This window comes from Lepidochelys kempii, chromosome 1, assembly GCF_965140285.1.
Source record: "Lepidochelys kempii isolate rLepKem1 chromosome 1, rLepKem1.hap1, whole genome shotgun sequence".
Taxonomy (NCBI): domain Eukaryota; kingdom Metazoa; phylum Chordata; order Testudines; family Cheloniidae; genus Lepidochelys; species Lepidochelys kempii.
Window position 1 is genome coordinate 275,824,211 of NC_136380.1, and position 72,089 is coordinate 275,896,299.

The following is a 72,089-nucleotide window of genomic DNA, read 5'->3' on the forward strand; positions in this document are numbered from 1 at the left end:
TAAGAAATGATGTGCACTGCACATCTGTATGGTGAGACGTGCATGCAGAGGCACCAATTTTCTAATGTGCCAGGGGTGCACGCCCCTGGCTCCGGCCCAGGCCCTGGCCCCACTCCACCCCTTCCCCCAAGGCCCCGCCTCTTCCCACCCTCGCTCCTCCTCTTCTGCTACCAGCACCTCCTGCACGCCGTGGAACAGCTGATCATGGCAGGCAAGAGGCGCTGGGAGGGTGGGGGAGGCAATCATTGGTGGGGCAGCCGGTGGGCAGGAGGCACTGGCGGAAGCGGGAGGTGCTGATCATGGAGAGCTGCCGGTGGGTGCTCAGCACCACCATTTTTTCCCCAGCCCTGGCTCACCCACGGATTCAGTGTCTATCCATGAATGAATGTACAGCATTCAAGAAAATCCTTAGGGATTAAAAAGCAACCATTACAGTACAGACAATATGGTAATAAGAAGACATGTCACAACAGCAAATATGAGAAAACAATAATTTGCAACATAGATAACTTAAGTAGAAACCCAATGGACACAGAAATGAAAGCATATTGTTTTGCATAATAATAATAATAATCATATTTTGTATTTACATACAACCTTTCAATGAAAGATTTCAATGTTTTACAAACATCAATTAATCAAGGCCATGTCTACATGAGGAACACTTTACCAGCATAGGAATACCAGTATACTATACTGGCAAAGCACTCCTAGTGTGGACAGAGTTTATATCAGCAAATCTCTTACGTGGATAGTTTATTCCACCCCCATCCACTTGAGTGAAACAAGCTACACTGGTAAAAGAAATTGATTGACCATGGTGGGTGCAGGATCAGACTGCAAGTGAATTGTCAAAAGTAATGTGGCATGTCGGTGGTGAAGTATAGAAGAATAGAGTGAAGGAAGGCTCCTGACTCCCACATTCCCATGTTCTAATCACAATATAGGCCCAGTCCTGAAAACACTTGCACACATTCTTAATTCTAAACACAGGAGTAGTCCCGTGCATTTAATTAGGACTACTCAAATGCTTAAAATGAAGAGTAGATATATGTGTTTGCAGAACTGGAGCACACTTTAAAATAGGAAATGGCAATATTCAAATAAATAACATTTGTGAGTGTGATGATGTTGTCCAGATAAGCATTGGCTGAATTATTTATTATGAACACTCTATATGAAGAATTCTGGCCTTTCTTCTGTTTGTGAACCATTTGCAAATTGAGCTGGATTTCTCTGAGTGTGTTATTCATATATGCAGTGGTGTAGCCACATTGGTCCCAAGGTATTAGAGCAACAAGGTAGGTGAGGCAATAGCTTTTATTGGACCAACTTCTGTTGGTGAGAGAGAAGAAGAAGAGCTCTGTGTAAGCTTGAAAGCTTGTCTTTCTCATCAACAGAAACTGGTCCAATAAAAGATTACATCACTCACCTTGTCTTTTTGTTATTTATAAGTATTCACTAAATAGCTTCTATGAACAAGTGTTCACACACTATTAACTTTCAGTATTCATGGTAGGTGATTACTCATCTAATTTATATAGCATTTTCTACTCATGACTAGGATAAAAGTTTCTTTTTGTTGTTGTTGTATTTTAACACAAAAGAATAACCAATAACTATTAGTCAATAATGAATAGTGCACCTCTGGTAAAAATTTTCAGGCAATACATTATTCTTGCCAGATCTGTGAAGATGATGTGATTTGCAAACATTTTCCTAAATAAACTGGTGGCTGTCCACATGCTGTCTAATGATTTGATCAATAATCTGTGCTGCCACTATTTTTTTTTTAGCTGAAAGAGAAAATAACGTTTTCAAATCTTTGCAACCAGTTCTATTTGAATGAATAATACGACCCAATGAATAACAGCAAATTGGATTATATCCAGTCCTATATAGTCCTAATCATTGCAATATCTGAGCTCCTTCCAGTCTTGCACTAAGCGGCATGATTAACATTTGTCTTACTTACTTGTGAAATATTTACATGGTTTTGTCCTATTAGATCAGCTATAGATAAGATGAAAATTGCATAAGATTTTCAATGCATCTTGAGGAAATGGACAATTCTGTCCACAAACTAGAAAAGCTTTGTAAAGTGAACTGCTGAATGAAACAATTAGGGCTGAGTTGTGGCTGTTGATTGCACTAGGAAACTTCTGGAGTAAGATGAGGTCTGAACTGACAATGCATTAAAATTCAGTTTACTGAATGCACCTAAAAGTATGTCAGGCAGAGGCTCATATTTTCATTGTGTTATATTGTAACTGTTCAATTTAAATTGCATAGGGCTCAACTGATTTCAGAGTGGTGAGTTGCCTTCCACTTGATCAGTACCATCTCACAAACAGAATTTCCTTATAAACAGGAAATTAATGCATCATAAAATACATTAAATCCTAAGCCTCATTATAGGCACAAAGCAAGACAATGCTGCATTGAAACAGTTACTATATCTATCTCTCACTTCACTTTACATAAAATTAAAAGAGATTCCTCAACAGGAATCTCCATATGATATAATACCTGGACAGAAATAAATTCACGTGCAGAGTGTATTCCTGCATCCTTTTAATTGAAGCTAATGGGGGTGTTACCTGAGCAAGGAGTGAAGGATCAGGGCCTTAATATACAAGTGAATGACTGTAAATAAATTAGAAAATCTGACCTCCAGTGCAGTGAAACCGACAGTAGTGTTTTGACTCTACCGTTCTAAAAGTTTCAAGGTCAGTTGATAACAGCACAGCCAAGGGCATTTCTGTCTCTCATAATACCTGGCAAGTGGATTTCTCAGATGGAACATCTGGCCTTAGGAAGAGGATAAAGCAAATTATGTAGCACCACATACAACTCAGACACATAAATTAGAGATTGACAAGACTCAATAGGTCATATCTAGTCCATCTTCTTGACAGTGAAGGATTGATCCCTGCAGCATATTTGCTAGTGATTTGTCTAGTCTAGTTAGGCTCTGGTGACTTAGGGCTTGGCTATACTTGAGAGTTACAGCTAATTAAAAGAGCCCCGGGTGCACTAGCTCACTACCCATCCACACTGGCAAGGCACATAGAGCGCTCTGACTCTGCGGCTAGAGCGCTCCTGGTACTCCACCTCGGCGAGTGAAATAACGTTTTGTGCACCCTGGCTGGAGCGCCACGGCGCCAGTGTGCACCTGGTCTGTTAGTGCCCTCTGATCAGCCTCCAGAAGTGTCCCACAATGCCTGTTCTAGCCACTCTGGTCATCACTTTGAACTCTACTGCCCTGCCCTCAGGTGACCAACTGTCAGACCTGCCCTTTAAATTCTCTGGGAATTTTGAAAATCCTCTTCCTGTTTGCTCAGCCAGGCGTGGAGTGCTCTCAGCGAATCTGTCCAGGTGACCATGCCTCCACGCACCAGGCAAGCCCCAGTATGGCGCAGTGTTGAGGTGCTGGACCTCATCAATGTTTGTGGGGAGGAAGCTGTCCAGACCCAGCTGCGCTCCAGCCATAGGAATTACGATACCTTCAGGCAGATATCAAGGGACATGATGGAAAGGGGCCATGACCGGTATGATCTGCAGTGCAGGATTAAAGTGAAGGAGCTGCGGAATGCCTACCACGAAGTCCATGATGCAAACAGCCGCTCCGGTGCTGCCCCTGAGACCTGCTGTTTCTACAAAGAGCTGGATGCAATATTTGGGGGCGACCCCACCTCCACTCTGAGTACCACCATGGACACCTCAGAGCCCGATTCAACAAGACAGGAGGAGGAGTAGGAGCAGCAAAGTGGGAGCGAGGGTGCTGAGGCAGAGGAAGACAGCCTGGAATCCCCAGATGCATGCAGCCAGGAGCTGTTCTCAGACCAGGAGGAAGGTAGCCAGTCATGGCAGCCGGTGCTTGGGGAAGGACAAACACCAGAGGAGGTTCCCGGTAAGTGGCTTTTATTTTGGGAAGGAAGTTGGGGTGCAGGCTATTGGGGTGAGGAGGGTTAGGGCTGCATGCATGCCTAGATGCAGAATAGGGCATTGGGGTGCTCTCTCACATTGTGGTAATCGGCCTCAGTGATCACTTCAAAGGTCTCATCCAGAACTTGGCCAATGAGCTTGCGCAGGTTTCTCAGGAGAGCCACTGTGGTCCTTGTCCCAGTAAGGCTAACTTCTCCGCGCCACTGTGCCGTGAGGGTGGGGGGACCATTGCTGCACACAAGCAAGCTGCATATGGGCCAGGGTGGAAGCCACATTGTAGTAGAAGACCCTCCCTTGCTTCCCAGGTCACCCTCAGCAGCGAGATATCTTCCAGGACGAATTCCTGTGGAAAATGTGGGGACAGTGTTCAGTATAGGGGCCCCCTGCTGCTGTTGGCTCTCCCCAAGGCATAGAAATCCAGAGGACAGGACAGCCATGAAACAATCAGTCATGCCTGACCCTGTGCTTACTCATCATTTTTTTGCTCCCGTGGGTTATATGCACTCGCTTTGGGCTGGGCAAATTATGCTATTGTGTAGACTGTGCTTCCCCTTAAGTACGGGGGAATCATTGCTCTGTCTGGTGTGAACAATGCTGCCTCTGTTAAGTGTTGCATTTTGCCTTTACAGATGTAACCTTGAGATCTCAGCCATCCGTGTTATCACCGGCCGAAAGACTCCAAAGAATCAGAAAGAGGCCATGTAGAAGCAAGGAAGACATGTTGCATGAAGTAATGCAGTAATGAAAATCATAAAGTGCAGGAGTGGCGGGACAGTGAAAAGAGGATCTGCCAGCAGCATGAGGAGCACTAGGGCAGCTCTCCACCATCAGGGCCACTCTCAATTTCGTGTCCTTGCTCCACAGGGTGGGGGCGAGCGCCTCACACAGTCCCATGAAAGTGGCTTTTCTCATCCGAAAGTTCTGCAGCCACTGCTTGTCATCCCAGACTTGCAAGACGATGTGATCCCACCACTCAGTGCTTGTTTCCCAAGCCCAAAAGCAGCGTTCCACAGTGGTGAGCATGTCTGTGAATGCCACAAGCAAACTCGTGACATATGTGTTACTCGAGTCAATATCGTCATCGGAGCCCTCACTGTCACTTTGGATCATAAGGAATAACTCGACTGCCAAACGTGACGTACTGGAAAGACTCATCAGCATACTCCTCAGCAGTTCGGTCTCCATTCCTGCAGACTGAAAGGGAAGACGGAGCGCGCAGTACAAAAAACGTTGAAAGATGGTGCCAAATGTGGACGGAAGCAGAGGGATTGCTGGGATTCAAACCGATGCATCATGGGGCATTGGGACAGGACCCAAACTGCCCCGCGTTCCCCTCCCCCTTCCCACAAGCCACAGCACCAGAATGGGAAGAGGTGCTCTGTGGGATAGCTGCCCATTATGCACCGCTCCCAATGCCGCTGCAAGTGCCGCAAATGTGGCCACGCCAGTGCGCTTGCAGCTGTCATTGTGGACAGACTGCAGCGCTTTCCCTACTGAGCTTTCCAAAGGTGGGTTTAACTCAAAGCGCTCTACATCTGCAAATGTAGCCATGCCCTTAGACACTTTTGAAAATATACCCAAAAACTAAGGGCATGGCTACACTTAAAACACTGTAGTGATGCAGCTGTGCTGCTAGAGTGCTTCAATGAAGACACCACTAAACCAATAGGGGAGCTTCTTCCTTAGGTTTCAGAGTGGTAGCCGTGTTAGTCTGTATCAGCAAAAAGAACGAGGCGTACTTGTGGCACCTTAGAGACTAACAAATGTATTTGAGCTTCAGCTTTCGTGGACTAAAACCCACTTCATCAGATGCATGCAGTGGAAAATAGAGTAGGAAGATACATATATACACAGAGAAAATGAAAAAATGGGTGTTGCCATACCCACTATAATGAGAGCAATCAGTTAAGGTGAGCTATTATCAGCAGGAGGAAAAAAAAAACCCTTTTGTATTGATAATCAGGATGGCCCATTCAGCTGTGAGTAACAATAGGAGGGAAAATAAGCATGGGGAAATAGTTGTACTTCGTGTAATGACCCATCCACTCCCAGTCTTTATTCAAGCCTAATTTAATGGTGTCCAGTTTGAAAATTAATTCCAATTCAGCAGTTTCTCCTTGGAGTCTGTTTTTGAAGTTTTTATGTGGTAGTATTGTGACTTTTAGGTGTGTAATCGAGCGACCAGGGAGATTGAAGTGTTCTCCAACTGGTTTTTGCATGTTATAATTCTTGATGTCTGATTTGTATCCATTTATTCTTTTACGTAGCCAATGTACATGGCAGAGGGGCATTGCTGGCACATATCACATTGTTAGATGTGCAGGTGAACGAGCCTCTGATAGTGTGGCTGATGTGATTAGGTCCTATGATGGTGTCCCCTGAATGTGGACAGAGTTGGCAACGTGCTTTGTTGCAAGGATAAGTTCCTGGGTTAGTGTTTTTGTTGTGGGTGTGTGGTCGCTGGTGAGTATTTGCTTCAGGTTGGGGGGCTGTTCCTAAGCTAGGACGGGCCTGTCTCCCAAGTTCGGTGAGAGTGAGGGATCATCCTTCAGAATAGCTTGTAGATCCTTGATGCGCTGGAGAGGTTTTAGTTGAAGGTGATGGCTAGTGGTGTTCTGTTATTTTCTTTGTTGGGCCTGTCCTGTAGTGGGTAACTTCTGGGTACTCTTCTGGCTCTGTCAATCTGTTTCTTCACATCACCAGGTGGGTATTGTAGTTGTAAGAACGCTTGATAGAGATCTTGTAGGTGTTTGGTTCTCTGTGTATATATATATCTTCCTATTGTATTTTCCACTGCATGCATCCAATGAAGTGGGTTTTAGTCCACGAAAGCTTATGCTCAAATAAATGTGTTAGTCTCTAAGGTGCCACAAATACTCTTCTTCCTTAGGTGTAATTTAATCAACCTCTGCTAGAGTTGATACAAAGGGAGAAGCTCTTCCATCGGCATAGCACTGTCTACACTGCGGGTTAGGTTGGTATAACTCCGTTGCTCAGGGGTGTGGATTTTTCACACTCTGAGCAACATAGTTATACCGATATTGAAATGACAATAAGTGGCTGCACTAATGAAAACAGATGATGAGATGGTCTGTTCAAATTACTTATTGCTGCGTTATTCATAAAAAGCAGTTTATTCATCAGTAATTGGGCTTTAGAATGAGCTACTACTCTGAAAAGTAATTAACACTAGCATCAGTTTTGAGGGATAGCTCAGTGGTTTGAGGATTGGTCTGCTAAACCCAGGGTTGTGAGTTGAATCCTTGAGGGGGCCATTTAGGGATGGGGCAAAAATTGGGGATTGGTCCTGCTTTGAGCAGGAGGTTGGACTAGATGACCTCCTGAGGTCCCTTCCAACCCTGATATTCTATGATTCTATCTCATGCATTCGATGACAGAAAGGTTATGAAGTACAGGAGCAGCTGAAAAGTTTTTTATTGTAGTGTAGACCAGGCCTAAGTCCCATTAATGTTCCACGAGAGGCTCCTAAATGATTTGGGTGCTTTTGAATTTTTTACCTTTAATATCCTAAGCCAGTGGTGGGCAACCTGCGGCCCATGGGCCGCACGCTGCCTGTCAGGATAATCCGCTGGTGGGCCATGAGACAGTTTGTTTACATTGACCATCCATAAGCATGGCCGCCCGTGGCTCCCAGTTCGTGGCTCCCAGTACATCGTTCCCGGCCAATGGGAGCTGCGTGTCCCTGGACCACCCGAAGCAGGACTTCAGACTCCGGCCACAGGATCACCCCTCCCTACGCTGCCCCTGGCCCCTGCTGCCTCCTCCAATACCCAGCTGTACAGCCGGACCCCAGGCTCCAGCACCTCACTCCCACCTTCCCCCGTCACTCGACCACCACTGCCTCCTCCAGTCCCCCATCACCCCTGGCTCTCCTGCCTCCTAACCCACCTCCCCATCCAGCATTTTGTTTGTCCCCCAGCTTGCTGGGGATGAGTAAGTCTGCTGTGAAAAGTGATATTAACAAATATCACTTTTCATAGTAGCAGACTTACTAGCTAGCAAGTCTAAAAAAAAAAATTAACAAAAAAAGCAAAACATACAAAGCACCTTATTTGTGTTTCTAGTCTGTTTAGGTGCAGTAAAGAATAGAGACAACTGTCCATTATTTTTATTACTGAGTCTGCAAAAAACTCTACATAAATAAATTACAATGATTTGGACATGTATATGTGCATATTTATTTGTTTTTTCCTAAAGATAATTAAGTATTTTAAGAAAAACTGTCAGATAGGGCACCAGCAAGAGTTGGTGGCCTCAGAGTGTAGCCACAAAATTTTCTTGTGAGAATCCCCGATATGTATTATTTTTGTTGATATAAATTTCTATTAAAAAAAAAAATCTTGCTAAGCATTTTGTCTTCAGTGATATCTTGTGACAATGAGTTCCATGGGTTAATTGTACATTGTGTGAGAAAACTATTTCTTTTTATCAGTCTGAAATTTGTTTCCTTTCAGTTTCATTGTATGTTTCCTCTTCTTACATTTTAGAAATAGTCAGTTGAAACTCCCATCTCATCTGGTACTTTGTATACCTATCATGACCCCTCTTACTTGCCTCCTCTCTAAAGTAAACTAGACAAATATTTTCAATCTCATTTCAGAAAGTGTGCAAAGGGTAAGGTCTGTTATTTCAAACTTGGATGGAAATGTACAGTTGTTATTGCAGGAGTCTTTCCTCAAATTCATGCCATTAAAATGAAAATGGAAACTTTAGAGGTTTTCACAATGAAGTGTGGGTATATAAAATTTACCCTGAAGATTTATTTTAAAATCTGCTTTGTGATTTATTTGCATAACAGCATTAAGTTTCCCGAGGCCCATCCATTTGATTAAGTTTATCTGGCAATTGCAGGTAAAAAAGGAACAAGTAGGCCACTACATCACATCATACTTTAATAGTTACAATCAATTGATACTGTGAGGTGACTGCTGATTAATTTGGAAGTGTAAGAACAGCTGTAGATGTTTCCCAATTCCCATTTATCTTTGTAATGAGGAGAAAAGTAAGTGAGCAATATTAGAATGCTTCACATTGCAATATACAGCAGATAAAGTTGTTTAATGTTACCTTTGCCAACAAGGGAAAGAGGGAGGGAAAAACCCTTTATTTTAATACCTATTTTACTCTAAGAAATTCTCAGCAGTGGAATAGTAGTTCTGTGCCAAGACTGTCTTGCAGACATCTCAGGGGATTTGGAAAATATTTGTCACCATTTAAAGGTGAGAAAATCCCCACCTACAGCATATCAGTCTGGACCCAAAGTCAGTGTAAAGACTCCCATTGATTTCAGTGGGTTTTGGATCAGGCACCTAATACCCAGAGTAGATCCTGCTTCATGAAACTTCTCTTGGCAGCAGCCTCAGGAATCTGAGGGATTTTTTTCCTGTGTGTGTGTGTGTGTGTGTTAATTTAACCCACCCAAACAAGCTGTGACTCCAGTTCCTCTCTTTGTAGTCACAGCTCAGGGAGTTTACAGACCTGGGATTGAACTGAAAGTATGTGGGGCATTCCCAGGGCTGCCAGTAATAGGTAAACCATGGAATGGGCTCTAGCTTTATTTATTGCAGGCTGATGTGACTATCTCTTAGTAGGGAAAGGGAGTGTTTTATTCCAATGTCAAAAATGACAAAGCCCCTTCTAGATAAACCCATCACCCTACCTGATTACTCCTCTTGTTTAATACAAACACCAGCAGAAGTGGGACAGGGCTAAATTCAGGATGCCTGATTAACCACTACACCTACAGCTTGGTATAGTCCTTTGCAGTACTATAAAGTGAGTGTAAAATGCAATGAACTCAGAATGGAAACATTTTACACCTACTCAGTAATGGTGCAAATAACTGTACAAGCTACAGGGCAAAGGTTCATTCTCCCCTGCCTCCAGTACCCTCCACCATCAGTTCCCTATTTATACTGCTTTCTGCTTTAATAGGTTTGCCTTTCTACACTGTAATCCCCAGCGAAAGCCCATTGAAGTCAATGAGACACATGTTTCCCCTTTCACAGCTTTATTACTAATCCTCTTTACTCATTAGTGCCCAGGTTTTTGGAACAAACAACAACTTTAACACATGCTTATTTCCCCTTTAACAAAGTCAGCCAAAAAGACAGGTTTCAGAGTAACAGCCGTGTTAGTCTGTATCTGCAGAAAGAAAAGGAGTACTTGTGGCACCTTAGAGACTAATCAATTTATTTGAGCATAAGCTTTCGTGAGATGCATCGGATGAAGTGAGCTGTAGCTCAGGAAAGCTTATGCTCAAATAAATTGGTTAGTCTCTAAGGTGCCACAAGTCCTCCTTTTCTTTCAGCCAAAAAGCTACACTATGTTGGAGGTCAGTGCGGTATTGCATTGTCCCTTTCTATTCTTCTGGCCACTCTCCCTTCCTAACAGCCCCCTTTTATGGCCCGATTTTCAAAGGTGCTGAGCACCTACAGTTCTCACGGGTTTCAGCTAAAATTGGGGGTTCTCAGCACTTTTGAAATTCAGGCCCTCTTGGGAAGTGTTATGAAGCCACAGGTGGCTGTTGAGTGAGGTTTGCAGATCAAAGTCTCTAAAGGTTTATATGCACCTAGCAAAGTATCCAATGTTTACCTAAAAGCACAGAGGGGCCAGAGAGGTAGCTGTGACCTACTTTGTCACCCTGAAATGAGAAGCAGCTACAGGTTGATTTGTAAGGCAGGTTATTATTATGCACTAGAACTGGTGGAAGAACTACTATCTGCCCTACATTAAGGCTCCTCTTTAGCTGCTGGACTTGACCTTAAGTGGCTGGAACTTGGTGGAGAAAGTTTGAATCCTTCTGTTGGGCGTTCTTGCCTCGCTCCCTCCTGGAGTCAAATCGCCTTTTCCCTTTGCTGATTGGTGCCTTAGCGGCTGGCAAGGCTGAAAGTTTAGCAAGTTCTGCAAATAACTTCACATCACAATAGAAAGTGGGTTGCTGGGTTTTTTTTTCCCTTTTCCTGCTCATAAACGCCTCCTTGAAGATTGCAGCTGGGCAGGACTCCAAAGGTGCAGCAACAACAAGAAACCAGTAGTTCAGAGTTAGCAAATTGCACAACTTCCAGCCCATCGCTACGCTCGGTGACTACTAACAAGCTGGAGGAGGTGAGCGGGGGGGAAGAACACCCCAGCCTTGGTTTTGGACGCGTTGATGTCGTGCTTCGGCCGCTGGAGTGGCTATGGCTCCCTTTGGAAGGAATCTATTAAAGACCAGGCACAAAAGCAGGTAAAGAGTGAGTGTGTGGTCGCGCTGGGGCACTGGATGTGTCGTTTTGCAGTCAGGTAACTTCTCGGGGGAGTGCACGTTGCTGGGAAAAGTTGACACCCTCCCCCCGAAACTGTGACTTAGAAACTTTCCTAAGAGCTCGTGAGTCAGTTTAACGTGTTGGAGGGCTATTGATCCGCGTGTGCCAGAAGGGCTGCGTCTCCTTACTCCGATCTGTGCATATTTCACACCCGATGCCTAGTTTAAATCCCGGCCAACACTTTCAATAGGAAGGGCAAGCTCTAATTTAACAGATTCCCTAGCCTTGGGGGCCCTCAGTGCTCCCAGGCCAGCCAGGTGGTTTAAAATCTCGGGCACCTCGTTTGTAGCAGGCTGCAGATTAATAGGAGTGCAAAGGAATGATTGAAATCCGGATGTTAACGCTGCCATGCGTGGTGGTAGCTCATTGCAGCCAGGGTTAGAGCGCCTCTAATCAAGGCTGAAAAAAAAAAAAGTATCCGGCCCCTCTCCCGCACCAGGGCTTGTTTCTTGCTGCTGGAAGTTCAGAAGCAGTGGGAGTTGAGTGGGTTATTTGAAAGCGGTGTGTTGCTGCATCGACTTTCAGGCTCTGCTGTGGGGATATCGGTCTCCCTCCTCCCCCCCCCCCCCCCCCCCCCCACCAGCTTTTTCCGAAGTTTGCCTGGATGTAGGAACTGGGTCCTGAAAACTTCCAAGGATCCCTCCCGTTTCTTAACACGTCCCTTTAACTGTAAGTTTGGGGTGGGGACGGGGGGTAGCATGGTGACTCGAATCTGGTACGTGGAGAATTGAGCGGCTTTTAGTGTCCCTCTCCCGCGCCCTGAATTTGGGACCCTCTTTTTGCTAAGAAAACTGTTTCTGATCAGCTCAGGTTCGCTGCTGCGAGTGCTAAGCATACAGGTTGATTTTGGCGCGCCCCCCGAATCAGACTTGCTTCTACATGCCATCTGCATAGACTGGAAGGGGAACTAAGCTTGCACAGTATGGAATTATGTAATTATTTTAAGTGCTAATATGGCACTAAAGATTTAAATGCAAGTTTTCATGGAGAGCACATGCTATTTCAGTCTCGAGTTGCTAATGACTCTACAGGTCTAGCTAATGCCATGCATAACTCGGTCACTAAAACGCCGGCTGTGAAAGCCTCTGTGGTTCTCTTTACTTCATGTTCTCCTGCATTTGGAATTTCGTTCATCGTGATCCTGATCCCTTCCTAGTGGGCAGGATTGGGCCCAAAATGTGACTGTATTTGTGGTTTCCTAACTTTATCTGAAGTAAGTTTATGGATTTTTTTTTTCTTTTTTGTTCATTGTTTCCATGCAGGGTTATGCCAAAGATTTATACTGAGATTGTGCATACATTTTAGTGAATTATTAATTCAACAAATTAATGAAAGCAAATCACTCCATCAGCTAGGGCCTTCATTAACAATAGTATATTATTTTAGAATCACTAATAGCATGGGATACTGCCCACAAAAGTGTATGGGAACAGGACTATAATTAGTATTTTTCATAAGGGAATTTCGACCTTCTGGAAAGGTTGATATATTATTTTAGACCAAACTAAATGTACATAAAATTACTGTATTTTTCTTATACTTAAAAAAAAAAAAGAATTGTATTATATTGAAATCAATTAACTGAATAAATACATATACCCAGAAATACCCCTCCCTTTCATTCAGCTGTGAATCTCTTTCTGATTTAAAATACACCCCTTATGCTAATTATGTCCATTTTTTACAGAATGAAGGTCAATATAGAAAGCGTTTTAGTGTGAATTACAATGAAAAGCTGAGGGGAATCTCCAAAAACTTGAGACAAGCTTTTTTTTTTACTTCCAGTTTCTCTCTGAAAAGGGCATATCAATTCTGACTGGTACAGGTGTTTTAATGGAAGATGAGGGGGAGGAGGAGGGGATGTAGAAGTCCTGTCCATGTATAATAAGGGTTGGGGTAGGGGAGAGAAGTGGTTCTTTTAAAAACTTCCCTAACTGCATTTTCAAACAGTGGAACCTAAGTGTATATGTTTAAACTTCTCTCTTAGAACAGATTTGTACTTGAGAATTCAAGGTTAGCTCGTAGAGATGGTAAATGGGTTCTGCCATCTTTGCCAGCTTATTTCAAACCTTACACTGAACTGAAAGTGCCATTCAAGCTTGACATTGGGAGGCAGTGTTATCCGGTGGTTAGAGCAGGATATACAGTGCATCTGGGCAGAGCTAGCATAGGCTACAGTTTCCAAAAGCATCTACATAACTTAGGAATCTTAGCCCAATTGACTTTCAATGAGACTAAGGCTCCTAAGTGCCTATGGGCCATATTTTAAAAGATAGGTACCTAGGAGAATTTTCAATAGCATCTAGATGTTTAAATCACCTTGAATGAATTAGGCGCCTAAATGCCTTTAACATCTGGCCTTAAATGACTTTTGAAACTGAGTCTTAGGCTCGTAAGTCACATAGGTACTTTTGAAAATTGCTGGCTCTGTCACTACCATATCCATCACTCCAGAATTCCTTGCCCACTTCATACCAAGAAAGATTCAATCATATTTTCTCATTCATCGAGGCCGGTCCCCTTGATTTTTCAGAGCAAACTCAACTACCTCATAGATCTAGCATGCCATCTAATTTCACAAATTGTTTATTTTTAGACCAGGCATGGAGGTGAGGGTCCCTCGCCCTCATGCAGATCTCCTGCAAGTGCCAATCTATATTGCTAGGCGCAAACAGCCAGAGCAATATCTTTGGAGCTGTCTGCATAACTCAGCCATAATGGCCTTAAGTTTGCTACAACCATTTGTGTTTTATTTACATACACACACTGTTGCTTGCTGATTGGACATTACTATTACAAATCCGTTATTTATATTTATTGCTTTTGCTCTTGCTTCATGAACATTTCCATGTCTATTGCTCATTTCTGAGCCCTGCACCGGTAGCCACTGAGTTCATGCAGGCAAAGCCACTCTGCTGATCAGATTTAGCCTGTTCTCTGCCCTGAGCGATGATTGGCTGTTCAGCATTGGGCTCTGATGTGGGAATGGAGGCAAGACAAGCATGCAGTCCTTACTGAATGGCCCTTCCCAATTAATACCCAACTAGCCCCTGAGGACTCACTGCGGGGCAGGATAGCCAGTTAGGTCAAAGACTTGGTTTAAGCAATACCCATTTGGCACTGACTCTAGATCCCCACTGCCTCTCCTCTACTGGCTTCACACTGAACCTGTTCAGATCCTGATACCAACTGCTTATATTTTCCCCAGGTCTATAAGTCAGTGTGATGCAGTACATACTAAGCCTTGGTGAAGGGACACTCGAAATGCTCAGCATTTGGGTTTGGATTGGCTAAGAACTCAGTTCCAATGATGATCTGAATTATCGCAACCTCATATAAATCGGGCTGGAAGTCTCATGAGAACATATACACAATGTCTGACACTTCCCTTCTTGGATGGGGTTACCATGAGAGCAGACTATCTTGTGCCATTTTGGCACTTCTTGTTCCAATCCCACCTGGACTCTGGAGTGTGTGTTTGGGGGCTTATTCAGAACCTAAAATTGAATTCAGGTTCAGTTTTAGAAATGGGAAGATATTCAGGGTGGTGACATAGTATATTTTCCAAATTAGTGTTGTCCATGACTACATGCAAGTTCTTTGAGGCAGGGGCTGTCTTTTTGTTTTGTGTTTGTACAGTGTCTAGTATAATGAGGTTCTGATCCAGGACCAGGCTCCTAGGCATTATGGTAATACAAATTAATATTAATGATGTTGCTCTGCCGTCAGAGAAAGGAACGTCTTTTTGGCCCCAAGCTCACATATTATAATTTATTTTCTGGTCCAACTTGTCTGCTTTGTCGCAAGAACCAATCTGGTTGCAAATATTTTGTAGTGATCCCTGTACATGGCTGCCTGCTTCACTTTCAGGAAGAGCTATATGTCTGGCAAAACACTAGCTTTATTTCTAAAGAGTTAATTATCTACTGTTCTGGGAGAGTAGACTGAAATTGTAGTGGAGTAAATGGAATGACTAATAGACTTGTGTGTAATACTATACCTTCTGGAGGAAGAACAATACTTAAGCAAAGTTGAAACGAATCTGAAACACCAGTATAATGTTCCGTGGGGGTGAGAAAACACTGCAGATGAAGAAAAATGTTTTCAATGGAACAAAAGACCAATCTTGTTGATAAATTATTTTTATTGCACTGGTGAGAAATTAGAATTTCATGTGTATGAATGGAAAAAGGGGATCAACTGTGCTGCTGAACATGGAATGACTTCAGTATAGAGAAGTAGATTTTCAGTGGCAGGATGGATTTTAACTCTGTATCCTCCATAAAAGTCACATTAGTGACAGGGCTAAATCTCATAGAATGGTCTGAAAACGTATCCTCAGACCCTTTTGCCCGAGCTCCAACATTCTTAGTTTGTTTTCTTTGAATTTATATGTTGAATAATAATAAAATATGCAAAACAGATGGAAGTACTTTACAAACATTATTATTTTAAAATAACCTGCAAACATTAAATAATAAATGCTGTACAAACATTTATTAATTCTTACAACATCCTTGTATGGGAAGGAGGTGAGTACTAATTCATATTGATACTTCACTGATGAGGCAAAAGGTAAAGTGATTTGCCATAGACCACACAGCAAGTTAGTATCGGTACTGGAGTGTAGGACTTTCTGGTTCCCAGTCACATGTTCAAATGGCTGGACTGTTGTCACTATTGTTGTTGTTATTAAGGTAGTTCCTAGGAATCAATGAATGAATGATCAGGGCCCCATAGTGCTAGATCCTGAATAGGCACATAATAAAGAAGACCATCCTTGCCACAGAAATTTTACAATCTAGGGGCCTTTGTTGAAGTCTATCAGTATTAGACAGAATGCAACAGGTGGACAAAACAGACAAGTCTTGTATTGGAGTACGTATAGTTTTAAAAAAACAATAACATGTAAGTCTCAAGTAGGTAAGCAGCTGCAATACAGACAAATGCTGTACAGCATTCTCGTGAATCCCTGTCAGCCCACCTCCTTCCTGACCTTGTTGGTCCCTGCTATTCCAGTCCTATGTCTCTGATGAGAAAAGACTGTCACAGGTTGGGCAAAATACTTGTCACAAAAATGTTGCTGATGACATTTGCCTTTCATCTTCTGGAAAACTGCAGAATTCCTGCACTTGTAAAGCATTGGAGAATTTTCACCCAATACTTTCTACTTTTGTGTATGTGAGATATAGAAGTTAAGGCCAAGACATATTCAGAAATGACTAGTGATTTTGGCTGCTCAACTTTTTGGATGCCCAATCTGAGACTGTTTAAAGGGGACTGATTTTCAGAAAATGCCGCACAACTTCTGAAAACTAGGCCCCATAAGATTGTCTCCGGTTGGGTGCCCACAGTCACCAGTCACCTTTGAATATCTTGGCCTGACTTGCCTACAGGGCATTGCTACCTAGATAATGGGATGTGGAGTAAGGAGACTTGAGTTTTACTCCTGGTAATGTCACTGACTTGCTTTGTGACCTTCAGCAGTTGATAATCTCCCTGAGCTTCACAGTTCCTCCCTGTAAATTGAGGGTTGTGCCATGTGCCTGCCTCAGAGGGGCATAACTAAACCATGTGTCATCTATAGAATTGCAAAGAGTGAGAGCCACCCAGGAGGAGAGGGGGAATCTAGAATCTCAGCATTCGTTGTGCTGAGCCTTGTGCTCAGTCCCCTGCACCATGCTGCCTACAGGACATCCCATAACACACACGTGAGAATTCGCAGCTGGCTGTTTTGATTTTTCATCTTCTTCACTGAGAAGCTTTCAGTCTTCTGAAGTTCCACAAGACATTAAAAGTGGGGGTGGGGGAAGGGCTGTGAAATCACTCAAAAGGAAATAATTAAAATTGCCACATGGCTCGAATAGATTGGATGGCAGTTGTATGAGGTGAATGTACAGAGGAAAGATGAGCTCAGGGCCAGCTGTGTTCAAATAAACATGTAAGGCCTTAATTTTCAATCACAAATCTCTGCATTAATGACTTCCTGACATAATAAAACTAAACCCCTTATACTCTGGGGGCACAGAGAAAGCACCCCAGCTGTCGGACTGAAAGGTTCTTTTTCCACTGTGCTCTTTGATATACTTCTCAAATGCCCCTCATTTCCAGAGATGACTTTCATTTGTTACTTATGCACTACACAAATTCAGGGTCAACTCATTTTATTGTTGAAAGTCAGAAGTCAAGAATAATTTAACTGGGATTACAGACAGCATTACTTACAGTCAGGGGATGAACCCTACTGCATTTTAATGTGGCTGCATGAATAAATTTTTTTATGCCCCCTCGTGTGGAGTCTTTGGGTAAGTCTACGTGGCAGCTGTAAATGTAATTCCCAGCTCAAAGTGACATACGTGTGCTAGCTGTGACTGGGTTAGCATGCTAAAAATAGCAGTGCAGGTGGTGGTGTGGGCTAGCTACCAGAGCTCCTTACAGACGGTCTCAGACTCTACTGTACTCAGGGGCTAGACCAAGGTGCCTCCACGGCTACATTGCTGCTGTTAGCAGGCTAGTTCAATCAAAGCTATGTCTACCTGAGCTGGAAACTGCACCTCCAGCTGTAGTGTAGACCTACCCTTTGTCACACATGTGGGCTTTGGATTGATGAGAGGCATTATCTTTGGAGTTTACTTATCCTGGGTAGGAAGTTGAGACTACCAACTTGTAACCTTAGGTAGGATTGACATCCATACCATCATTGTCTGTGTCACACTTGAAGTAGTCAGCTACATTATTAAAAAATAGAATAATGTTAGAAACAAGATTATTTTTTTATAGAGATGGGACATTGCCATGAGTGGGTAGCTATGTAATATATTAATTTACTACAGATCTGTTTTGGGGTTCAGAGTCTGGAACCTGCTTTTTGCTTGAGGTCCCTATTCTCTACACCTATATACTCTCACTCACTCATGTTTAAAATAATTGCGTTATGGATGTCCCAATCAGAGAGAAAATGTCATTGCCTTCCTTGACAGGTACAATATATTTATTTTGCTTCTTTTTAAGAAAATAAAATTGATGTAAGGGTTGCATTAAATAAGGAAAAATGTAACATACCTCTTGGTCAGGCATAAAATCAAGGTTTGAAAAATGGAATAATCAGTTTGCTGTGAGATAATTATGTGAAAACTTGGTCTATCAATATGTCTACTTTCTTTTAATCTTCACCGGTTCAATGACCTCAGTGGAATTGTGCATATGAGTCAGGCTTACTCATGTGAGTAAAATTTTGCAGGATCTGCTCTTAGGCCCTGAATCTGTGTAGAAAGATCCCTTCATCCATGTGGAACAAGTTGTAGGACTGAGGCCTTATTTTGCTTTTTGCCAGCCTCATCCAAGTCCAACATACAAATATTTTGGTTTAGTGGCAGTTTCCACATATGTAAGCACTTTAAAGTTCAAAAGTATTCAAAACTATGTGTGTGACACTGATTTGACAGTTAATTTCATGCCTCATTTATGAAAGGAAGTGATCAGATTCTGTTTACTGATTAAAGTGTGGCTTAGTAATAATTTGTAAGTAAGGGGTCATGGCATATTGGTTTTTGGTTGTTCTTGTTTCTGTGGGCTTTATTATTTGTAGGCTGATGTGCTGAAATGTTGCTTTGTTGTTTTGAAGAAGTAGAATCCACTATTGGACAATATGTGTCAACAGGCTTTCTGCATGCTGACAACTAAGCTACTTGCAGCATAAGGCCATTTTCTGCAGCAGTCAGGGCAGTTTCACTATTAAAATCTTGTCATACCAAACACCTCACTACAATGGTCAACCCCAAATTCTTAACAGAAATTTGAGACCTGCTGACTTTGGTGTAGTCTCCCAGGCTTTGGTACTGGGAGACTTCAATTTCCTTATACGGCAGAAGTCATCTTCATTTACTTGTGAGTTCACAGATGTTAAAGTTACCACGCATGTTTCTTAAGTTATTACGAGGAGCAGGCAAAGAGTAGTTGTATGTTTGACCTTGCTTTGGGACTGAACTAGAATTCTGGACCTTTATTTTTTTTCCACAGTCAGACCATCATCTTACGCAGTTGAATATTGAAGCAGTAAAATGCTTTTCAAAGGGGAAACTTTGATGGTCCAGCATCAGTGCTTACCAGTCACAGAAGAAGATTGGCAAAGTTTTTGTACTCACTGTCACAGTCCAGGGCAACTGCCCATGTATTTCCCCTCTACAATCCAGCCAAAGGCTCACGCTTTCCGGTTCCCAGCCATCACCTCTCTTGGACAGAGACACGTGTCTCTCCCTCTGACTGGCATATTTCCAGGTTTGCATGGTATTTCCAGGTTCCCTGCCGCCTACACTGTGAATTTCCAAGGAAGGCAGATTCCTCAGTGGGCCTGCTTTGCCTTCCTTCCTCAGAGGCTGTAAACAGCACAATTGCCACAGTTAATTTACCACACAGCTCTTTCTAAGCAAACATACATTCTTAAAATGAAAGCATACAGAGAGAACATACTAAAAACAATAAAAGAACATGCATGCTAATAAGTTTACCTCCACAATTGCTCTTGTTGGTGTCAGTCCTCCTAACTCTTCCTTAAGGTTTGGGACCCTCCATGCTGGATCAGAATGAAGGCCCCTGGTCAGTTTAAACTCAGGCTATTTATCCAAATGTCCTTTCTATGTCTACTGGTCTCTAGAGAATCCAGATTGAACACAAGCGTCTCCATGAGGTGGTACCTCTCTGTAGGTGTTACCAGTGAATTTGCCAAATCATCTTCCACTCTTCTTAGTTCCTGAAGGGGCTGTGGATACCTTCCCCAGGGAATTGCATACATTCCTTGGCCCAAAATGACACTAACTTAATGCAATAAGTTCTCCCAAAGATATTGTAGGAAATTGTCATACTTGATATGTTGTCAGTCTTATGATTTTTATATCTCTATCTAGAGAGAGAGAGAGAGAGCCTTACTATATATATTTATTTTTGTTCCACTGCTATTGATGAGCTGGTATATCAGTGACATTCTTATAGAACTTATTGGTTAACTGGTATGCTTACATGAAGCATTTAGGCAGGAGACTGCCATTAGTGAAGGAAAATTAGCTTCTAGCCCCACTGTTCAGAATCTTTTTATACCCAGTGTCTTCTCTGGCCTCCTTTATTCTGAGGGGAAAGAACTAACCAAAGGAAATTGTCTGAAGCTGTCCACGATCCAGTTAATATTGATGAGAATGGTTGCACTCTAACAAATTTTAGCAATCTTAGTGTGAATTCTTCATAGATGAGCAGATGGTTGACAATACTGTTATAAAATGTCAAAGAATTAGGCAAACTCCCAGCTACTCTTAGATAAATTTCAGGTTGTTACTCTTTCCAAGTTCTAGGAGATCCTAGCTGAGCTCAGCTACATTTGGGTTTCACCCATTTAATTCCTGATTGGTGGAGGCCTGTGGGGAGGTCCCAAGTCAAGTCTTAATGGAGATAGCTAATGCCTTACTTTGGGAGGGCAGGACACTCCCAACTTTTATATATACAGAGCCTCTATAACGTCTCATGATGTGGACATACTGGCTAGTTCCTCACCAATCTCACTTTTAGAGGGAGCTCTTGAATGAGGATTGGATTTATTGTACAACTTTTAGTCAGGCATTAGGCATTCTTGTGGTACTGAAACAGGCCATTCCCTATGAAGCTGCTGAAGAGCCATAATGTGGGTTTTCCTCAATATACTGAAGATATTCAGTACTGCTTCCTTTCCCATCAATCCATCATGGACTATTTCTTGGCTATTTGAGTGTTTAGACAGCACTTCTCTTTGGATGACAGTTGGTTAATACTCTGCAAGATTGAAGTGATACTCATGTTGCTAGAGAAGTGTTTTGAGAAGCTTTTTGGCAGTTTGTGCATGCCCACTATGCAGGAAATATGGCTGCTACTTGAGACTATTGTGGAATTTGGTTGTCATCTCAGAATAGAGGCTTAATTCCAAATAATGCAAAAATTATGCCTAATTTTATCAGACGCTTATTTCACTACAGTAATTCATGTCTCAGGCTCATCTAGAGTAGACCACTGCCATGCCCTTGTAAATAGACTTTCTTTGAAATTGAACTACTTGGAGCATAGCTACTTGTATGTTTCTTAAGGGGTTGATTTTAAGGGCCTTATTCAAAGCCTCTAGAAGTCAATGTAAAATTCTGAGAGACTTCAATGGACTTTGAATCAGGACTTATTATAGGAGAGAAGGAATTTGTTATAACACCTGCACTACTTACTAGTACCCCAAAGTGTACAATTCAGAGTCACACCTGTACTATAACATTTAGTTCTGGAATGTGCTTTATTAAGCTGGCTGATCTTTACTTTCATTATTGCTCAATAGGTGCCTTGTTAATGTGTTCAATACGAAAAATTAAACACCTGAATTTGGTAAGCAAATAGAAGATGAAATGTTCAATGATCGGGTATTGAAATGTTTGATCTATGTTGTTATCTTTAATGCAATAGTTACGTGATCTTGTATCTAAATCTTTTATTATGGATTCTGCTGTTATACTTGGAGCTGATACTTCTATAAAGGGCTACCATCAATATTTGGAGGCCAAAAGTGTAACTTAATAATAATCACAGCCTAAATAATTTTTTAATCACCGAACTAATGGCAAGAAATCAGGGGCTCCCTCTAGTACAGTGGTCCCTAAACTGTTGGGTGCCCCCCTCTAGAAGTAATGTTCAGAGGGGCATGGTGGAATCTGGGCTAGCCTCCAATGGGGGCAGGGAGAGAGCACCACCCAGTCTTGCTCTGCCCCCAGCTCTGCTCCCAGCCCCAGCCAAGCTACCGATCCACTCCCAGCCCCAGCTTCAGCCTTGCCCCCAGCCTCGGCCCACGTCCCAGGCCCAGTTCCACTCCAGGCCCCAGCCGCAGTCCCGGCCTTGGCCCCTGGTTCCTGGCCTGGCTGCAGTCCCAGGCTGGCTTCCCAGCCCTGACCACGGCCCTGCTCCCAGCCATGGTTCCAGCCACAGCTCCAGTCTCAGCCCTGACTATGGCCTCACTCCCATCTCCTGACTGCAGATCTCGGGATGGGAGGAGCACAGACAGGGGCAAGGAGGGACACAAGGTAAAAAGTTTGGGGACCACTAATCTGGTGTGTCAATAGCAGCATCATAACATTACTAGAGCTGGACTGATATCTTCATAATAATAGTTGCATAAAGCATCATGATATGATGCTATCTAAATAAGTCATTATCAGTACATCAAAACAGCCATGTTAACTTCAACTCTTCTCAGAACCACTGGGAAAATGGAAAATATCAACATTGTTTGTTTGGTGCTGGAGGGAGTTTTTAAAAGGGTATTTCATATATTGGTGCGGGTGTGTAATACAAATTGCCAACACAGGTGCTTGTGTATGTATCTTGGGCCAGATCCCTGAGCTACCCACACGAGCCATGTCTTCAGCAATGAAGCTATGATTTACACTTGTGGAGGGTATCTCTAAATATGAGAACCGGACGTACATATGTGTGTTCGTGTATTCATTGTAGATGGGGCTGGTAACACTGTTTGTTAAAGTTGCTCAGTGCTTCCAGGTGCATTTCAGTTGTTTATAACTTTGCCAAGCCTGCTAATGTAACCATTTAAATTTTCCATGTTGAGTACCTGCCTCAGGATAAAACTTTTTTAAATGACAACCCAAAATAGTTCAGCCATTTCTGAGAACAAGGCTAGAAAAAAATACATTGTTTTGCCCACGTTAAAATTTTCTGATTACCTCTTCTCTGTATAGCTCTAGCTCCCCCATGCTTGGAGTAGGGACTTAAATTTGGCCCAGGATGGTGTTTGTGTCAGGGATGGGCCTTTTGCCATCCTCTTGACAGTCTACCCAAATCTGGCCAAGTTATAAGACTTCTGAAAAATTGTAGTTTACACATGCTCAGTAGAGATGTCATTGATTTTTAGCAACTAAAATCTCTGAAGTTTCTGTCCTCATTGAGCACGGTCCATGACCTTACAGCTCCTAGTGCTGACAAGATTGCACATGCTCCATCCCATCACAGCTCCTACATGTGACTGGACGACACGTGTCATCCTCACAGAGCAACTGAGCATGCTCCCTCCAGCCCATTATTACAGGAGCAAGGCCAGACTTTCCCAGTATGCTTCCAGCTTCTTTGGGCCAGTGTGAGGCCAGGCACTGGAACTGGGACCCTCTCTCCTGTCCTCCAGGCACGGTAGAGAAGGAAGCTGTTCAATTCTAATGTAGAAGGGATAAAAGCTGGGAAAGGAAGAGATTGGGCCGAGGAGTCACTGGGAATGGATTGAATCTGGGACTGGCTGGGCAAGAAGATTGAGACTGGGAGTAAGGAGGATGTGAGGGGGACTTGGATTGTTTTGTATGGAGAGTCTGGGACTGGAAGCTGGGGGAAGGGAAGGTTGGGACTAGTTGGGCAAATAAACTGAGTCAATGAGAGAAATGGTGTGGGACTGAAAGCCAGGAACACTCAAATCAGATGAGCAGCTCCAGTGGGCAGATTGGAGACTGAAATTGACTGGATATAGTGGGACTAGGAACCAGTGTGGGGGAGAACAGGTTTGCAGGGAGTGAGTGGGAGGTGCTGTTGAGAACTGGGACTGGGCAAAAAGACTTGGACAAGGAACCACAGAGGAGGGAAACGGGGGGAGGAGAAGGTGGAGAGGAAACTGAGATTTGATAAGGATCTCACGAAGGAAGACTAATATTGGGGTCCAGTGTGGGGAAGAGACAGATGAGTAGCTGGGAGGGAGAAATTGAGATTGGTTGGGTGGGCAAGCAGGCTAGGATGGTGTGGGGAGGGAGAGGCACTGGGAGTGTGGGGTTTGGGATTTGAACTGCAAGCCTGGACCAGGAAACTTAGGCTATGTCTACATTTGGAGCTCGAGGTGTGCCGTTTGTATAAGCTCTCGTCAAACCAGTGTGCTAAAAATAGTGGTGTAGCCACAGTGGCATGAGTTAGCTGCCCGGAGTACATACTCTTGGGATCCAGTTGGTTTGTACTTATGGAGGCTAGTCTATTCCATAGGTCACCACTACCCCTGCTACTGTGGCTATACTGTTATATTGAGCATGCTAATGTAACTCCCACACCACCGGGGTGTGGTGCTCTGTCCCATCTAGTGGCACTGAGACCACTTAGAGAGAGAATTAATGAGTCTGCTCTACAGCCTTGGCTAACAGCCATATGGCTTTTAGCTCATACAGTAGAAGCTCACGCATTTAGCTCCAGAGGTTCCAGGTTCGATTCTGCCCGCCGATGACTGGGGTCCGTCGGTGTTACGCTATCTCAAAGAGAGCTAGCACAAATATGTCACACCCCCACGTCCATGTGTAGACATAGCCTCAGACTGGATGGGCAAGGAGACTGAGACTGGGAGGAGAAGAAACCTGAGGAGTTGAGAGTGGGACTGGGATAAAGATCCAGGTGTGGAGAATAGATAAGTCTGAGACAGAAATCTGTGGGAGGGGATGGACTAGAAGAATCTGTACCCCCTAGTGCACACTCCCATCCAGAACCTGGAATGAAACCCAAGATTCTTGAGTCTCACGATTCCTCTGCTCTTAACAAAGATGTATTGGAAAAGTATGTGACTCATTCCCTTCTAGTGCTGGTCCACAGAGAGGATGACAACCTGCTTTCTGTTACTCTGGTAGCTCAAAAGGCAGAGGTCTGCGTGGTGGATCTGAAAGGTTCCAACCTGCTGATGATTCACATATATGTCAATTTCTGGGTTTTTTTTTCAGTTTGCAACCTTAATCACATTCTTTTAATGAAGGCTGTGTGTCATTTCCTAGTTTTTTTTTTTTTTAAAAAGCAAAGTCAAGCAAACTGTGCAGACTTAATTAATTCCCCCCAATGCATATGCAGTATAATTTAGGCTTTAATTACATGATCACATTATACTTTTTCCCCAGGACCCTTGCTTCATTCAATGCAGAGAATGGACCTCTGGAGCCTTCTGCATTCCTCTTCAGTATTGTATAGCAAAGGAGGTTGTTGTCTGCAGGCTTCTTGCCTCATTTATTGCTAGATGAGGCGGAAGAGAGAGGATGGTCCTATGGTTAAGGCAGTTGGATGGTGCCATTGGGGATTGGATTCTATCTCTGCCTCTACCACCTATATGATGCTGGGCAAGTCACTTAAACCAGAATTTTCAGAGGCATCACTAACGGTGTGTTTCTCATTTTGTGTGTGCCTAACTTGTGACCCTGGGATATGATTTGCAGAAACGCTGAGCACTCACAGCTACAATTGACATCAGTGGTTGCTTCAAACATATTAAATGCTATATAATGCTAAGTACTCTGAAAAATCAAGTCCTAGATGTCTCAACTTTGGCCCCCAAAATTAGTGGATGCTTTTTACCTTAACCTGTCTGTGCCTCAGCTCCTGATCTGTAAAAGGAATATAAGGCCACTCCTTCACCTCACAGCAGTGTGATAAAGCTAAATTCATTGTGTGAAGCACTCAGATTCTATGGTGATGAGCGCCACAGAAAAGCCCATGAGGAAAGTAATTATTCTGTCTTCAGAGCAGGGCTTTAATAACGTCTGGTATATAAGGTGTCAGGCCATACATAAATCAGTAATTATTGAATAGTTGCTGTGACGGGTTTGGTCACAGAAAGCCCCTTGGGACTGCCACCTGACATGCTGGAATTAGCTCTGAGCCCGTTTTCCACTGGCAGCTTGGGACTCCAGAACCCTGCCTTGTTGAGCCAGACATGCTAGTCTGCTGGAACACAGACCCAGGTCTTTTCCATGCCCCCAAAGCTGCGAACTTAAGCAAAAACTGGTCAGCCAGTCACCTATCTCCAGCACCCAGACACCCAGCTCCCAATGGGATCCAAACCCCAAATAAATCCGTTTTACTCTGTATAAAGCTTATACAGGGTAAACTCATAAATTGTCCGCCCTCTATAACGCTGATAGAGAGATATGCACAGCTGTTTGCTCCCCCTGGTATTAATCACTTACTTTGAGTTAATTAATAAACAAAAGTGATTTTATTAAGTATAAAAAGTGGGATTTACGTGGTTTCAAATAATAACAGACAGAACAAAGTAAGTTACCAAGCAAAATAAAACAAAACATGCAAGTCTAATCCTAATACATTTAAGAAACTGAATACAGGTGAATCTCACCCTCAGAGATGTTCCAATAAGCTTCTTTCACAGACTAGACTCCTTCCTAATCTGGGCCCAATCCTTTCCCCTGGTACAGTCCTTGTTCCAGCTCAGGTGGTAACTAGGGGATTTCTCATGACTGGCAGCCCCCTTTGTTTTGTTCCGCCCCCTTTTATAGCTTTGGCACAAGGTGGGAATCTTTTGTGTCTCTGGGTCCCCACCCCTTCTTCTAAATGGAAAAGCACCAGGTTTAAGATGGATTCCAGTATCAGGTGACACGATCACATGTCACTGTAAGACCTCATTCTCCATTCTTTCAAGGCTGGCCTGCACATACCCAGGAAGGTTTGCAAGTAAACAGAAAAGGAGGACTTGTGGCACCTTAGAGACTAACCAATTTATTAGAGCATAAGCTTTCGTGAGCTACAGCTCACTTCCTCAGATGCATCTGAGGAAGTGAGCTGTAGCTCACGAAAGCTTATGCTCTAATAAATTGGTTAGTCTCTAAGGTGCCACAAGTCCTCCTTTTCTTTTTGCGAATACAGACTAACACGGCTGTTACTCTGAAACAAGTAAACAGAGTCATTCACAACCAATTGTCCTAGTGAATGGGAGCTATGAAGATTCCAAGCCACCATTAATGGCCCACACTTTGCATAGTTACAATAGGACTTCAGAGTAATACTTTGTATTTCTAGCTTCAGATACAAGAATGATACATTCATACAAATAGGATGAACACTCAGTAGATTATAAACTTTGTAATGATACCTTACAAGACACCTTTTGCATAAAGCATATTCAAGTTACATTCTATTTACACTCATAAGCATATTTCCATAAACATATGGAGTGCAACGTCACAGTTGCTTATTAAGTGAGCGCTGTCTGTCAAGTGCCCTGAATGAGGTTGGGTTACTTTGGGGCATAAATACCATGTGATCATGTAATTAAAGTCTGTATCATAATGCATATTAAGTAAGGGGCCGAATTAGCTGCCGCTACCATACTCATTCAGCTGACAAAGTGTCTTGTTAAAGTAAACTGTGTCTTTTTATTCTCCCTTTGTGCATTTGAATTGTATAGGAACCTAACTGCCTGAGTTAAAAGGATCCTTAACTGCTCTGGTGCAAAGACATTTGTATATTCCAAAATGTTGAGACATCAAATATGTGTTTTAAATGTTAAGTCAGCCAGACTTACTGTGAACTAAATATATCACAATAATTAGTTTTCAGTTTGCTTAAGGTGTTTTAAAGAATTGGCTGTAATTTACAAAATACATACCTAGCAAGTGCCTTTCAAAGCTGACAGATTGGTAGTGTTTCTTGTAACTGTCAGTGATATGTATCTCTTAATTAACTACTAAACACTTAATTTCTCATTATAATGAAGTGATATGTACTGTTCATGTACTATCAAAGTTAACCAAAATGTGTCCTTTTTTTTTTCACTAGCCATTCTCTCCTAGGATTAATAGGAGAAATAGAAGGAATTAGGGGGGTAGTTAGAACTTGGGAGATATGAGTTCAAATACCTGCTATGCCACAGACTTTTTTTATGACCCGGGGCAACTCACTTAGCCTCCCTGCGTCTCAATTCCCCATCTGTAAAATCCAGATAATAGCACTTCCTTAGATCATAAGGGTGTTGTGAGGAGAAAGCATTAATGATTGTAAGGCACTCAGACACTATCCTAATGGGTGCCATCTCCATACCTAAGGGCTCGTCTTCACTGGCAATGTTAAAGTGCTGCCACGGCAGCACATTAACGTGGCTTGTGTGGTCGTGGCAGAGCGCTGGGAGAGAGCTCTCCCAGCGCTCTAAAAAGCCCACCTCCACGAGGGGCGCAGCTCCCAGCACTGGGAGGGCAGGTGCACTGTCTATACTGGCCCTTTATAGCGCTGAAAGTTGCTGTGCTCAGGGGGGTGTTTTTTTCACACCCCTGAGCAAGAAAGTTGCAGTGCTGTAAAGTGCCAGTGTAGACAAGCCCTAAGATAGATAGGAAGATTTTTCTACTCAAAATTAATGTCAAATATTCAAAATTTGTGACCTAATTATTTTATTACCATGGCTCTTCATCTCAATACTCAGCCTCTCTGAAGGTCAAAGTGGTTAACCACAAGTTGCTACAGACCCACTACTATTACACAGCTGGAGTAGACATGCTAGCATTACAATGGCTCCATTTTGGTAGTTTTGTGTATACATACTTGTGCATGCTATTCAAAGTTTCTGATATAAATTGGTTCAGGTTTCTTTTGTCTATCTAATACTCAGCGTAGGTATTAAGTTGAAAGATATTCATGAGCATGCACTCCATCTTGGGTTTCTTTTTTCCCCTTTTGGCTCATCAAATACTAGTTGTAAGCAATGCAACCCATTTCATTCAGAAAGTTCCAAAGAGGAACGAAATGGATTAGAAAAGGAAAAAGAATTTGATTGCAAATGAGGCCTTGATAAAAATTCCTTTTGGGGATCACAATTTCAATGTACTTGAATGAAAGCAAGAGAGACAGAGGAGATTATATGGTGTAATTTCAAAACCGGATGGTTCACTGGCTGTTAAAATAATGTAATATATAGACAAAGTGAAACTCATAGAAGACTTGCTCTGCTGCTCTTACTCCACCAGTGCTCCTAAGTACCACATGAGCTATCTATTACGTACAACAGAACTGGGTCAAAAGAATATTAAAGATGCAAAATCAATCATTTGAAGGTTAGGAAACACCAGCTTTATGGTTACTAATACAATCATTTTCCATAGTTGCCTTGTGGTAGGGTCCCTCTGGAAAAAAATAGCATGTAACTAAAGACATATAACATGTATTCATTGGGGCAAATTTAGGACTCTGAAGGCAACTGTCAGGAAAAAGTTTCAGAGGAACAGCCGTGTTAGTCTGTATTCGCAAAAAGAAAAGGAGTACTTGTGGCACCTTAGAGACTAAACGAAAGCTCATGCTCAAATAAATTGGTTAGTCTCTAAGGTGCCACAAGTACTCCTTTTCTTTTTGTCAGGAAAAAGTTTCCTAACTTTTAAGTGCTTGACTTTGCAAACTAAATAATGTTCTGTTAATGTAGTGAGTAGGTAATCAGTTGCTGGGCTCATGTGCTTGGAGTAAGGAGTGTTCACTGGGGTGGAAAGAGCCCAGCTCAGCTACTGCCCCATGTGTTATCCGCAGAGGGGGCCATGGGCCAGTAGGGCTATGTCCAGATAGGGGGGTGCTCAGTTATCTCTCTTCCTCCACTACCACGGTTCTATCAGATCCCCATACAGTTTGTGCTGCTGCTTTGGCAGTGGAATGAGCTGAACCTTAACATGTTCTGTGTTTGGTTACTCTTTTGGCAGGCTACCAAGATTTTCCAGAGGGACACACGCCAGAGAAAGGAAGTGGTAGGTTTTACTAGGTTAAATCCCAGCAGAAGCAGAACAGAATGTCATGGGACAAAGGAAAGGCACTTGTGTAGTCTGAGGGCTTCCCTGCTGCTTAATTTCAAAGGCCTGCTGTCACAAGAATCTTTTATAATGGAAAATGCTAGGCAACCTAAGTATGGGGAATTACCAGCTCCCCTTATAATATTGATCACCTCATTGTGGTGTTTAGGCCCCATATTGGACATGAGTTATAAACTCGTCTCCTTCCGCTATTTATAAGGAAGATGTCTGGGGAAAAATAATTTCAGCCTCATTTTGTAAACAAGGCATACCAGCACAAGACTTAAGTTTTGCATAGATCTTGTGCTGGTCCTTTACATGGGTAAATTTATGCAATGGTACTTTGGGCAGCAAAGTTTCATTTGCTGATGAGTGGAAACAGGCTACCAAACATACCTGCTGCCATGCTGAAAGGGACAGTCTGCCAAGCTGTGATGGCTAAACTTTGCGTGTTGTGCATGTGGTGGTTAGATGTTGCTTGTAATTATTAGAACTGGGAGCCCTGGCTGTTGGGAGTCTGAAAGGACAGGAAACAGGAAGGCGGGGTGGGGAGGGGTTTGAGGAGGCGGAGTGAGAGCTACCGAGGGTGCAGCAGCAGCAGCAGCTTGGTAAAGAGGTTTCCACTTTACAAATAAAGTCCTGTTGAAGTTTGTTAGTACCTTTCCTGGTTGCTACAACAGTACACTAACACTGAACAATTAGAAAATGTTCCCACACCTATCATACCGCTGCAAATGACTGTAACTAGATGCATCAGTGTCGGTTTCAACTAGGGAGCTCCTGCCTCGGCTGCTGCCAGTACTGGTTCTCCAAGAGCAGTCATTATCCACATCAAAGAATTTTTTTTCCGGTGGATCAAGTTGCTAATGTTACTTTTGCTCCTGTTGGAAAGCACTTCTACAAACCATGATCTTGGCTCCCTCTTTGTTCTCAAAACCTCCCCTGTGCCAGCCTACCACAGTAAAGTACTGATGCAGCTTATCTGCCTTGGCATTGTGCCTTCTCAGCAAAGTTGCTCATGGTTACTCACAGAAGTTTCCTTCCAGACATTTTTGGACTGGTAGCCAGAAGCCTTTCAATATATAATGGACAATGATGCTTTGTCTGACAGGATAGTTGATGCAGTGTAGGTCTGTGCAGTTTGAATACTTGGTTCTCTCACCAACAGAAGTTGGTGCAATAAAAGATATAATCTCACCCACCTTGTTGTTTTGTCTGACAGACAGGCAGATTTAAGGTGTGGATACAAGTTATAGAGAGTGTGTACCCTGAGGGTGGTGGAAAGCATACTGTAAATCATTTCACAGTCAAGGCAGATAAAGAGGTGAAGAATTAGCAATGGAGATTTGTAAAGTAATAGCCACCATTGAAGTGCTGACAACCATGCAATTGCTGTGTCATCATTACACTCTCACTCTCACTTTTCAGTGAGTCTTTCAGTGAGAGTCTTCCAAAAGTATTTCTAGAGTGGAGAGTTCCTCTTGCCAGAGGCGGATTTACCATGAAACAAAGAGTGCGGTGGCACGGGGCCCCCAATGACAGCGGGGACCCCAAAATGCAGGACAAAACTCATCTGACAATCTGCTTCTGAGTCCCGTCTGGTGGCGCAGCAGGGCTCAGGCAGGCAGGCTGCCTGCATTCCATGGCCAGTGGCCCCACGCTGCTCCTGGAAGCGGCTGGCTGCTGGCATGTCTCTGTGTGCCCCGGCAGGGGGGAGGCGGCTCCACCCCCACCCCAGGCAGCACATGGAGACCCGCTTCCCCCCTCTCCCCAAAGGGTGCGCAGAGACATGCCAGCAGCAGGGCAAAGGCAGCTCCCCGCTCACGCTGCCTCCCTCCCTCCATGCCGCACCACTCCTGGAAGCAGCCGACATATCTCTGTGGCCCCTGGGGATTTATGTCTCGGCGCATTGCCCCTGCCCCGAGCGCTGACTCCGCAGTTCCCATTGGCTGGGAACTGCGGCCAATGGGAGCTGCGGAAGCAGCACGCAGAGGACCCCCCTGACCCTCCCACGTAGGAGCCACTGTGAGAGGGGTGTGCTGGTCGCTTTGGGATCTGTGCCACACAAGGTAAGCACTGCCCCCCAGATGCCTACCACACCCCAACCGCTGCCCCAGCCCAAAGCCCACACCCAAACTTCCTCCCAGAGCCTGCACCCCTCACCCCCTCCCACACCTCAATCCCCAGCCCAGAGCCCGCACCGAGCACCCAAACTCCCTCCCAGAGCCTGGGGGGGGCAAAAATGAACTTGTACACAAGGCCCCACTCACTCTAAATCTGCCACTGCCTTTTACAATAACTATTACCTGTTTGTTCTTATCAGTCTGATGCCTCCAAATATGTATACCTTTTAGCCTTACAATTTCTGCATTTCTTGCATTTTCCCTAGTGTAACCTCTGCCACCCATCTATCTATCAAAGCATGCCCTGCACTTATAAAGAATCCCATTTTTAGTTCCATTTGACTGTGGATTTCTTTTTTCTTTTCTTTTTTTTTTTTTTTTGGCTCATAGTTTGTTTTCGTAAGCGACTTCTGTTTCCTTTTGTTTGTTTCACTGAAAATATGGGACCTAATTCAGCCACCCTTATCCATACTGTGCTGGGGTAGGCGAGAAAAGGAGGATAGAAGGATCAGGTTCATGGTTTGCCACTGTTACCTTTATTAATGTTGGACATCCAGTCAGGTAGAATTCTGTGATGGACATGTTTACCATATGCATTTCCCCCTCTCTAGAACACATTTGTCCATCAGCCAAAGACAAGACTTTTGTGGTCGTAATGTTTTATCTGTTCATTAACAATATAGTTTACTTACATTCCCATACTCAGGCCATTGTATTTTACAGTTACATTGGTGATAGGGTGACCAGATATTTCGGAAGAATATTAACAGACAAGACTTTTAAGTTTCATTCTTGCATTAAAGCTGTTTGCTATCATTTCAGATCATTATTGTATGTTACATACAGCTAGCTAAAATAGGCTCTCTTTTAACTCTTTATTATAATGTTCCTGAAATATTTAAATTTTAAAAGCCTTCTCTTAACAAAATATTACAGCGCTTGCCATGTACCGAATGCTTTCTTTTGTTTTCAATAACATATCTTAAACTTATGCAATGGTGGCACTCTACTTATATAACCATATCAATTGAAGATAAAAGCAATTGGTCAGGGTAAGTCTCTGTTATGTATTTTTGAACTAATTTATGACTGTTTCTCATTTGCTTTCAAACTGGCTTGAGGTCTGTTGTGTCCAGGAGAGGAAGGATGGTCCCGCGGTTAGAGCACTAGTCTTGGGTTTGCTGCTCTGCCACAGACTTCCTGGGTGGCCTTTGCCAACTCACTTAGCTTCTCTGTGCATCAGTTTCCCATCTGTGAAATGAGGATAATGATGCTGACCTCCTTTGTAAAGCGCTCCGAGAGCTACTGTTGAAAAGTACCTGGGTAGTCTTCCTTTTTCTTCCAGAGACTTATTGCATTATAAGGATTACTCTGATCAGGATGAGCCTGACAATCCTTTGAGGTCCGCTGTGGTGTTCATAAATGATAATGGTAAAATCCTGCCCCACTCCATCTGTGTGGCCATTAAGCGCCCTGACTGCAATGTGATGCAGGAGGGAAGAAGGGGCAGGATTCTGGCACTCCATGTGCAGAGTCTACACCCCTTGTACCCCACAGAGGTGAAGTGTGCCCTGGTGGACATAAAATTGGCTGGAGAGGAGTGGGGGTGAGGCCAGTGTTTCTGGGGTTATGTAGATTCAGCAACTTTTTTCTATGGAGTTGGGCAGTGGGGTGAGTACAGCCTCCTGGAGCCTGAGGGGTAACAGAGTAATTCCAGTTACTGTTTCACAGTCTGGATGTGGGGGACAAAACGTTTCTCCCTTGTGCCATAGGACATCCCCCAGCACATAATCCAGGCAGGCTGCACCCTGGCACAAGTTTTGGCTCAAAGTGCTTTAGAGCAAATGTCCAAGAGCTGGATTTAAACTTGAATATGTAGCCAGATTGAATGAGGATGGTTTGAAAAAAGCAAATTTGACCTTTAAGAGATTCATTCTGTGTTAGGTTTACTATCTGGACAGTCGCTGCAGGAATTTCTAGTGTTTGCTCTTTAAGATTCAAATAAGACTTAACCAGGAAGATACAGAAGTTCAAACAAACCAACCTCAGGACAACACACATACAAAGAAATTATTCAATAATACAGTTGTAGAAAAACAAGTCTAACAATAATAGTAACCGTACATTGCAGCATCGGGGACGCTGGAACGGGGGGGCTATGGCCCCTCCACTTTTTACCAGCCGTAAATGTGAGCAATGAGGGAGGGAGTGGAGAGGAGCGAGCGGGAGGTGGGGTTTTGGGGGGAAGAGGTGGCATGGGGGTGGCGACTTGGGGAAAAGGGGCAGCATGAGTGTAGGGCCTGGGGGGTATGGACAGTATGAAGGCGGGGCCTTGTGGGCAATGGGTAGTGCAAGGGCAGGGCCTCGGGTGCGGGGGAAGGGTTGGCACAACGGGGTGGGGCCACAGTTCAGCTGCCCACCATTCCCCCCCTACACACACACTTTTGGGGACCTTCCATCACCCCGGTGCAGTGTACAGTGAAAGAAGTTACTAAGGCAAAACCGGAAACTTTTTCTCTTTCTTTTTGCAGTAATACTAAGCTGCAAAATTCAGATACAGATCAAACCCTTCCAGAGATTTAGAAATATTCATGTTCAGGGATCTGATTCAGAGCTGTGAACTTCAGATCTGAACTTCCCCAAAGAACCAGAAATCCAATTGGTCTCCAATGTAGGGGAGAGTTGGACCTGGGTTCCCATACGACATCCATCCATTATAGTCGTATCATTTAAGTCTTATGCTGGCAAAAATCCTATTGAATTGAGTTCAGTGGGAATTTCACTCGAATGAGGACTTCAGCATAGGGCACCATAAGATTGTCTCTTTGCAAACCCCTGAAGATCAAATTAAAGCAGAATCAATGCTAAAATGTTTGTTGATCTGCTTTTCCTGATGGTCTCTGATGTGGTCTTGTAGCTCCATACCTATTTTCTAGTGCTGGCCAACAAATGGAATTTCCATTCTACAAAAATAATTAAGATTTTGACATTTTGTTTTCATCCCAAATTGGAAAATTTTCTCCTCTGCAAGGGCAATTTCATGGTAGCTGACACTGGTGGTAGGGCTGTCTGCAGTTGGTAGTTCCCCTCCATTAGGGGAATTTTCTGATGACCAGCTATTGCCAGATTCTGGCCCCCTGGAGCTTCCTGAGTGGCCCAAAGAGTCTGAAAAAATATAAAACAGAATCTCTCCCTAAATGTTCAGTGGAAAGAAACCTACTTGTGAAGCAAAGCATGATGTAATGAGAGGCCATTCCTAATATTAAATACTTTTTTGATATTAAAATGACTGGGCCTCTTTAATAATTACGTTATGCTGGGACTGACAAGAAGAAGCCAGGTTCATAGCAGTCTTGTCTGGTATTAATTGGATTAATTACAATTAAAGAGTGTTATAATTTTTTTTCCTGAAAGACCAATATGATGTGCTAGACTGTATCAGCACACTCTACTGAAAACAAAAATAGCCACAAAAAAGCGATTTGTGTGTGTGTATAAATATCTGCATATATAAATAAAATATTTGTATGATACTGCAAGGTGAGATGTGACTCATGAATTCATCTTTGATTAAAACTTGAAAGCAGTAATAATATAGTGAATCTAATGAAAAACAAATGATACAAATGCACATTGTAACTAAACCCATCATATTAAACCATTCAGCAATCTACAGTATAGTTCTGATGCAAGAATTGTATCCAAGCCTATGAATTTTTCTTCTTTCTCTTCCTCCTCCCCCACTTTTATTTAAAAGGTGGTACTATTATTATTACTGTGGCTGTTTGATGTATGTATTTGTATTGCAGTAGCACATAGGCACCTCAGTCATGGACTAGGACCCCACTATGCTAGGCACTGTATAAGCAGAACAAGCTGACAGTCACAGGCCCAGAGAGCTTACAGTTAAACATGACTGGATGGGATACTTGAAAAACCGAATGGAAATTATATATAATCCAAGGAGACCTTATTTTACATTCTCAATGTTTTATTTTTGCAGGCAGAATAGCTAGTCACAGTTTTCTATGTTGCCTTTTGGGGTTCTATTGGGATTTTCTCAAGTTAGCAGTGTCTTTCCATCAGTCTGCTTGTTGATCTTCTGCTGAAGCCAGTAGGAGTTCTGTGTAAAAACTGATGGCAGGGTATAGTTTTAAGTGTCTATTGGTACATTGTATTTACAGACATTTTAAGGTTACTTGAAGTTTTGCTAACCTCATAGGTTCACACCTGCCAAGACTTTCTAGGTAGTCTTTAAAGTAATTGGAGGTAGGGAGAAGGAGGAGAAGAAGAGGAGCATTTACTTAGTTTATATAATCTGGTATATACTGCCAGTGTACCAGAGAGGACAAAGATAACATTTTACTGTAACAAAATTAAGAATGAAAAGAATACCTGTCCCAAAGAGTTTACATAAAAGTCTAAGGAGAATGGCGAAAGAAGCAAGAACTATTATAACAAACTGGGGAATAACAGATGAGGCAGTAGTACTGCAGAAAGTATTCCCAGAAGTACTGGGAGTTACAGTGGATCACAAACTGAATATGAGCCAACAATATGACACAGTTGCAAAAAGGCTAATATTCTGCTGGGATGTATTCATAGGACCATTGTGTGTCTCTACTCAGCACTGGCGAGGTGTCGGCCAGAGTACTATGTCCAGTTTTGGGTGTTACACTTAATTTAAAAAAAAAAAAAAAAAGGGAGGGGGGACAGCTGGAGAGAGTCCAGAGGAGAGCAAGCAAAAGGATAAAAGGTTTAGAAAACCTGACTTCTGAGAAAAGGTTGAAAGAAGTGGGCATGTTTTGTGTTGAGAAAAGAAGACTGAGGGGGAACCTGGTAAGTCTCCAAATATGTTATTGGATGTTACAGAGACGACTGTGATCACATGTTGTCCTACCTCCAATGGACATGGAGAAGAAGGACATGCAGGTTAGATATTAGGAAAAAATTTCTAGCTCTAAGGATAGTTAAGCTCTGTAATAGGCTTCCGAGGGAGATTGTGAATCGCTATCACTGGAGGTGTTTAAGAACAGATTAGATAAACATCTGTAAGATGTGGTTTAGGTTTATTTAGTCCTGCCTCAGAGCAGTTGGATGAACTACATCACCTCTTGAGGTCCCTTCCAGCCCTATGTTTCTATGATTCTATAAGTGCAACTAAATGAGGAAGGTGATGCTCTACTGTGCAATACTGATACCTGATGTGGTGTTATAAGAAACAGAGGCAGATCCTGTAAAGTAATTACCTCAGCCAGATACCAGTATATTGTTTCTTACACCTATATGTGTTTGCACTTATTTCATTTTTGTTTGTCTATCAGCTTTTTTCCACTTTGAATATCATAGACTGATAAATTACATTTGATTTCTCTTTCACTTATTTCTTTATTAGCAGCTGGTATAGTTATTTGAGCAACTATCAGGTACATTTGATAACGATTATATTCATTTGTATAACCTTTACTTGACTCTTAGCTTCTACAGTAACTCGATATTCCATTCTGCATTTTACTTTGTGCATACCGTAGCTTAAAGCAAACATTGTTTGTTGATTATTGTAGCTGAACTCTATTGCAATAGTCTATTCCTGTTAGTGTCATTTAACTACTAATCTGTCAACAAGTAAAAACATTTTTTATGATATCCTGTGCTGTGTAAATTTACTAAAATATGACAGATATTGACTTTGTGGCTTGTGACACATTCAGCAGTAATGTCAATTGATCTAATGTTTTCCTGTTGTGTTGTGTTTTTTGATCTTTGCTATCTGGGATTTTTACTGCCCACTATGTGCTTCAGTAATCTGTTGGAAACTCTGATTTGCTTAAATTAATTACAGTAAATCACTGACCTTTTAAACGGGGCCTGTTGGAATAAGAACCTGTGACTTATTTAGCGAAGTATGAATTTTACACAGGAATGTCCTAAGAGAAGAGTAACACTGCATTTGAACCGAGTTCTCGTGTACTATATAACAGTAATAAAATATTTACTATATGTTATATAAGTAGTCCGTTACTAACCCCAGTCTCTTGAGGAATCTTGCCTCCATACAGAGCTGAGTCAATCACAATTCAAGTTTTTGGATTACATTTAATCTCCCAAACAGGGTAATAATTTAAAAAATGAAACCAGCAGGAATGTTTTAATAAGCAGGATGTAACACTAATGAATCCAGCTTAGGCGCTAATCCTGCTATGGCACATGAGCCTAGAAAAACACTGTGACTCAGTCTCAGATGCTAACTATTGTAGCATCAAATACTTTCTACGTCGACCACATTTCCATTATCCCTGCATTTTTCAAGCTTTCTACATGGAAGTGGATTAAAGCTCGTTCATTTGAATCTACAGAGATTCACCGTAATGTATTGTGCTCAGAGGATGTGTCTAGAGCTAAACAATGGGCCAGGTCCTGGGGTATGGCCAGGCTGCATGGGGGCTCTCTTCCCATTCTCTGGGGCCACTCCTCAGATATAAACTGAAGCAGTTTAAGGAAATTAATCCTGGACATCTGCTCAATGGAGCCGTGTTCTGGGCATTCCTCTTCACTGCATCGCCTGCGCTGGCAGCAGGAAGGAGTGGAGCTGTAGATGCCTCTATGACAGCTCTGCATCAATGGCTATAATCCTTCCGAGATGCCACATCTCTGCTGGTGATGTAGAGTATTACCGACCTCAAGCAGTTGGAAATCATAAGTCACTCCCTCAAAAATCACAAAATGGGTGTAAAACTTATGAGTGGGGTTTTTGGTGGGGTTTTCTTTTTTGGGGGGCAGGATTAGAGCCTAATCTGGATTCATTAGTGTTATATCCTGCTTATTAAAACATTGTGGGGGGGAGTTGGGTTTTTCTGTTTTAAATAAGCTTGGGGTTCTTTTTATTTGCTTATTGGTTTTGGACCCCTTAACATTCACTCAGGTCACATTTTGATGCTTTTCTCCACAACTACAAGAGCTAGATTTATTATTTTATTTTTTTAATGAAAGCTGAGATTCTCCCATAATCATTTGAATACAGGATCTGGGGATTTAAGAAAAAACACTGTATATCACCAAGACTTTCAATAAAATTAATGAGAGTTGGCAACGCTATGATGATGTGGGGCAAAGGAACTGCACCATACCAGATTTGCCTCAGCATCACAATATTTCTTATTATTTTATCTCCTGTAGGGTTCAGATGATTCTTGGTGATTCAGTGATTCATTCAAAAAAATCTGGACATTTATCCCAAGCTTCTGAACGTGTATTATTTTATAAATTATACTGCTATCTTGTGAGAAAAGACTTTCTTCTGAGATTCCCAGTATTCCTTGATTCATCTGGGAGCATAATACAATTAGAATAGCACTTTATATGAATCTATACTTCTGCTCTTTAAGTGAATTTCACCCAGGAGTTCAGAGAAAGGGTGGGCCAGGGTTTTAAAATTAATATATAAGTATCTGAAAAAAGAGATTTGGATTTGTAGTTTGGCTAAAATTCAAGTAGGTTGGTATTTTTTTTTTTTTTCCTTTTGGTCCAGTGAGAGAGAAGCAGGCAAGGCCGGTGTTCTCTTAATTTACATTTTAGGATTTTTGTATATTTTTGTTAAAGGTATGGGAATTTTACCCACCATTTGGCAGTTTATATCAAGAATAAATGGATTGTCATTTTGATTTACACACTGCATGCCACTGACATAACTCATATTTGATGTTTCCTTATTCTAGATCTCCAGACAAGAACATGGCTTCTGATGAAAGGGAGATAGTGGTTTGGGTATGCCAGGAGGAGAAGATTGTGTGCGGACTGACAAAGCGCACAACCTGTGCTGAAGTGATCCAAGCTCTACTAGAGGAACATGAAGCTACATTTGGAGAAAAAAGGTTTCTTTTTGGACAACCTCATGATTATTGTATCATAGAAAAATGGAGAGGCTCTGAGCGGGTCCTTCCCCCGCTGACAAAAATGCTGAGACTTTGGAAGGCCTGGGGAGAAGAGCAACCCAATTTGCACTTTGTTCTGGTGAAGTCAGATGCTTTCCTCTCATTTCCATTGTGGAGGACAGCGGAAGCAAAGATAGTACAAAACATAGGAAGACAATGGGAGCTCAGCCCAGTGAATTACATGAAGATGTTGCCAGTGGATAAGCAAAAGAGGATTGTTAGAAAGACTTTCCGGAAACTGGCCAAACTTAAACAGGACAATACTCTGCAAGACCGAGACAATATGGAGACATTGATTCATCTGATCATTTCCCAAGATCATACCATTCATCAGCAAGTAAACCGAATGAAGGAATTGGATATGGAAATTGAAAAATGTGAAGCCAAATTCCACCTAGTTCAGGTAGAAAATGATGGAGAAAATTATGTGCAGGATTCTTATTTAACGGCCATTCCAAATGATGCTGAGCAACAAACAAATGTGCCACATGGTCAACATCAGATGCATGAATACTTGAGCAAAAGTGATGGAATTTTGCAGATGGAAGAAGGACTGAAACATCACAAACTATTAATTGAAAAGCTCTGTGCTGAAATTGAAAAAGAGGTAAAATGTGCATGCACTGAAACAAATGGAGATGGTAAATGCATGGCAGAGGCTTTAAATGGCCAACTAGAATCCTCAAATTTAGAAAGTGTCACATATGAGTTGGAAAAAAGTACGAAAGATGGCTTGAGAATCCACTCTCACTTGAGCTGCATTCAGAAAGAGCTTACCTACAGGGACTTGCTGCTGCAAAAGAAGGAAAAAGAATATGAACTCCTTGCAGAAGAATTTAATTCACTGCATATCAAAGACAAAACTGAATCCAGATGTCCAGCTAGCAAAGAGCAAGCCAAAGGCAGCGAGGTTACCAGCAAGTGTGTCGCAATGCCAGACTTTGTTCGTAAAGTGACTAATTTAGACATAAATGATACGGACTCTGACACTGGAATCAGCTCGACTCATAGTCAGGACTCTGAAACGGCTTTAGGAGACATGATACTGTTGTCAACATAGCTGGAGACCATCGTGAACATGACAAAGAGCAATATAAAAATAACCGTCTTTGGGGGATATTTATCCTTTTAATACTCTTGTTATCATAGGGTATGTCTACACTGCAGCTGGAAGTGAGCCTCCCAGCCTGGGTAGACAGACTTGTACTAGTAAGGCTTGAGCTAGCTCTCCAAAAACAGTAGTGTGGATGTTGCAGCTCGGGTTGCAGCCCAGGCTCTAAAGCCTGCCCGACCCCCTAGGCTTGAGAGCCCCAGCTGCAGCCCAAACATCGATATCCACTGTTTTTAGTGCGTTAGCTTGAGCCCCACTACAGCAATCTGTCTATTCAGGCTGCGAGGCTGTGGTATAGACATGTCCGTATCATCTCGGACCTGAAGGTGTTGACCACTCTGGCCCCAATCCAACAAAGCACTTTAGCATGTGTGTAACTGTGAACACAAGGGACTACACATGTGCTCAAACTGACACACATACTTTAGCATGTAAATAATCCCATGTGCTTCCAGTTACACACATGCTAAAGAATTTTGCTGGATTGGGGCCTGAGTGCTTAGTGTTTTGTAAGACTGAGCTTCATTGAGACAAAAGTATTCTGATGGGAGATTGGCCTGAACCAAAATTCCTGATCTGAAACCCCCTAATCTCTCTGGGTCCATCTCTACATCTGACTAATCTTTTAGGAATGTGGACATAAGGGATAGACCAACTTAGACAGACAACTTGATTCTCTGCTCCATTACACTAGCTTTATTCAACTGGAGTAACAGGGTGTAGGATAAGGCACATAATTGGTTAAAATGTAGTTTTATGATACTGTAGAGCAGATATAAAAAGCAAATACTTTTTACATTGTATATTTAAATTTCATTACCACAGATCACAAAGGGTAAAATTTTCAAAAGCACTTAAGTACCATTTTCAGAAGTGACTGAGGTACATAGATTTATGTCGACACTGCAATTAAAACCCAATGGCTGGCCCATGTCAGCAAAGGGGCTGTTTAATTGTAATTTAGACATTCAGGTTTGGGCTCGGGCTGGAGCCCAAACATATACCTCGCAATTAAACAGCCCCTTAGCCTAAGCCCCTTGAACACAAATCAGCTGACATGGGCCAGCTGTGGGTGTTTAATTGCAGTGCAGACATACTCTAGCAATCTCAGTCACATTGACTTTCAGCAAGATTTAGAGTCAAAAGCTAATCTGGAATAGGGTAAATGAGAATTTAAAGAGAATTGTTCCTGATTTAATACCATGTTTGGAATTTCTCAGTCCAGAATGAGAGCTTCCATACATGGAGTTAATAAGGAATAATTAATTAGGAATAGGTTTATTGGAATAACTCCCTGTGGTAGACAAGCTCTTAGGCTTCTGGAGACTAGATCTTCAGATATTTAGGACCTAACTACCATTGAAATTGGTGGGAGTTAGATGCCTAATACTTTTGAGGATCTGGCCCCTAAGTCACTTAGGAATGTTTGAAAATTTACCCTGAAACCTGACTAAATGTATTTAAGGGGAACTATGTACAGTGCTAGCTAAGCAACACAAAGTTCACTCAGATCCTGGACTTAAGTCTTAAATGATGAATGAAAAGATGACATTTAGATGGCATAAATCTAAAAGAATTTCAACTATGTTCTTTTCCTTTCCTATACTTTGGTGTTCATTAGGGTCCTCCCATCACCCTCAAGTGTCTGCCAGTCATCTGGTTTTCAAAATGACTAGAAAACTATGGTGATAAGATTGTAAATATGACTTTGGAGAGCAACATTTCCTGAACACCACAAATTGTTTGTTTTTTAAAGACTTGTGAACTCTGGACTTTATGAAGAGGGTTTGTGTTTGCAGGTATCTGTCTTGGCTGACAATATATTTTATCACTCAACATTATATAGAATACTTGGGATGCTTCAAGTGTAACGTGGAGCTCAGATACATGCGTTCTGATGGAAACTCAGATTTACAGCAAACAAGATATCTTAACTTTTTAATAATTTATTAACACAACTCAGCATCTTTTGTACTCTGTGTGTCATGTACTGATATTAGACGTTGCATGCACTTCTCAGTTCAGAACTTTGAATGTTGAGGGCAGGCTAATGTATTTCATGAGTTCTTGTGCAGTTAGAGATTTTGTCTGTGTCAGCAGTTTTTATAAATACAGTTTCTAGCCTGTCTTTTCCTATTGAAATTCTTTCCTGTGCAGAAGGCCAGCACAATGTCTTTGGGCCACTTAATTCCCACATATGCCCTTCATCAAAATAGGGTTTTTTTTTTTGCAGAGCTGGGTGAGTAATTGATTTTTAAATTAGGTGGCAATTCCAAAAATAATAATATGAAGAATTAGGTTTGGATTGAACTAAATCTGAAAATTTCCAGAATTTTCAGTGAATCAGAAGAGTCCATTTCAGCTCTGCTCTGGAGTAGGGATTCAAACTTGGGTTTCCCACATCCCAGGTGAGTGCCCTCCTAGAAGGTTAAAATGAGGGAAAGAGACACCAGCAGCTTCACTGCATTTGCTGCCACCAACACCAGCTACTGCTGATTGCTTTGCGACTTGCTCAAACCATATATGTCAAATCTGCGGATTGACCAAAACTACATTTTCCATTGAACAGACAATTAGTATGAAAACAATTTTGCCTAGCTCTCTTTATGTGATCCACAGACCTTGTGCTGGCCCTTCACAAAAAGGTGAATTTCACCCACACTGCATGCTTGATTGTGCACCCATCCCTTGTAATGTGCAGATTTGAAGGATATTGCTTTCTATTGAGGAAAAAAAACCCAAGAAAACCAAGGCTGGATACAATTTTATTTAAAAAATAATCCACAATGGTTTGAAGCTCAGCCTCACTGTCTGAATCAAACCTGAATTCCTTAGATAGGCTTACATAAGAAATGCCATACAGTACATGCTCAGTGCTGTTTTAGCTCCCACCTGTCGCTAAATCCCTTATTAATTCAAACTTAGCACACCATCCAGGTATTTTGGGGGAAAAAAACACTTTCCCAATTTTATCCTTTTGTCGTCTTTCCCTACTCAATTAATAGAACATAAGAACGGCCATATTGGGTCAGATGAATGGTCCATCTAGCTCAGTATCCTGTCTTCCAACAGTGGCTAATGCCAGATGCTTCAGAGGGAATGATCAGAACAGGGCAATTATCGAGTGAACCAGCCCCAGTCATCCAGTCCCAGTTTCTGGCTGCCAGAGGCCTAGGGACACTCAGAGCATGGGGTTACATCCCTGACCATCTTGGCTAAGCGCTATTGATGGACCTATCCTCCATGAACTTATCTAATTCTTTTTTGAATCCAGTTATAGTTTTGGCCTTCACATCCCCTGGCCATGAGTTCCACAGAAAATTGTCTTTCTCCTAGATTGGCTACGATTTTTGCCTTCCCTTGGGAACTGCAAAATATTAAACCCTTATGTTCATTTCCTGTCTCTCAAGTCATGTTTCTCTGGCCCTTGAACTCTGATTTTATGACTCATGCAATTCCATTGGGTGAGCAATGCTTGAATAAGGGAAGCACAAAGAAGTGCTGCATGGTGGTGCAACAGCTCAGAGTGAGGGGGAAAAAAATCTCTGCACCAAAGAATAAAAGGGTATGAATTAGAGTACAATATAGGGAAAGTCAGGACACTGGATTCAGGAGGAGGAAGGGAGAAGTGTTATTTTGATGCCAGATAGTTATCTGTTGAGGATGGGGAAGAATAGCCAGATGAGTGGGCCTGCACCACTGCTATTTTGAGTTGGGATAATTTGGATTCAGATATGTATCCAGGACAAGAACCTCAGTTGTTATAAAATGGTGTAGCTGAAGTCAGTGAAGAGGCACTGATTTACACCAGATGAGAATTTGGTCTGCAAACTCGCAAGGGCTTCACTGAAGAATTCCCTCTTGCATATATAAAATAACCTATATAACCTCTGTTATTTTCCCAGTGTATCCTGGATATAATTTCATGTTTCTGCATGATTAATGTGTAATTTTACAAATTTTGATAGAACCAGATAAGTAAAAATTTAATTACCTGTTTCAGGCTCTTGACGACGCTTTCATTTAGAAGACAAATAAAAGAACATAATTATCACTTGATTATGTAGAAGTGTACAGTATTTGCCATTCATTTACATGGTCAATAATTACAGTGTAATTGCAGAATTATTACATGATTATCTATATTCTGCAATACCCAACAAATTTTCACTTCAAAACTAAGGGCCAAATTTGATCCTCCAATCTGAGTGCATAAAGTGGAGGGATGGGGGAAATGTCTTGTGTGAAATATGTGCATGTATTTATGGGCCCTAATGCAGTGCATCTGAGTCTAGCAAATAGGTTAAAGTTCAGAGTTGAACCTTCATTCTAAGGCTTGAGGCTGACAACACATATAAGCTACCACTTTTCCCAAAGGCATCATTGTTGATTTTTTTACATTTCCACTCTTTAATGAAACAGACTACTGGAGTATCCATGGTGGCATTATTGATGATTGAAATTCAAATGGTATATTGTATGGCAAAAAGCATATGTGATGGGTTTGGTCACAGAGATCACCTGATCTGCTGAAATTACCTCTGATTTCCAGTTCCAAAAATAATCCCCCCTGCCACCTTGGGACTCCAGAACCCTGCCTTGTCGAGTCAGACATGCTAGCCCGCTGCAACACAGACCCAGGTTAACACAGACCCAGCTGCAGACTTAACTGAAAACAGCTCAGCAGGTTACCATTCTCCAGCACCCAGACACCCAGTTCCCAATGGGATCCAAACACCAAATAAATCTGTTTCACTTTGTATAAAGCTTATACAGGGTAAATTCATAAATTGTCCGCCCTCTATAACACTGATAGAGAGAGATGCACAGATATTTCCTTAATTGGAAATTAATCACTCTGTGTTTATTAATAAACAAAAGTGATTTTATTAAGTATAAAAAGTAGGATTTAAGTGGTTTCAAATAATAACAGAGCAAAGTAAGTCACCAAGCAAAATAAAGCAAAAACACTCAAGTCTAAGCCTAATACATGAAGAAACTTATTACAGGTAATATCTCTCCCTCAAAGATGTTCCTATAAGCTTCTTTCACAGACTAGACTTCCTAGTGTGGGCCTAATTCTTTTCCCTGGTACAATCCTTGTTCCAGGTGGTAATCGGGGGTTTTCTCATGACTGGCAGCCACTTTTGTCCTGCTCCACCCCCTTTATAGGTTTGGCACAAGGCTGGAATCTTTTGTCTGTGCTTGTCCCCACCCCCGTCTCATCAGTGGAAAAGTACAAGGATTTAGATGGATTCCAGTATCATGTGACATGGTCACATGTCCTGTGAGACCCCAGCCTCCATTCTCCCTGGGCTAGCCCACAGGTACACAGGAAGGTTTGCAAGTAAACAGAGCCATTTACAGTTCATTGACTCTGAAGCACCCTTAATGGCTTCCACTAGATATGTCTACATCAGTAATACAAGATTATATCTTATTCTCCTAACTCCAGACATAGAAATAATGCATGCAAACAAATAGGATGAACACACTCAGTAGATTGAGATTTGTAACAATACCTTACAAGAGATCTTTTGCATAAAGCATATTCCAGTTACATCATATTCACAAGCATATTTTCATAAAACATATGGAGTGCAATGTCACAGCAGAGTGATATTCTTTACTCAGTAATATTTCATTAACTTTATTCAGCATAAATTATCTATCTCCAATGTATGTCATGTTGTCCACATTGGATCATCATCTTAACATAGAAAGTAGAGAGCTGGAAAATGGAAATCCCTGATCCCCCTGACCCCCCCCCCCCCCCCCAAAAAAATTCATGTTTTTGAAAATAATTTCATCCCAAACCAGGACAAAATGTCAAAAATGTGACATATTTTGCAGGAAGGGTCTTCAAGATAAAGGTCAGTTACAGGCAATCCAAAAGTGATTTTTTTGGCTTCCTAGTTTCCTGCAGAGAAGGTTTGTCAAATTCACAAGTGACATTGACAAGAGCCTGCAGCCTGGCTGCTCTGACTCCCAGCCTCCCCACCTAAGCTCCAGGGCAAAGAAGCATAGACAGGCAATTCTCAGACTCTCAGCCTTCCTTCCAACTTTGCCAACTCGCTGCCTCTGCGTTCTCAGAACTTGTGGGGAAGTCAGGAACAGCCCACTAGGAAAGCTTTTGTCAATTTCACTGACAGAAAGTAAAATTGACAAGAGCCTTCAAGGCAGGCAGCCAGAGACCCTGATGGGAAGTGGGGCTGTGGGTGTTTGTTTTGTCAAAACTGAGATCTTCTCACTGAAAATTTCAGTTTTCTGAAAAGGGCATTGTTTGTCAGAAAATTTTTCCATTAAAAAAAAAAATTGACCAGCTCCAGTGAAGAGGAAGAACTATTGTTCTAACTAATGCCTTGGCTTTCACACCGGACATGAGTTTTCAGAGATGCTAAGCCCCCCACATGCTGACTGTCTTCAACTTGAGTTGTTGGGGGCACAATATCTCTGAAAAATCAGCCTCATATGATTCAGTCCTGCCCCATTGAAGTCTGTGGGAGATTGGCTATTAACTTCAATGGGAGCTAGATCAGCTCTACAGACTTTAAGGTCTGATCCAGGAAACTATTCCAATTAAGGAAATAAAAAGCACATGTTTAAGTTTAAGCAGGTGCTTAAGTATTTTGATGAGTTGAGAGTTATGTACTTAAATCTCACAATACATCTGTTTAGCAAATATGTATGAAAGTCACAATTTTACAGAACGGAAAGCTAATGTATCAGAATAAAAATAAACTCTAGAAAACCTGACTAGAATTCAGATTTTTATACCTTCCAATTTAGTTGGATTTTTTATATTAACAAAAACACTTAAAATTAATTAAAATTAAATTAACACTTAAAACTGAGTGCAAGTCCATTTTCCAAAGGGTTATGCAGTTGATGAGCTTCACAAAATGTAAAATGTATGTGCTAGATCTGCTGAATCCCATGTATGGGTGTGAAAATCTAGTCATTTGTGCATGTAAATGCAAGCTTCTGCTTGTGTAACCCGTACATATACATTTGGCCTGACTCACCTGTTCCTTGAGCATTTGAAAATTTGGCTTATGATGTTTATCCCCTTCACTGACTTCCATTTCTGGAGAATTTTTCTTTTGAAAATTAAGCAATCCCTTAGTAAAAAATAATTATTATTATCCTGATACTCACTTGCTTATCTCCAGTAAAATAATTAAGTCCTCTAGGACAAAATAGCCTTGCATCACTACCTAGGTAAAAATCCAGAGTCATTTTGACTGATTGTTTTCATTCAGAAGGATCAGATGCAAAGACATCTTGGATCAGAAGTTCACTTTTTGTTTTCTAACTGCAAAATTTTGTGAAAATAAAATTGAAATGCCCCACAATGCAGAATATTACATGAAGACATTATATTAAGGTGTACATCTGAGCCCACGCAATGTCTGCAGCTCAATTCTAGACCGTAGATGTCAGAAGACAGCTACCTGCCTGAGGAAATGGCTGGCCCTTCCTCCATATACAATAGGACTTCGGAGTTACGAACACCAGAGTTACGAACTGACCAGTCAACCACACACCTCATTTAGAACCGGAAGTACACACTCAGGTGGCAGCAAGGGGAAAAAAAGGCAAATATAGTACAGAATTGTTAAACTTAAACTACTAAAAAAAATAAAAGGAAAGCATCATTTTTCTTCTGCATAGCAAAGTTTCAAAGCTGTAGTAAGTCAATGTTCAGTTGTAAACTTTTGAAAGATCAACCATAACTTTTTGTTCAGAGTTATGAACATTTCAGACTTACGAACAACTTCCATTCCTGAGGTGTTCATAACTCTGAGGTTCTACTGTATTCAGAGCTCTAGATAGACATCTTAGCCATTTTTTTCTCATGAAGCCAGCATTATCTTATCATACAAGCCCTGGAGAAGCATGGACTCTTCTGAACTGGTATTAGATTGTGGTGACAGACAAATTCTTCTAAATAGAATCTACAATGTTCAGTTCTTTCAACTGGTCTAGATCATGTGAACATGAATTTTATCTGAGCTGTTCACCCACCTCTAGTTTGATTCCAATTCTCCTTTCTTTACTTCAGATAGTTATCAGTCATGTGTCTGGGGCTCCATGCAACTTTCACTGATTTCAATGTCTTCCCAGCCCTGAAAGGACTAACACCTGACCACACCCAAACCTCTTTCAGTCCCTTCCTTCAGGGAATAGTTTATTAATTAAAACAAAAAAAAAATTCCAAAGTGACACAAACCAAAGCTGTTCTACTGACCAACACAGGCCACAGGGCCCAGAAGACTTTGATTCTGTGTGTCTGTCTTTCTCTTCTACAGGTCCAGTCACAGGAGCCAGCCTTCAGATGAACTCTCAATCTTTTATAAGGACTACCCGACCCCTCCCAGCTGGGTTTCAAACAGGGCTAGCTGGTCACAGACCTTCTGGTCCTTAAGTGTGTGTCACAGTTCCTGGAAGTGAGTCTTTCAGGCCCGGCTGGCAGACTCAGGCTAGCAGAGCTCACACCAAGGCTCCAAAAATAGTTGTGTGGATAGTGCTTTGAAGTTGCTGCTTGGGCTAAAGCTCAGGCTTTGCAGCCCACCCCTATCCCTAGACTTCATTCTGGGAAAGGAAGAGAGAGAGTAGGAGCCTAACTGTGGGATGAGTAAAAAAATGGAATGAATTAAAAGGAGGAAGGATAAAAGGAAGCAAAACCAAACCAAATCATAACATTCATATTCCTAAAACATGGTTACAAAAGGAAAGAAAAACAAAGGAATACACACAAATGGAATGGAGAATTCTTGAAAATTTGACCCATTTCCTGGGCACAAGTGAATTCAGGTTTTTGGATCACATCCAACATCACTGTATTTCCAGATTTCTTTTGAGTCAAATTGGGAGTCAGATACAACCATTTAACATTGAAGTTAATCTTCTCGTGGATCAGGTTGGCAAGGGAAAGTGATATCATCTTTGCGTGGAGTCCTTAAATTGACACTGGTTGTCTTTATGATTCAATTCAACCACAAGTTAGTGTGCTTGACAGCGTTCACTTATGTAGTAGGGAAGAACGATGTGCTCCACTGCAGGAATTATTAGTGAAATTCTATGGCTATGTTACACAGAAGGTCAAACCAAATGATATTAAGTTGCCTTCTGGCCAACTAGGAATGATTTTGAGGATGGTCAGGCCTAGTGTATACTAACTCATGTTGTAGATTGAATGAAGCGGATGAGGGGGAATGGGAAAGAGCTTATGCCAAAAATCCTCCCCGTTGCATGATCAAGTACAGGGTTATTGCAGCCTTAGGCCACAGTAACCCCTAGTGAGCTTCTGAAGGATGTTTGGGAGAAAGATGGGCCAGACTAAAATTGTCTGAATGGGAAAATACCTTAAAGTTTGCTGTGGGAGGGCATTTCCCTACCCCGACTTCAACCATCATGTAGGTCAACCAATCCCACCTTTGCTGGGATGACAGCTTTGTTTCAGAGTGCTCAGCCAAGAGTGGTTTCATTTGGGTGCCGTGGAAGATCAAAGCTCTGTTGCACTAGGTGCTGTGAAAATAAATACATTCCCTGCCCTAAGGAATTTACCATCTAAATAGCCAAAGGAAGTATTATCATCCCTATTTTACAGGTGGGAAGAAAGCTAATGTTGGACTCTAGCCTGGGAAGCTGTGACTCTGAGAAAGTGTAACCCTTCTGCCCGTCAGAGTTGGCAGCAACAAGGGCCGGGTTCAATATCTAGGGGTTCCATTCCAATAACACAATGCAAACCGGCTCGAGCCCCCACCCAGTGACCTGGGACAAATATATACCACCCCCGCTGGGCGCCTCCAAGAGGCAAAAAGTCTCTGTCCCTGGTCAGGGCAGCCCCAGAGTTCGAAAGTTTATCTGCGGAGCTGTACCTCCCAACCTGGGTGGAAATGGGACGGGGGTAAGAGGCACCTTACGTGATCTGAAGCTGACCGCCCCATAGCTCCATAGTGGCGCTCCGCTCTGCCAGCCGCCCCACAAACTCCTTCGCTCAGCTGCGCTCCGCTCTGCTCCGCCAGCCGCCCCACGAACTCCTTCACTCAGCTGCGCTCCGCTCCGCCAGCCGCCCCACGAACTCCTTCACTCAGCTGCGCTCCGCTCACCGCCCCACGAACTCCTTCGCTCAGCTCCACGGCCCACAAGCAGCTCCTGCCATCCACACACTGCTCCACGTCGAACTGCTTCCCCAGCCGTCCCGCAAACTGCTCCACAATATATCTTCAGGCTCCCCCACTACTTAACACAACACTCAGTGATTTCAGCTCTTAGGTGAATTCAGCTTATAGTAGGGGAGCCCCAGTGCTGGTGCACTGTCAGCCCAAAGTGAGCTCAGAAGCCTATAACTAGACTTCTAATGAAATCAAAATTAGCTCTGATATTCCACAGTGGAGAGAGAAGGAAGTGCAATTAGCATGTAAGGCCCTCACCAAGGGGCCCAAGCCTCTCTCTATTCACGCAGTTTTGGAACCCATGACCCTTGCCTAGCGAGTGCTACTTAGTTGATGGTGAATCCCTCCATCATAACAAAAGGCCACGTACAGTTCCAAGCACAGTTCCCATAATCAGGGTAATAACAATTTATTCTTCCTGCCCCAATAACAGAGACACTGGGGATCCCACAGCAGCCAAAGTGACCATTTGGGCAGCTATGGTCTCATTCTAGGCGTGGTGGGTGTGCCTATGCAAATGAGATCGGCCCCTGAAGTTCTTTTCCACAACTTGCCACACCTCACCACCAGATGTCAGGGTGGAGCTCATCCTGACACTGCTTACAAAAGATTTTGGGGTCAGGGTAGATAATCAGCTGAACATGAACTCCCCATCTGACGGTGTGGCCAAAAGAACTAATGAGATCCTGGGATGCATAAACAGGGGAATCTCGAGTAGGAGTACAGAGATTATTTTAACTCTCCATTTGGCACTGAAGCGCCCACTGCCAGAATACTGTCGCCAGTTCAGGTACCCACAACTCAAGAAGGATGTTGATAAATTAGTGATGGTTCAGAGAAGATCTTTGAGAATGATTAAAAGATGCTTTATAAAAAACATGCTTTATAGTGGTAGATTCAAAGAGCTCAATTTATTTAGCTTAACAAAGAGAAGATTATGGGGTGACTTGATCACCATCTGTAAATATTTGTTTGAGGAACAAATATGTAATAATGGGCTCTTCAATCAAGCAGAGAAAGGTATAACATGATTCAGTGGCTGGAAATTGAAGCTCGACAAATTCAGATTGGAAATAGGGTATACATTTTTAACGGTGAGAGTAATTAACAACTGGAATAATTTACCAAGGTTCGTGGAGGATTCTTCGTTAATGACAATTTTTTAAAATCAAGAATGGATGTTTTTCTAAAAGATATCCTCCAGCACAGCAGTTCCAAAACTTTTTTTTTTCACGGACCACTTGAAAATTACTGAGGGTCTCGGCGGACCACTTAATGATTTTTCCAAATGTTGCTTGTAGCATTAGCTAACTATTGTAAAGCACTTTGGATAAAAGTGTTATATAAAAAAACCTTAATAATTAATGTTTTTTTGGTCTACAAATAAAAGCACACAACTCATATTTTAATAACAGTAGTCTTACCTTTCTAATGTGATGGATGTGCCCTCTCTCCCCCGCCATGGCAGCCCCCAATAGCTGGGGCTGGGAAAGAGGAGGGTCTCCCCTGCTGCGGCAGCCCCCTAGCTGGGCTGGGAAGGAGGGCTGTCTCTCCCCAGCAGCCACAGCCCTGGAGCTGGTGAAAGTTGCCTCTTTCTCTGGACGTCACAGCCCTGCACATCCCAATTCTCTCCACACCCTCTTCTCACCCCACTTCCCCCTCCCACGTACCCTCTATTCCCCCCAAGACCACCACCTCACCTTACATGTATGTGTTCTCCAGGGTCCAGGCACCTAATTAGTGGAGTCACACCTGTGCAGCACCACTAATTAGGTGGGTGGCCCTTCATTCTGTTGTTTGCGGCCGCCAAGGTGCGCATCTTAGAGGGAACTATCCGCGGACCACCTGAATGGAGCTCACGGACCACTGGTGGTCCACAGACCACAGTTTGAGAACCTCTGCTCTAGGAAGTATTTTGTGGAAGTTCTATGGCCTGTGTTATACAGGAGGTCAGACTAGATGATCAAAATTGTCTCTTCTGACCTTGAAATCTATGAATAAACAGAGGCATTCAGACATGTCTACCAGAATCAGATCTTCTACAGTCTGTGCTACCATCTTAGCTACAAAGGCATCCTTATTCTCTAGAGCAACCTTCTTTTCTCTGGGATGGATTCTGCCAACTATACTCACTCCAAGATGCACCTTATTCCTTGAATAGAAACAGTGTATGTACTCATTGAATAAGGTACTAATTGACTAAATTGACACAGACCTTACTCCAGGGGTCCCCAATGCAGTGCCTCTGGGTGCCTTGGCACCAGCCAGGGCATTTTTGTGTGCCCACAGGACACCCCACAGCCGAAATTCCACCGAGAAATGTTCCCCTCACAGTCTTCTGGGAATAGCAATTTGCAATTCCCACAAGAAAGGTTGGGGACCATTGCCTTACTCACAATAAGAGCCCATTTATTCCCGTATTCATTCCTTCTGAGATTGCAACACAGGGCTGAAACAGGCACAATCAGTCACAAGGCTGGAACAAGCAGGGCTTATATGTTTGAAACTTTTCCGAAGTGGGTGGGACAGAGGTAGAGAAGAATAAGTAGAGGGAAAATCCTCCAACTCCCTGGCCTAGATAGGTGAAGTAAGTTCCTGCTCACCAGAGCAAAGGGGGAACAGGGGAGAAATTGTGGCTCTCTGAGATATAATTCATTCTCTGGGGTACTCTTGGGGTAGGACAGCTACATGCCACCCCTTACCTAGGGCTAACTGTAAAATTAAAATCCAGCTCAAAGGGTATAATCTTAGCCCTGTTGAAGTCAGTGACAAAACTCTCATTGGGCCAGGATTTCACCCAAAGTGAGTAAGGGTAGCAGAACCTGGCTTTCGGTCCTTAATATCTAATTTCCTCTTCTCTTTGATCTAGTTTACTCTGACATGGGACAGGTCTACTATGTATATAAATTAAGGAACCTTTTACCTTTTTTATTTTAAATACTCTCTCTGGGTCATAAGGCACCTGGGTCAAGGTCACGGTCTGTTTAGGCCTTTTGATCTTTCTGCCCATGTAACCAGCACTCAGCTGTCTTTAATGGTTAGTGCCATAAGACTACAGCAACAATGGGGGCTTCTAAAAAACATTTCCTAAGAATGTCTTCATCTTATATCCTTAAACGCACGCACAAGCCCCACAATGATGTTAGGAGGAAGCTTCATGTTATATAGATTAGTGGAGGGTCAGAAAAGTTGTTTATATGATACCAGTGCAAGAAGTCCATTAAATGTACTTAGAACAAATGTCAAAAGCATCAGAAAACAATGGTGTGGGGCTTGATATTGACACATGCCCTTTTAAATTGCTGGCTATTGATTTGCTGTCTGGTGCACACATCAGGGAAGCAGTCATTTCATCCTTTTTAGTTAATGTTCCACAAGGCCACACATGAAGGGGGTCTGAAAGGTCCCCCACCACACAAAGCTGCAAACAATATAAGTTCACGTCTTCCCCTCTCCTGTTCAATTCTTTTCTCTTTTGATTTTAACTTACATGCTTGTGGCTGCCTCTCTGTGTCAAGGCCTTGTGTGGTAGTGTAAAATTGGCCTTAAAAATTTACTTTAATTGCAAACTTATCTGTAAACAATCTGTGAAAGTTCCTAAGATGTTATAATAACCTATCATAACAAAAGTTGGTAGAAAATAGGTTGTTTTTAATAATGAATGTTATAAACAGGTGCAAAGAAACCAGAGAGACTAAATTAGTTCAGGCAACAAGGGCCTACTGATCTGGTTCAAGGACAATGTTGCAAACATGCTTGGTAAAAGCAGAAGATGTAAGCCCAAAGAGTAATGACCCAAAACAGGCCTAATTTGTGGACAAAAATAATGAGGGGATAAACTATGCCACCCATTTGTTGTTGCCCTTTTGGGGATTCTTAAAAAGAGATTTTGAAAAATCTTGGCAGCTCTTGCGTCATCCCATCTCATCTCCATGTCCCTGACTCCAAAGACAAAGGGAGAAGCCCAAACCAAAGAATGTTCTTCCTGAGCAGCAAGTCAGCAGGCCTTGTTCTTGGTTATGGAACTGTTTTTCCTCTATGGGTCCTGAAAGCCATCATGACATCCATGCCTCATCTCATCATAGCTAATTCCCTGGACCACAGAGACACATAAGATACAGTTCCACCTCCTTTCCTTTTGTGTTACTATCTGTCCCTGCCCTATTCTACCCTATCTCTCACTTTCTCCGTTTTTCTTTGAATCCTGAAATCAACTGCACTGCATCAGCAGACCACGATGAGATAGCCAGAACTCTGCTTTGCCTAAGGAGGAAGGACCTAACCAGATAATGTCTCTGATTGGAATGTGAACAAGGGACCAAGCAACAGGTGCCAACCAAAGAATCAATTTGTAACTGACCAGCCATCCAGGATTCCAAAAATATCAACAAAAGCCTTTACCCTCACCTTCCCCATCCATTTCTATCCTCTCTCTCCTCCACCTGTCTGTATCTATCTGGCTGTAAAAAACAGGAGAAGAGAATACCTTCACACATGAGGACTGAGAGAGTAAAATTAACTCTTTCCTTTTTAACCAAAAAAAATTGTTAGTGAAAATAAGAGACTCTGACTTTTTGCCTTTAAAAGAAAAGACAATTTAATGGGTTTTAATAGTTTGTTTTGCATAATTACTCAATTTCAGTTTCAGTATAAATGCTTGGTTTTAGTTTCTTGTTCTTTCTTGTGTTTCATGAATAAACTTTCACCTATAGAATGAGTGAATGAGTGCTTTTAAATGTTTGCCAAAAAACTAAATAAAACCACACCTCTGGTGGTTTGGTTTTTTTAAAAAAAGCTTTGTAATACTGCTTCAGTGTTGAAAAGTGAAAACGTTAATAACACCTTTAAGTCGTTTAGCCCATGAAATCAATACAACAGTGGTTGGAAAGAATCTAAATGAGATGAATGTCTAAAATAATCCCCCACAAAAGGGGCTGAGGTGCAGAGCAGGACACTTTATACAGCAAATCCCAGGTGTGATAGTTACAGCTGGTCAAAAATTGTGAACGGGGAGAGGGGCAGAGGATTGAGGGAATGTGATGTGTTTTCACTGAAATTTGAATGTTGAAAAAAATAATCAAATTTTGAAAAAATTGGATCAGCTTTACCGATGGTATAGATCAGGCCTTGATGAGAGACTCTGGAAGGCTCCCAGCTCCTTTTAATGTTTTTAATAAAGACATCTATGCCCTTAGATGGTGTCTTTCGTCTGTGGGTCACTAAGCCACTTTGTTATTTATATATTTATTTATTAGTAGTATTACTGTAGTGCCTAGGACCTAGGCGCTGTACACACAAAACGAAAAGACAGTCCCTCCCCCAAGGTTCTTGCAAGCTAAGGATAAGACAAGAGACAACAGATGGCTACACACAGACTGGGAACAATGAGACAATATTGGTCAGCATGATAGACAGTGGTCTCAGCACAACAGCTGAATGACCGTCGTCAAGATTTTTTTCCACAGGCATCACAGCAAAGGAGATTTTAAAGAAGGATTTGAAGGTGGATAATAAGGTAGCTTTGTGGATGTTTATGGGGAGCATTTCCTTTGCTGCCCCACCTACTTGGGAGGAAGTAGAAAGATGCTTCTTTGAAAATCTAACAGGTAGGCAATGAAAGCTGGCGTCCCGGACTGATCGAAGGTGAGCAGCAATTGTTTGATGCTGTACAAATATTCGTTAATTAAGCCTCAGTGCCATTATTTGTACTTAACTGAAATCAATTCAAAATAAAATGGTCTCTTTCACTTATCTGCCTGCCTCAAGCTACTCCACTGTTACTTCAGAGATCTAGACTTACATTTGGAGTCTATCAGAAACAAAACAAAAACAAACGGGTCCCCATCCCAGTATCATTTCCTTCAATTGAAGTAACAGGCATAGGCACACATTCACCCATCCTTAAATCATAAGAATTGCAGTGGGACAACAGTGTCTAAATACACTGTCTCTTATGCATGCCTTGTGGTAGGCCTGTGGATCAAATCCTAATGTCTACAGTGTAGCTGGGAGTTGGCCTCACAGCCTAGGTAAACAGACTCATGCTGTCGGGGCTGGCACTCGTCAATAGTGCACTAAAAATATCTGTGTGGATGCTGTGGTCCCAGTGGAGCCACCTGAGTTCAAACCCACCTTAACCACTGCATCCAAGCTTGGCTGGCCAGCTTGTGCCTCTGCTGGTGCTGCAAGTCCACACACATGTTTTTAGTGTACTAGTGTGAGTCCCACTAGCACAAGTCTGAGTACCCGGGCTGGGAGACTCACTCCCAGCTGTCATGGGGACACTCTCAATCACTCACGTTCAGTGGTGCTGGATCAGTTTTAGAGTGGGGATGCTGAGCTGTGCCCCCCTTACCTGTCAGCTCTACTTACTAGCCCCTAGCGCTGGGGCCGGGAGCAGGGCTGTGGCTCCCGGAAGGCAGGGGAGACGTGGACAGGGGTTAAGCAGGCGGGGCAGGTGCCACAGCTAGGGGTAGGTGTGGAGACCCAGGCCGGGGCCAGGAGCAGAGCCCCTGGGCACAGGGCTGGCATCTGGGACCCCATGCAAAATCTAGGGGTGCCTCAGCAACCCCCGCACCGCTAGTTCCCATGCCTATGCTCACGTTCCAGAACAAAAAGAATTAAGAACAAACAGAGTTCAGTATAAGAGATTTTCACTGTCGTTACATTCAGCGAGAAGTGACAAAAACAAGGAGAAAGATCTTATTTAGGGTGTGACCACACTAAATAGAAATGATCCAGTGTATTCTTTGCTTCACTCTCAGCAAAAGATTCATCTAATGAAATTCAGATGGACCCACATGACACATCATCTGATTGTCACACTCCATCTGTTGTGGTGGGAACTGGGTAATTGGCTACATAGCTGAGATGATAGCCTATTGGTGCAAATGTCATGTTTTGACAGCGGCCTGTGGAAAGTAATTTTTTCAAATGTCCTGTTATTAAATAAAGTTACTTGGAAAGAGTCCTTTTCCCTGGAGAAGCGTGTTGATCGCTAAACACAAACACCGCTCCTGAACAAGAAATTGCTTTTGCATGTGAAGGCATAAGAACATCTGCAATTTTAGGCTCAATTAACTTCTGGAGCTGCTTAGAGGAATGGCTCTGCCATGTTGATTTTCATGCCTTCGTCCCTAGTAAGCTAAATATGTCTTATTTAACTTGACAAATTATACAGTGTTGTTGAGAAGAAACAGGTAATTATCATGTTAGAACTTGGATTTCTATTTACTAATCATTCTAAACCTAGATGTACCTATATACTGTATCACACTATGCAACCTGTAGAAGCCATGAAATATAAAAATCAACCAGTAACAAGCAGTTTATCCCCCCTTCAGGTGGTAACTCAAGAGAGACACTGAGATGGCATTTCAAACAGGAGGAGTTCAGGCAGAATTTCAAACTGGAGCCAATCACTGATAATATCATAGAAGAATTGTTTGAGGGGTTGGGGCTGGAGAAAAGTGAGATCTGAGCTTTTAGGTTTCATGTACCTAGTACAAGACTTGCATACTTCCCTCTCAACAGACAGTGCTGAATCTCAAACAAAGATCCTCCTCCCTCCCAAAACATTTTCAGTAAATGCTGCAGTGAGGAAACAAAACCCAAGACCACAAAAAGCACAGAGGTGCAATTCTTGGATTGTAAACTCATCAAGGCAGTATACTATATGTATGTATAGTGCCCAGCACAAAAATGTGCTGATCAGGATCATAGCCCCATGGCACTATTCCGATACAAATAATTAATAAAAGTGATGCATGCTTGGGTGACATAATAAAGCCAGGCTGCCAGGCAGGCCTTTGCCTTGGTGTCTAATACCACAAATGGGAAATACTGGGATTTTTTTTTTCAAATCATTAGATAAGTGTGTTATATAAATGAATTGCAATTTTTCATATTTCAAAATTTTCATTTTGAATTAAGTCTAAAACCATTCAGTGACGTGGACTTCTTGTAACTATAGCTAAGGCATTCAGTAGCTGAATAAATTAATGGTGCCCACAGGAATTAGGAGGCATAACAGATTTTATAAGTATATCAAGGGTAACAGATTTTATAAGTATATCAAGGGGAGAAAGCACCAGCAAAAAAACCAGATCCATTAATAAAAGAAGAAATTACATTATTTAAAGCTAAGATACTGTATATACTTTTAAAAAAATATGTATTTCACAAGAACAATAAGGAATGGTTGTTTGGGCAATCATGAAGGTAAGCAAGATCTAGTTAAAAATAACTATCAACGGATACTAAGAATATCAGAGCAGGAACAAATCAGTCAGTCTGAATGATACACATCCTAGGGAATTGTTTTAAAAAAGTTAGTTTTGAGGACTAACCCTTGACTGCTGTTGAGTGTTTACTCAGAAGTGTTTAAAGTCTGTCTTATTCCCACATATTTCCAGTCAATTTTTGATATACACTAACAGCATATTTATCTGATCTTTTAAAATGCAAATTGTTCTTTTATAACTACTGCACACACATGCCTAACCACAGCATCAAGACAGAAGCAGTCTCACCCAGGCAGCCATTGTTATTCTTTCTTAGCAAACACCAGTTGAGCTACACAAGAGACAGGTTTCAGAGTAACAGCCGTGTTAGTCTGTATTCGCAAAAAGAAAAGGAGTACTTGTGGCACCTTAGAGACTAACCAATTTATTTGAGCATGAGCTTTCGTGAGCTACAGCTCACTTCATCAGATGCATGCCGTGGACAGACTCATGATATTTTCATAGTTTAATATTAGCAGAAATCTTGATTTGTCTAGTAAATGGATGTTTTAAGATTTGGGAACTGTGGGCAGATTATCTACAATATCTACCAACTTCAGATCATGATAAAATGTTGCTAGGAAGATGGTTTAAATGTCAAATGATTAAAGGATTTCAGCTTTGTCAAACCAGGCTCCTTGTAGTCAGTGTATTATAACACAATAAAATCATTCATCTAATTCCTAGAATAGTATATCTACAATACTACCTCAGCTATGCTTTAACTTCTCGTACATTGAAAGCCTCTTTTATAGCTTACATGGATGCATTCCAGTGGGGATACATGAAGACCTAGTTGGAGGGGAGGGATTGTAACTGTGGTAATGAATGTTCCCTCCATGCTGCCCATTTGTTGATTTCACTTTCTTGATAGCCGATGGAGCCCTCAGCTTTGTCGAACGCTGGCTTACAGTATGTAAGGCAACAGCTTGTACTGTTAATGAGTCTGTCTGAATATAATAAAAATTAAACATGAAATGAAAAAGCAATCAATTTGTGATGGGGTATGTACCCTACACAGGCTCTGAAAGAGTTAAGGTGGGCCTGAGAGGCTAATTATGCTACCTGGCTCCACCTAGAGCCTGGGCCAGCCTTAATTAAAGATAAGTCCCATCTGAGAAAGGAACTAGGTGGCTAGTTTAGGCAGGATGTTTGGAGTAGAAAGAGACTATAGGTCTAAAAGGATGGGTGAGCGTACTGGCAAAGGAGGATAGCATTTAAAAAGCATTACTTTGCTTTTTAAAAATACAGAACTTGGTGAGAGGATAGAGATTTTTGCTTATGTGAAAACTGCAGTAGGTGGCCATCATAACCTCACACACTGAGGTTATTGCACCATAAAATGGTAGGGAAAGAAAGAAAGTATACACTGAGAGTGAGGAACTCTGCAGTCGTTCTCTGGGATTAGGGAGACCAGGAGGATCAAGGAAAAAGCCCAGGGGAAGAATAAGCTGTGGGATCCTTGCCTGAGTAGTCTGTCAAGTAACCAGGAGAGATACAGAGCAGCTGCTAGGGTGGAGCAGGTTCTGGTGCTGTGCCCCGAAAAAAAGGGGCAGGAACTAGACCTTCAGGAGAGAGCTCTGGGAGGCATTTGAACAGGGAATAGAGCAAGGGAAACTAGAGAGGGACAAAAGACCAAGCCTAAGGAGGGTAGAAGTGAGTTTGTTTAACTTTGTTGGTTTGGAATTTTGTTGGGGGATTCCAGGGGTGAAATCTGAGAGTCCCAGCCCTGAGAGAGGGGTGAAAGCCTGACCCATGCTGGGTAGAAATAAGTCCAGGGAGGCAGCAGCAAGGAGTCTTGTGGAACAGACCTTGGCTGCTAGCTATAGGGTCCTCGGGCTGGCATCCTTGAGAGCAGGGCACATGTGTCGTGGCATGGCCTGCCATGGGAAGGACCTCCTGTGACACAGTTCGGCAGTAGATCATTAATTCTTTGTGGCAGACGGATGTATTATCTGATCCTTTTTATTACCTACTGACAGTCATCTTCTTAGTGTATGCACAATGTGCCTCAGGTGGCACTTGACCAGGATTCATCACAGAATTTGGTCAGGTCATTGGGTCATTCAGTTCCCTGGCCCAGACCGGGTATTGATGGAGAGTGCAACATGAATGCTGATCCATGCCCCCCACTGACAGTTATCAGGAACAATGTCTGTGTGCTTCCTAATTTGTGAAAGTTATACATGGTCCCTCTTTTTAATGTGTGGTTTTCTTGCCTTTAACTATTGCACCCTTTACACTGAACAGGACATGCCAGGTGTGAGTTGGGCATGTTGTGTCAGTGTTAACTTTGAATTTTTTTGACTTGTGGTGCATGATCTGGGGCAGTTTCTGGGGAGTCATGCCAAGGAAGTGAATGAAATGGAGATTGCTATTGCTACCAAACATAATAAGAGCTTGCAGCTCTTGTTATCACTGGGCAGGATCACATCTTTAAACAGTTTCATAGAGAAAGCAAGAGACAAACCTGCCTGTGTTACCACTGTTGTTGTTCATTACTATGACTTGGTTCTATTAAGCAGAGGCTCAAGTAGAGGATATATTTTCAGAATATTGGTCCCCATATTGCATAATCTGAATTGAAGATTCATGTTGTACAAATGGTGGTGAAGAGATCTGTCTGTGTGCATTTGAGTGAAATCCTGGCCCTGTTGGAAGGGTGGGGGGATACACATATTTACATGCATTTTTTTTACAGTGTGCCCCACCCCCAAAAAAGGGAGGGGGATGGAAAGAAGAAATGTCATTTTAATTAAAATGATAAACTAAACTTGTGTTATGTCTGATTTAATAATATACAGCTCTTATAGCACTTTTCCTCTTTAGATTTCAATGCACTTTACAAAGGAGGTCCACATATCCCATTTTACAGCTGGGGAAAACTGAGGTACAAGGAGGGAAGTGACATGCTCAGGGTCACCAGAATGCTAGTGGTAAAGTCAGAAACTTAGCCCAGATTTCCTGAGTCCCAGTCCAGTGCCCTATCCCGTAGACTGAATTGTCTCCCATTTTAGATAAATGAATGTTTATCTTTCTAAGTCTTTTCCCCCCTGTAGTGCAGTCTCCCACAGGGGCAAGTATATAGAGAGCATCATAACAATAATTCCCTTCTGGGTTTTTCAGGTTTATACAAAAATATGAGAGATGGATACATGTGTAAAGAGACTTAAAATATCAAATACAGATGAATTATGCTTTTCCTATAAAGGTAAAATTGTATCATATGTAATTTCTTTTGAAACAGGCATATTTTAAATGGTAACTTTTGGATCCCATTTTAAGAAAAAACAGTAAACACAATTAGCATGGTTTTCCTCTTTAAATATGAAGTGGTCTTTTGCAGTTACATGACATTTATTAAATTTTTGAGCCAAATATTAGTGTCCTTGAACAAGGAGTCCTATTGATTACAATGGGATACTCATGTTAGTAAAGCAAACAAGATTTGTCCCTTTCAATACATCAGCTCAGGGAACTGGATATTTGGAGGCATCTTAAAAGTGGAAATCACTTTAAAGTAATGAAAGAAAAAAGCTTAAGCACAGAAATGTAATTAAAATATGATGCAAAAGCTCTTATTTTAGATGTATAACTAAATTCCAAGAATTTATTTAAAATCACTTAAAAGTACTCTTAGTAAAAACATTAATTTTCAGTACAAAGGGGAAAATGTCATATTTTATGTATCCAAATTATGGACTCTGTCCGTACAAGTCTGTGCATATGAATGGTTTGCTAAATTTTCCATACTTATGTTAGTCATACAATGGGCTGTTGACTCCATTGGGATTATGAAACAGAATCTAGCAAAACAGGGGATTAACTTTAAGTACATAAGAATTCCCACAGAAAGGGTAGCATGTGAGCAGTCCCATGGACTATGAAGTGATAAGTGAAGTCAGAGGGTATGACTTCACTGCATCTGGGAGCAAGCCTCCAAGCCTGGATACACAGACTTAAAATAGCTGGGTAGATGTTGTGTCTCAGAGTTGCAAGCCTATCCCCAGCCCACAGATTTTAAAGCCCAAACTCCAGCCCAAGATGCAACATTTACACAGCTATTCTTAGTGTGCTAACACAAGCCCTGCTAAAACAAACCTGTGGACCTGGGCTAGGAGGCTCACTCCAAGATGCATTGACCATATACCCATGGGACCACTCACATGCTTAGCGTTAAATGAATGCTAAAGTGCTTTGCTTTGGTGCAAGTGTTTGCCTGCATGGGGTCTGCAGAATCAGGCTCCATATGTATGTAATACATTACTCACAAAAAAACTACATTAAAAGAACATTATTAAGGTCAGGTTTCAGAGTAGCAGCCGTGTAAACCAGTTGGAGAACATTTCAATCTCTCTGGTCACTCGATTACAGACCTAAAAGTCAAAATATTACAACAAAAAGACTTCAAAAACAGACTCCAACGAGAGACTGCTGAATTGGAATTAATTTGCAAACTGGATACAATTAACTTAGGCTTGAATAGAGAGTGGGAGTGGTTGAGTCATTTCCCATGTTTATTCTCTCCCCCCCCCCCCCCCCCGCCACACATACTGTTCCTCAGACGTTCTTGTTAACTGCTGGAAATGGCCCACCTTGATTATCACTACAAAAGTTCCCCCCCCCCCCCCTGCTGGTAATAGCTCACCTTAAGTGATCACTCTTGTTACAGTAAAAAGAAAAGGAGTACTTGTGGCACCTTAGAGACTAACCAATTTATTTGAGCATGAGCTTTCGTGAGCTACAGCTCACTTCATCAGATGTTTACCGTGGAAACTGCAGCAGACTTTATATACACACAGAAATCATGAAACAATACCTCCTCCCACCCCACTGTCCTGCTGGTAATAGCTTATCTAAAGTGATCAACAGGTGGGCCATTTCCAGCACAAATCCAGGTTTTCTCACCCTCCACCCCCCCACACAAATTTACTCTCCTGTTGGTGCTAGCCCATCCAAAGTGACAACTCTTTACATAATCAAGTCGGGCTATTTCCTGCATAGATCAAGGTTTTCTCACATCCCCCCCACCCCCATACACACACAAACTTTTTTTTGTGTATGGGGGTGGGGGGGATGTGAGAAAACCTTGATCTATGCAGGAAATAGCCCGACTTGATTATGTAAAGAGTTGTCACTTTGGATGGGCTAGCACCAACAGGAGAGTAAATTTGTGTGGGGGGGTGGAGGGTGAGAAAACCTGGATTTGTGCTGGAAATGGCCCACCTGTTGATCACTTTAGATAAGCTATTACCAGCAGGACAGTGGGGTGGGAGGAGGTATTGTTTCATGATTTCTGTGTGTATATAAAGTCTGCTGCAGTTTCCACGGTAAACATCTGATGAAGTGAGCTGTAGCTCACGAAAGCTCATGCTCAAATAAATTGGTTAGTCTCTAAGGTGCCACAAGTACTCCTTTTCTTTTTGCGAATACAGACTAACACGGCTGTTCCTCTGAATCTTGTTACAGTGTGTATGGTAACACCCTTTTTTTTTATGTTCTCTGTGTATATAAATCTTCTCACTGTATTTTCCACTGAATGTATCTGATAAAGTGAGCTGTAGCTCACGAAAGCTTATGCTCAAATAAATTGGTTAGTCTCTAAGGTGCCACAAGTACTCCTTTTCTTTTTATTAAGGTCAAGCACTTGAAAGTTAGAAAATACCAGAATTAGGCACAGCCCGATTGACTTCAGTCACACCTGAGTGCTTAGCACTTGTGCAGATCAGAGCACAGCGTAGATCAGAGCACAGAAAATGAGGCTAACACACAGTGACTACCTGTGACTAAATTGGTTTAAGTGACTTGCCCAGCATCACCGGAACTCTTTGGCAAAGACAGAGAGAAAATCTAGTTCCCCAGGGCAGCAATCAACTGCCTTAACCATGAGCCTTTTTTAATTCCTGCAATTCCCACCTCATTCACTACGTACCTTCCATCTTCAGCAACAAATGAAGCAGAGGGCATTTACTACTTAACCCTGATTCATCTCAAGAGCAGATCCATCCATTGAACTTAATGACCAAGAGATCCTGTGCAAAAAAAGATATGTGATCATGTAATTAAAGATTGTATCATAATACATATGCACAAGAGGGAATGGATTAAGATTGCACAGGGAACCTGAATTCTGGTCTTTCCTAACTTTTGAGTGATTGATGTGGAAACCTTAATAATCTTTCTCTGTATTTTTTCAAGGTGTAACTTCCTAGGTTTTGAAAAAAGCAAACTGAAAAAATGGAAATGCCATCATGCGGCCTCATATTGACACCAACATGATACATCACAAGGGTTGGAACCTTTAGCTCACCACCCTGATCTCTGCCACTTGGGATAATGGAGTAACTGATTGTCATTCTCTACATGGACCAGTGTTAGAGGGGGATGAAACATTTTGCCAGTTGGTTTACCGGATACTTGCTGACAGCAAAGGAATGGTGAGACTCAGGAATTTTGGGTTTCATTATTGGTTCTGGAGGAGAATATGTTCACTCTTCTGTCTGTTCCCCTCCACATATGATCCTTCTTTCCCATTTCCTCCAACCTATCCCTGTCCTGACCCTTCCCTACCCCAGGCTCCACATCCCAATCCATTTCTCCTTGCATATACTCTCCCAGTTTTCAGTCCTCTGGCTTCTAGTCCCTGTTCCATTCCCCTTGCCCAGCCAGTCCTAGCCTCCCACTCTGGAGTCCCTGTCCCAATTTTCCCTTTAGAATTTCCTCTCACCACTCTCAGTCCTAGTCTCCTTGCTCAGTCAGTCCCAGTTCCTTTCTGAGGTCCCCACTGGCTCCCACTTCCACTCTCCCTCCCTTGGCTCCTTATCCAATATCAGTGTCCACCCTGTCCCTGCTCCTTGTCCCAGTATCTTTGCCCAGCCATTCCCAGTTCTCCCTTGAAACTGTTCCTCATCAGATCTGGTTCCTTGCCCCAGTCTAGCCCAATCCAATTCCCAGTCTCAGTGTTCCTCTCCATCCTCATCCACTAGTCACTGGCCCTAGTCTCTTCTACCCACCATCCTGCCAAATTTCAAGTCCCTGCTCCAAAGAATGGGGGCACTAAAGCTATCTTTAAAAAAAGGTTGTCAGAAGTTTTTTTTTTGTTGTTGTTGTTTTTTTCAATGGGTAAAACAATGTGTATTTCCTAGCCTTTTTCTCAGAAACAGAGTAACAATTTTGGCAGAAATTTTCCCCAAATAATTCAGTCTGAGGCAGACAACCTCCATTTAAAATGTCAGCCCATATGGTTAACGTTTGGCAGTTACAAGCAACTGACAACACAGTCCTATAATAAGTGTCAGGCAACCTTAATAATCTGTTGCTTCCAATAGTTCTGCCTATAATAAATCCTAATCATACTCCCTTTGAAATCAATAGTAAAAATCCCAATGGGGCCCCATGAAGTTAACATCTTTTAATACATAACAATGGAATATTGAATTCAAGGGGACTAAAGCATGTGCTTTTTAAAGTGCTTTCCAGACTCATGGACCTGATTAAAAATGAGCACAGAGCTGAAATTGCTATAAAAATGGAATGTGGGCACTTGCTACTGAGTTCCATCTCAGGAGCACAGAGAATGAAATCCATGGATATTTTCTTTGAAAATTACCACATACAATTGGCACCCATTGCATGGCTACTACAGGCATGGAAAATGAAGCAAATTGTTCAATTGCTCATTTCTGCACAAAATGCTCTAAATGCCTGGCCACTGTACTTAATCAACAACAGAGCAGGAGGGTTTGTTTTTTTCCCCCAGGACAACAGCAGTACACCAGATAACATCGCCCAAAGCAGCTTTAGAGACAGAAATGCGCTTCTCCAACTTGGCTTTCATCTGTCTGACTCCAAAATACAGAGTATAGTGTCTAGGTCTGTTTTTTCTCTTTCATGCTTTTCCTCTTTTTCTGTGACATGCGATGCTTCTCAGAGTGTCGCACAGAGCTTGGTTGGTTACAACCTACTAGCCTTTGGCACTGTGCTTGAGAGAAAACACTTCACTGAAATAACAAGCAGAAACAAAGTCTGTGAAGCTGGGATAACATAGATTGTTGTGGCAGCTTGTTGGAAGGTCATGACATCAAAGTACTGCTCAGTAGTTCAAACAGGAAGGTAGGATTGGGTTGCCATTGATGGTTAGGTAAAGGGAACATGACCACATGTCCACAGAGGAACCGCCAGCCCCAGAATTCTCTTTATATACCACAATGTTCAAACTGCAACTCACAGGCCAAAAGGAAGAATAGTTAAAATGTCTTGCACACAATGTAGTGATCAGATCTGACAGCTATTCGTGGAGTTTGTACTGTGTTTGCTTACAAAATTGATAAGTATTATGCTTTAGGATTATTACAGAACTTTCAAACAGCAAAATCAGTAGCAAATGTAGTCATTTAGCATCTGTCATACTTGATCATGTTATCTTTACTTAATGTTTGTAACTTGATGTGCCAGGAAAATTTCATGGAGGTAGAATCAGTGCCAAAACAACAAATCTTTTTAAAATAGGAAATAGGCCGGCACATCTTTTTCCCTTTGCTTTCCTTTCCAAGCCTTCCAAGATGTTCATCAACTCCCCAAAGTGGTCTCTGCTCTGCTTTGTCCCTTTATAAATGGGAATAAACTGTCTCTTCTGTTGCTGTATGCAGTATTGTTGTAGCTCTGTCAGTCTCAGGATATTAGTGGTAATGACTAATAAAAAGGTAATATCTTTTATTGGATCAACTTATGTTGGTGAAAGAGACCAACTTTTGAGCTTGGTCCAATAAAAGATATCGGATATTCGAAGTTGGTCCAAAAAAAAAATATTACTTCACCCACCTTGTCTCTTCTGTTGCTTAGAGTTGGTGTCTTCCAAGTAGCTCTTGCAGTTGAAAGAACCTGCTTCTGATCTCACCTAAAGCTAGGAAGTCCTCTAACTGCAAGACAATGACTCTTTATTAGCACTAGTGTAAATGAAATCAGAATCAGGCCCTAAGCTTTCAGGTCTTGGTTGCTTCACTTGTCACATAGAATTCTTCCATGTTCTCGCAACCCCTCATGTGGGTTTAAATAAATGAAAAGCCAGCAGGGAACAACTGGTACGTTTAAAGGAAAAGATACCTAGTGAATTCTTGTGTTCAGTGGAGCAACTTTGTTTAATTTGCTGGCATCTGAAAAATAGGGGAAAAGAGATTAATTTACCACTAGTCTAGTATGATTAGGCCAGTCACAACTTGAACTAGTCTTAAACTAGCAGTAGTCACAGGGCAATAAAGATTCCAGCAAGGAACCAGAATTTCATCCCAGTTATAGATAGCTATAGGGTTCAAAAACATATAGACATGTCTGTCAAATTCTGTGGAACTTTTTCATAATTATTTCCCTCCATATTACCTCCACTCATGATGCTCATGCCCTGAAGCTGTTCCCCAGGTCACATGTGTCTTCATGCATAGCAGTAGGGCAACCTTTCTTGTGCCTTCCTGTTGGAGGGCTTGCATTGTCTTGTGATTATGATTAATAAGGGATGGAGATATCATCATTCTCTACAGTACAGGATATAAAATAACCTTGAAAGCTTATTACACACTTTATGGAAAGCCTATCAAAAATAATAAGTTAAAGTGAAGAGTGCATTCTTATGGACATGAACATTGGGTCATACTTAATTACATCACAGAGGTATCATGTCAGCTAGGAAGAAGCATCAGAAACATGGTTGGACTAGATGACCTCCTGAGGTCCCTTCCAACCCTGATATTCTATGATTCTATGGTAACAAATACATTCATATTTAAGAATGTATCTACAGTGCTGCTCATCCCAGTCTGCAGAAAATTTTACTGCAGTGCCATGAGGTAGGAAATACATGGCTATAATAGCTGTTGGATACTTCTCTACAGGGGAAAAAGAACAGTAACCTATCTAAACTCCTACATGCCACAGGGGGCTACAACAGTGGTACCCTCAACACACCTAACAATATTGTTAATCTATCTGATCACACACTTAGCCTGGCAGAAGAGTCTGTCCTATCTCAGGGACTCTCTTTCTGCCCCACAACCCCCGCGCACATGATATAGTTCTGTGGTGATCTGGAAGCCTATTTTTGCCATCTTTGAATAAAGAAATGTTTTCAACACACCATTGAACAGTGCACTGACCTACAGGAACCCTCCTACCAACACTACAAGAAGAAGAATTCTGAGTGGACTCCTCTTGACAGTCGAAATGACAGACTGAACTTCTATACAGAGTGTTTTCACCGACATGCACAGGCTGAAATTGTGAACAAACAGCATCACTTGCCCCGGAACCTCAGCTGTACGGAACGCAACGCCATCCACAGCCTCAGAAACAACTCTGACATTATAATCAAAGGGGCTGACAAAGGAGGTGCGTTAGTCATCATGAACAGGTCGGATTATGAACAGCAGGCTGCCAGACAACTCTCCAACACCACATTCTACAGGGTCACTATCCTCCGATCCCATTGAGGAGTACCAAAAGAAACCACACCATCCGCTCAAGAAACTCCCTGCTACAGCACTGGAAAAAATCTGCACAGACACCCCTACAGCCCCGACCAGGGTTATTCTATCTGCTACCCAAGATCCATAAACCTGAAATCCTGGATGCCCCATCATCTCAGGCATTGGCACTCTTACAACAGGATTATCTGGCTATTTGGACTCTCTCCTCAGACCTTATGCTACCAGCACTCCTAGCTATCTTCGAGACACCACCAACTTCCTGAGGAAACTACAATGCATTGGTGATCTTCCTGAGAACACCATCCTGGCCACATCCTAGTTGTAGAAGCTCTTTACACCAATATTCCACATGAGGATGGACTACAAGCTGTCAGGAACAGTATCCCTGATGATGCCATGGCACATCTGGTGATTCAGCTTTGTGACTTTGTCCTCACCCACAACCATTTCAGATGTGGGGACAACTTATACCTTCAAGTCAGTGGCACTGCTATGGGTACCGGCATGGCCCCACAGTATGCCAACATTTTTATGGCTGATTTAGAACAACGCTTCCTCAGCTCTCGTCTCCTAATGCCCCTCTTCTACTTATGCTACATTGATGGCATCTTCATCATATGGACCCAAGGGAAGGAGGCCCTTGAAGAATTCCACCTGGATTTCAACAATTTCCACTCCACTATCAACCTCAGCCTGGACCAGTCTACACAGGAGATCCATTTCCTGGACACTACAGTGCAAATAAGTGATGGTCACATAAACACCACCCTATACCGGAAACCTACTGACCACTGTATGTACTTACTTACCTGCCTCCAGCTTCCATCCAGGACACATAACATGATCCATTGTCTACAGCCAAGCCCTAAGATACAACTGCATTTGCTCCAATCCCTCAGACAGAGACAAACACCTACAAGATCTCTATCAAGCATTCTTAAAGCTATAATACCCACCTGGGGAAGTGAGGAAACAGATTGACGAAGCGAGAAGGGTACCCAGAAGTCTCCTACTACAGGACAGGCCCAACAAGGAACACCACTGGCCATCACATACAGCCCCCAGCTAAAACCTCTCCAGTGCATCATCAACAATCTATAACCTATCCTGGAAAACAGTCCAACATTCTCACAGGCCTTGGGAGGCAGGCCAATCCTCGCTTACAGACAGCCCCCCAACCTGAAGCAAATACTCACCAGCAACTACACATCACACCAGAGAAACACTATCACAGGAACCAATCCCCGTCAAACCCCATTGCCTTTTCTGTCCCTATATCTACTCTAGCGACACCATCATAGGACCCAGCCACACCATCAGAGGCTCATTCACCTGCACATCTACTAATGTGATAATGCCATCATGTGCCAGCAATGCCCCTTTGCCATGTATATTGGCCAAACCGGACAGTCTCTATGTAAAAGGATAAATGGATACAAATCAGGCATCAGGAACGGTAACATACAAAAGCCAGTAGGAGAACACTTCAATCTCCCTGGACACTCAATGACAGATTTAAAAGTAGCCATTCGTCAACCAAAAAACTTCAAAAACAGACTTCAAAGAGAAACTGCAGAGCTACAATTAATTTGCAAACTTAACACCATCAATTTGGGCTTGAACAGGGACTGGGAGTGGCTGGCTCACTACAAAAGCACTTTTCCCTTCTCTTGGTATTGACACCTCCTTATCAATTATTGGGAGTGGAACACATCCACCCTGACTAAATTGGCCTTCAACACTGGTTCTCCACTTGTAAGGCAACTCCCTTCTCTTACAGGCATAAATATATATTAGCACATGATCTGTAATTTTCACTCCATGCATCTGAAGAAGTGGGGTTTTTGAAAAGCTTATGAAAGCTTATGCCCAAATAAATCTCTTAAGTCTTTAAGGTGCCACCAGACTCCTCGTTGTTTTTGTGGATACAGACTAACGCGGCTACCCCCGGATACTGTTGGAAAGAGACATCTTCTGGATGGACTGAATAAAAAGGATGGTCAGCACTACAGCTCTACTCTTGCTCCTGCCTCAAGGAGAGTTCTGAAATGGACTTCAGTATTAGCAAGATCAGAACCAACATGATTATACAGGCCAACTAATGCAGTTAATAATAGAATTTTTAAAAGATGGAAACTAATGATATACAG

General features: G+C 42.3%; 1 protein-coding gene across 1 annotated transcript; it reads left to right on the top strand.

Annotated features, from left to right (window-relative positions):
* Positions 1-10,929: 10,929 nt before the first annotated feature.
* On the top strand, positions 10,930-45,037 carry RASSF9 (Ras association domain family member 9). Its single transcript, XM_073327609.2, has 2 exons — positions 10,930-11,197; positions 39,675-45,037. The coding sequence occupies exons 1-2, from the start codon at positions 11,151-11,153 to the stop codon at positions 40,948-40,950; spliced, it is 1,323 nt and encodes a 440-aa protein (XP_073183710.2). The 5' UTR covers positions 10,930-11,150; the 3' UTR covers positions 40,951-45,037.
* Positions 45,038-72,089: the final 27,052 nt, after the last annotated feature.

Bases quoted from the DNA above. Each gene is read 5' to 3' on its own strand.
- RASSF9 (XM_073327609.2), top strand. From the start codon at position 11,151: ATGGCTCCCTTTGGAAGGAATCTATTAAAGACCAGGCACAAAAGCAG. The intron at 11,198-39,674 runs GTAAAGAGTGAG...TCCTTATTCTAG, and splicing joins AAGACCAGGCACAAAAGCAG to ATCTCCAGACAAGAACATGG.